Here is a 60,948-nt window from a genome sequence, read left to right on the forward strand (position 1 = left end):
AGAAGTTCTGATATTAGTTTGTTAGGTCTGGATCCAGAAAATTGACGATAGGATTTTTGGCAATCCTAAAAGACAAATAACAAAGAAAAATAAATAAAACAGGAATACATAAAATTTATATGATTCGGTCAAATAGACCTACGTTCACGAGTGGAGCAAGAGCAAAATTTTACTATGAATAACAGAATACAAAAATGTTTTAGACAAGCATTTTTAAATCCAAAACACCTAATACTTGAAACACAAAAGAACCCAAAAATATTTTATTAAACAAAAAGATTTAAATGATTCAAAGGCCCAAAATAACCCACTAAAACTCTCTTAATTTGATTCATCTGATTCCCTCAAACATATCAAACGTGTAAAACCTTATCATATTTGACCCGTAAAACATAATAAACATGCGTATACGAAACTATAAACGATGTCCCAAAAGAATTATCCCCACACAACGAGAGCAAAATTTCACCCATTATAAAACTACTTTCGACGGGGATTTTTGGTCAGAATGTATCATAGAAATTTATAATTTACAATACCAGGTCAATTTTATCTTAAAAGTTAGGAGGACTATTGTCATGCAATTGACGTTGACTAACTGCCTGCCTTCCAGTCACAAACTGACAACGATACTAAATCACAAACTTGACAACAGATACTTGTTTTTTTTTATTAGAGAACGTGAGGAACGTGAGGAGCTAACCACGTCGAAATCAAAATAACACAATACTAAATCAATTTCATTGGGCGAAGCAACCTCTTAACTACTGTTCTTTCTGGGAATCAAGATTTTAAAAGTCAAGATATCCTCGAATTCTTGGATAAGATCAACAGTATTGGTCATCACCCTTCCGTGTATGCTTTTCTCATCTATGTTTCTAGTAACCTCATTTTCGTTCCTCTGTTATGACAAACTGTTCTGGAAATAATAATCATTTGACCACATGATTAAAAATCACTAATGCATTGCCATATAAAGTAATCTGTCACCATCTTACCTTCATTTGATAATTACATTTTATTTCCTAACCATTCTAATTTGTAATTCAATTTAACTAATGAGTATTCAATGGACACTCGTTAAAAGAAATTCGTATTAGTTTTTTTAAAAAAATATAGTTTATTTGTAAAAGTATAGCAATTCGAGATGTGCAATATAAGTGTGTATGCGTATTTATATAGCAATTTAGGTGTGGTCATTAGCAAAATTTTTCCTAATTAAGCCTTTACTTAGTAACTGGCATTTCTAGCCAAATATAGATTGCGTGCCATTAAAAAATTCTTCAAAGGGCGGTGTGTCTTTTCACACTGACCTTATCAAAGACGCGTCCCATGCTGGTCGGCCGTGACTTTGGTGATTAGGTCCGACAAGTAATGAATTTACTTATGGGGTACGTCACCACATTTTTAGGCCTATAAATACGAGGACTCTGGTTCGTTATTTTGATATGCTAAACTCAGCAAACAGGTTTTCGACAGTCACAACCAGTTACAAGTATCCATTTTCGTTCATATTAATTAGCTAGCTAGTTCTCCAAGGGAAAAAATGGCTGAAGCCAAATCTGCTACTGTCACTGATCAGGTGAATAGTGATTCTATTGCCTAGCCAGAGCTAGATTTCCTTCTTTTTCAAGTTTGTGTGTGGTTTTGAGAATCAACTCATAAACAACTTGTATTTGGAAAAGTATGAGGAGTTGCAAGTTAAAGTAATTTCAACGATCTTGAATTGTCTTATTAACTGATCGGATTTAGTCTTCTTCTGATTGTTTGTTTATTTGAAGGGATTCTAATTGATTTTGGGAACTCAATTGTTTTGCGATTTTCTTACTGGTTAAAATGTTTGGGATTTACAGATCGACATCAACTCAATACAACCAGTGGCGCCGGCTGACCCTCACGTGGTCGGGATCGGACAATTTGTAGTGGAAAAATTTCACCACGGCAAGCTGCATTTCATCGCCGTGATTGGCGGATTCACTTGGAATTGTGAAGGAGGCAAGTACTACGCACTTATCATTCAAAATCAGGATTATGAGGGCGCCACATTTATCCATAAAGCACTCGTTGTTGAGGCCAAAGGTGAAACGAAACTCCTCTGGCACAGGAATTAATCAAGCACTACTATTGATCAGCTGAGGATAAAGGACTTTCTTTGGGTACTTAAATTATCTAGTGTCTATGGTGTGGGTTTTCAGTTTATGCATGGATGATGTACTGCTGCCATGCAGACATCTTTCCACTGTTGTACTAGTATGTTAAATAAGGTGCACTTATACCAACAAAATGCACCATTCCGTCTATTTTTTTAATTTGTATCCTTGTAATAACATGCAAAAGATGCACTTTTACGAACAAAAATGTACCATTAAATGAATAAAAACAATCGTCTGTTTTTGAGTTTTATCTGTATATTTTGTTTCTATGTTACTTCCAAGCAAGTTCCGATCCCTGAATTTGTATGTCAACTACGTACTATGGTCTTGTTAGATATTTGGGTTGTCCTCCTAAATCTGCTTTTAATATGATAGAATCTATTTGTGGTAGATTTTTTGTGGGGTTCCTCGGAGGAGCAAAGGAACACGCCAGTTTCTAACTCGGAATGGTCCAAGCTAGTTCATTGATCCAGCTCCCAGAGTAGAGCTGTCTGGTCCTGCCATCACCAAACTAAGAACATGTTTCCTTGAAACGCCCATAGAGAATGCTTTCTAGGATCAACCAAAAATGATAATAATAACAGTAAATGTACCTCCATTTAGCCATAAAACACGAGGCTTGTTACAAGGATTTTCGGACTCCGCAAAATAGTAGAAGAGAGCTTTACCAGTCTTCGGATCAACAGTAACATACCCTGAATATTGATCAAACTTTAACCCTTTTGGTTGCCCCGGCAACGCTACTACTTTGTCAGCCGCCTTCCAAACCCTCTTGAGGACCAATATAAACTGGCGTGTTCTCATTTACGTAATTGTCTACTTGATGGGTGTCGAAACCACCAAAAATAAAATTCGTACTCCAAAAAGATATACTTTTGAGTACAATGGTGAGTGGAGTCAAAAAATAATAATGTAAAATTAAATAAAAATAATTCAATAAAAGATAAATCTCTGGTTAAAAATCTAATCACCACTTTAGTTCAATTAACTAATCATTGATGCATGGATAAAATCATTTATTTATAAATAAATTAGTTATGGTTGTCAACAAATTTTAAGAACCTGCCTACCTCTCCTTGCTACCCTCGATAACCACAGCAAATTTTGTGATTATTACTCTTGCCAATTAAACAACCCTAGACAAACTTTTAGGATTTAACATATTGACAAAATTAATTATTACAAAAGCTACCCATTTGATAACATTAATTATTACAAAAGTTGCCGGTTCTAACCAATAAACACATAAGTTCCGTTTATTTAGATTCGATTATATATTTTCGTGACCTATATTTGAAAATTTTTACTACAATCAAATTATATCAAATTATATCACTTGCCATAAATACTAAAACCATCAAATAATTATAGATTTGATGATTTAGATGCAATATAGTGTTTCAATAATTAAATAATGGCCAATTATTTAATCATATAAAATAATCATATTAGGAACTTGAGAAGTTCGGTAAAATTTTCATTCCCTCAAAGGTTCAAGCCAAATAAATTTGATAGGGATTTTGAGAAGTTTGCTAAAATTTTTAAGCAATTGCGTATTAATATCCTTTTTGCGGATGTTATTTTCAGATTCCTTCGTATGAAAAATTTCTCAAGGAGATCATGATTCGAAAGAGAAAATTGGAGGATTGTGAAGCAATAGCATTAACGGAGAAGTGCAGTGCCATCATACAAAATAAGCTACCACCAAAATTGAAGGATCCAGGGAATTTCTTTATATCATGCATGTGAGGACCAGAAAAAATTTTATTTTTTTAAAGTTTTCTCCTATTTTTGAAAAAAAATTAATTTATATTTCCTTTTATTTTACTTTACTTGCTTATTTGCTAGTCTTAATTTGATAGTGATTTTAAAGGTTAAGTTAAGATTATTCTTTTGTTCCCTTTTTATAATCTTGATGCATGTTAAGTTTCATAAAGTATTATGGTAGTTTAACCGACTAGTGAGATGTACGCATTATATTTGATGGACGAGAATGGATGTGATGCTAGAGGAATTATGTGATTAGAAGTGTTAAAAATGTATTGGAAGAACACAAGATATATTGGTTATTAGAGAAATACAAGAGAGACAAAAGGATAGACATGAAACCAAGCCTCGACAAGTGTCGTGCATCCATGAAGTCTTGACCAAGACATGGACCAAGAGAAGTCTTATGTTTATCTTCCAAAATTGACTCAAAAACCTTCACTTTCTTCTTCACTGTGGCCGAACTTAAGGGAGAGAGAGAAGAGAGAAAACTTTCAAAAATCCTCTTGATTTCCTTGCTTAATTTGTGAAAAAATCCATGATCAACCCTAATTTACTCCATAAAACCTTGAGTTAATCTTGGAATGAAACTTTTGGTGGAATCATTTGAGGAAAAAAGTTCTTATCTAGCAATTTATCTTGGGATTTTGAGGTATTATACTAAGAACCTCTCTTTTTCCTTCTTATTTTGCCATTTAAGCAACATATAACTTGATTAGGATGGATTTCATAGAAGAATTCATGGTTTTGCTTAGTAGGTTGCAATTTTCAGCTTTGGAATATATTGTTCAGCCTTGATATGAATGGTTTAGCTTTGATATGATGTTCGATATGAAATTTTAGATTTGATATGAGGTTATCTAGCTTTAATATTCGAATTTCCTGCTTTAGTGTTAATTTCCAACTTTGATTTTGTATTTTCCAGCCTTGAGTTGAGAGTTTCCAGCTTTGATGTGGACTTATGAGTTTGGATATGAAGATATCTAACTTGAACATGCACTTCTAGCTTTGTTATATGATTTTTCTAGCTTTAGTGGTCAATTTCGAGCTTTGAGAAGAAAAATTTCAGCTTTGGTGTAAGTGATTTGGAGCTTGATATATATGTTCAAAGTTGATAGTTTTGTGGCCTAAAGTATGCACTATTTGTCCCCTATAATATGTGGCCTTGATTGAGGTTCATTTACCATGAAACTAGGATTTGAATGGATGGTTAACTTGAAGAAATTTGGGAACATATTGCTGGATTTTCTTCTTGTTGGTCATTTTGGGGACCTAAATTTGGGGACATAAATTTAGGGCATTTTTGTTTTCCTCTTGCATATGATTTTACTCAAAACACTTGTTACAATCTATTTCTTTGCATATGCGTTAGTTTTGAGCCAAGATAAGTGGTTTAAATGAAAGGAAATGAGTTTTATTAAATCATTTTCTAGTTGGACAATTTCCAACTTGGCACCTTGAAAGTCTTGACATAATTTTCTCAAACTTTTGACTATAATCGATGCTTGTATGCTCCAAATGACTCTTGAAACATGGATTTAGTATGCACACGAGGTTTTCCCCTTAATTTGAGCAAGAAAATGTTATATTTTTTATTAGTTATATGGGGATAAAACTTGTGAACTAGTGTATTTTCTAAATGAAGTTTTGAACCCTCAATTTCTTCATTGTATTTTGACTTTGTTTACTAGTCTTTTAATATAGTGTATGACTACAGGACTCGAGATATTTCAAGAGGACAAACCGGGGTTGAAGTGAAAGAGTACGATTGATTGGTGAGTGTTCTTCGCATGTTGTGTTTTAAATGACTATGTGGAATGTTTGTTTGAATGTCAAATACTTTCTAATGATTGTTAAATGGATTTTCAATAGGTGAGTGTGTACTTTATCACACTTGACCCAAAGTGAAAGTGGATTTTCAATGATTGAATGTTATTTGTGCATGAATGTAAGCCTTTGACTGAATTGGGCCCTTGCCCTTCATTGCCAGTCGACTCGAGTCAGAAGCAGACTCGGTCGGGTGGCTGGTGACCCTAGGACAGTATTTGGTATACTCAAGTATGATCACGAAGTTGGATGGAGTACTAGCCACTGAATGTAATGCAATGATTGAAATGAATGACTGAATGAAATGAACACTGAAGGAGTTTTCACTTTCAAATATTTTTAAATATTGGAGGGATAAGGGAAATGGATGACGAATGAATGACTGAATGAATGGCTCAAGTGAGTAGTATCCTTTCAATGATTGTTTCTTGAATGACTGTTTATTATCGTGCAAAGTGTATAATTGTCAATTGTAGCATTTCTGTGCTTTATCTACCTAACTGCTTGTTTGGGAATTTCACTGGGCTTTTTGCTCATTCAATTAGTTTGTTTTCCTTATAGGAGTGGTGGCCAGAGCAAGTAAGCGTGAACTAGTGTATATAATCTTCATGTACTAGTGTGTATAATTTTCATGTACTGGTGTGTAGATGAAATGTATTTGGGATATTTAGTAATGTAATCCTATATTTCACTTTTAGATTGTAAATTAAGTGAGAATTATTAGTTGAATTGGGAACTTTTATGTTAATCTAGAGACGTGAAAAACTATTTCAAGAATGTTAATGAGTGAGTCCTAACGAGAGTGGGATAGGTGGTCCGTCCAACTCTTGGATTCATCCTAGAGAGAGGTGGAGTCGTCACAATGCACTATTGATAACATTGATTTTTTAAAAGTATTATGTAACCTTGGTGCTAGTGTATCAGTAATTCCTTTAAGAGTGGTTAGACAATTAGATTTAGATGAGTTTAAAAGTACTAATATTACTTTGCAGTTAACTGATAGGTCTATTAAATATCTATTGAAAGTGTTGGAGAATGTATTAATTAAAGTATAAAATGTTATCGTCTTTATGAATTTTGAGGTATTAGATATGAAAAAAAAATGTCTATATCAATTATTCTTGTCAGACCATTTTTAGCAGTTGCAGGTACTATTAATGATGTTAAAAATGACAAATTTAAGTTTCAAATATGTAAAGAAGAGGTAAAATTTAATTTGAATGAAATAAAAAAAATACCATTTTTTTACTGATCATACTTGTTTTATTGGCACAATTGATAAGTTAGTCAAAGAGTTAAGTCGAGTGAACTGTGACTTCGACCCTTTTGAGATTTGTTTGATGAGTTTAAAATTGCAAGAGAGAGACTGTGAAGAAATTAAAGAATTGGCTAAATATTTAGATTTTCAAATAGCTTATAAACGGGATAATGTTTATGAAAATCTTGATCAAAGAAAAGAGCCCCCCACTATCCTCGGAGATTGAAGTTCCAAAATTAGAACTCAAGTCGCACCCAAATCATTTATGGTATGAGTTTTTTTGGAGAAAATAGCACTCTACCGATAATTATTAGTGCTCACTTAGATGAAGAACAATGTGCAAAATTGTTAAGGATTCTAAGAAAACACAAGAAGTCAGTTGGACAGACAATTTCGGATATCAAAGATACAAGTCATTATATATGCATGCACCGCATATTATTAGAAAAAAATCACACACTGGTGGTGGAAATGCAAAGAAGGCTCAATCCAAATATGAAAGAGATGTAAGAAATAAAATTCTCAAACAACTTGATTCAGGTATAATCTTTTTTTTCTCTAATAGTATTTGGATAAGTCCAAATCATATTGTCCCTCAAAAGAATGGAAAAACTGTAGTCATGGGTAAAAATGATAAAATGATTCCATCTCAATTCATGAATTGGTGGAGAGTGTGTATAGATTATAGAAAATTAAATGTAGTTACTAGAAAAAAATCACTTTTTCTTACCCTTTTTTGACCAATTATTTGAGCGAATAGCCAGTTATGAATTTTACCGTTTTTCTAATGATTTTTCAGATTATAACCAAATATCTATAATTTCGGAGGATCAAGAGAATACCACATTTACTTACCCTTATGGTACCTTTGCCTTTAGAAAGATGCCATTTGATCTGTGTAAAATCCCTGCTACGTTTCAACGTTACACGGTGGCCATAGTTTCTAATTACATTAAGAAAATTATGGAGATATTTATGGATGATTTTTTGGTATTTGGTTCATCTTTTGGTCATTATATTCATACTTTAGATTTGATTTTACAGAGATGTGAGGAGACAAATCTTGTGCTAAATTAGGAGAAATGCTATTTTATGGTTCTATAAAAAATTGTCAGAATCAGATAAAGATAATAATGACGAAACTATAACCAAACCCGTGATAGTAGATCCCTACAAAACATATAAACTACCAAATCTGTAAACTTTTATTACAATAAGAGCGCCTTTAGAAACCTTCATAACGTCATTTTTAGTTGTGTATGTGCACCCAAGAACCTCCAGAGTGTCCAAAGAAATGAGATTCTTTTCAAATCAAGAACATGTCTAATATTAGTGAGCGTTCTCAAAATACCATTATGTATCTTAATTCAAACTGTACCCTTACCAACAACATCACAAACGACATTATTGCCCATGAAAACAATTCCACCATCACAAGATTCATAAGTGAAAAATAAATCCCCATTGGGACATATGTGATAAGAGCACCCCGAATCTAAAATTCATTCATTTTTAAACCTTGTCCTATCATCAGTCACAAAATATTTATTTTATTCTCATCAACTGCAGCACAAGTTTCGACAGTTTAGGTACTTTTTTCACTAGGTTTCCCCTTTTACTTTAATCTTTTCAATTTAAAGTAATTTGCATTAATGTGTCTCATTTTGTGATAATAATTGCATTCTAAATTTTTGTGTCTGGGCTTAGATCTAAATTTAGATCTACTACTGTCAAATGTTTTTTATTGGTTCTGCCCCTAACAACCAGACTTTCCCCCTGATTCCCAAATTTCTTGAGTAATATCCCTGTTTGTCTGCTCCTTAGATTTTAATGCAAATTTAATTTCACGATACGAAATTGTTTCTTTTCCATAAATCATAGTATTGTAAAAATATTTAAAAGTGGGAAAGGAAATACAAAAGTAGCAGGGCCTGATTTTCAACATCAATTTCAAATCTATATTCTCAAAATTCATAATAATTGAATCAAATTTATCAAGATGTGAGAGTATAGATGTACTTTCAGTCATGCGAAACATATACAAACTTTGTTTTAAATAAAACCGATTTTTAACTGTTTTCTTCATGTACAAAGCCTTAAACTTGTCCCACGTGTCCTTTACCAAAATTTCAGTGGTTATCTCCCGCAAAACCTCATCAAAGAGATTTAAGATAATACTGGATCTTGCCTTCTTATCTATTTTAGCAAAATTTGTTTCTGTCACACTCTTTGACTTTTTATGAATTTCTTGTATTTCTAAATCAACTCCGTCTTGAACCAAAATGCTCTCTATATTGAGCTGCCGTATCCCAAAATTGGCATTCCTGTCAAATTTTTTGACAATAATCTTTGTTATTATCATTGTTGCCCCAAAATTTAAACCTTCCGAAGAAGTTCTGATATTAGTTTGTTAGGTCTGGATCCAGAAAATTGACGATAGGATTTGTGAGAACCGGAAAAAAAAGAAAAAAAATATTTTTTTTATTTTAGGCATTATTTTATTCCTGTGCACATTTATATTTTCTTCATTATATTAACTTTATATCAGTAAATATAGTTTTGAAATTATTTTTCTAGTATAAATTAGTTCATGAGAAATTAGGAGTGTATGTTGGACGTGGGACTCGCTAGTGCGTTAAGTGAGAGAAATTCGGCCGATTAGGTTAAGTTTTGCATAAAGCGATGTAAATATTAGGTGTTAGGAGATAATTAGAGGTTACCTAAATGGATTAACCATGGGGAGACTAGAAAATAACTTTAAACAACAACAAAGTGCCAAGTGTCACTTACTTAGTCAAAGTTAGACTTGCCTAACTTTCTTAACTTTACTAAAAGACCAAATTTGACCCAAATCATCTTCATTTTATCTCCTTCTTGGCCGAACCTCATCTTGAGAGAAAGAAAAGAAAGCTTCAACTATCTCTTCCATTTCTTGCACAAATCTTGAAATCTAACCGATTAAACCTTGAATTAGTCCACAAAAGTGACTTGCTAAGGGAGTTTGAAGATCTTGGTGGAGTTGTTTTGGAAGCAAAACCCCTAAGCTACTACCTTTCTTAAGGAGTTAAGGTATTTTGCTTGGAACTCACTCTTTGTCCCTAATAATGGTCAATTGGTGACTTATGGTAGCTAACTAAGTGATTTTATGGAAGATTTCATGGATTAAAATGGAGTTAGCCAAATTTCTGATTTTTTGAGAATTTTTTTGTTTTCATATGATGGTTATGGTTAGCCTTGGATTGATAGCTCTAAATTGTGTAAAATGGAGCTTTTGTGCGTTAATTGTGGTTATTTGCGGAGAATTTCCGCTTGTGCGGAAAATTTCAGATTTAGGGTTACTAATTAGGGCTTTCTTATGGTTGGTTGTTGAGCTTCTAATTGGCTATGATTGAGGGGTATTGTGACCCTAATGAAGTGTGTTGAATGGCTTATGAATTGTTTGTGTGCTTGTGGTTGCTTTGGATGAATTTCAAGGGTTGTTTGTAGGATGGAAAATCTGAAATTTTAGGGGAAATGCTGTCCAAATAATGAGGATGTTGGATTCTTGTGAGTTTAGGTTGAGGTTGGATAGAAATGAAAGATTTTGGGGTTTGTTTCTACTTTTAGCTCTAAATGTTATGTATTTTCCATTTCAAGCTATATTTGGTTTTGCCTTAATAGTTCATTTAAGAGGTATTTGATTCGTGTCCGAGTCTCAATTGTGCTTTCTTGATTGTTATAGGGCGTGCCGGTGAACCGAGGCTTACGTTGGGCGAAAACTTGTGAAATTGCTTGTTTCAATTGGTGAGTATACCTTGTATGGTTTAATGCTTAAATGATTGTTTATACTTGATTCTGTGAACTTGGTTGACTTGAATGAGACGAGAGTGTACTTCACCGCTCTTGTTCTCTTACTTGTGTGACTACTACTGTATTACTGTAAAACTGTACTTGTGCATGCTTTAATGTCGATTGGAGGGTTGTGTCCAACGACTCTATTGTGATATCTGAGCTCTTACCTCATTGGTCGTTATTCGGGTCGAGCCGGCAAGGGCTTGGTCGGTTCGATAACAAACCATGAGTGACTGTTAGTCGAGTGGAGTGTTATCTCCTCGACCCTGTGTATACTCGAGTATTACCTTTCTGTTGCTGTGAGGTATTCGGGCCCGGTAAGGGAAATGTTCGGTGGAAGGAATGTGGTGTAAGGTGGGATCTATGGTCGTGTTCTTTACTCCAAACGTTGACGGAGTGTCGACGAGTTTGAGATCAAGTACGACAAGTGGAAAGTGGCTCTTGAGAGCCGACCGTATCCTTTTAACTTGGTTACGTGATGAAATTTCTTATGTGTTCCTTGCCTAATCATGTTTATCCTGGTGTGTCTTGTCGGTACCTCACGAGCGTAAGCTCACTCCATTACCTTTGTTTTCCTTACAGGGTCAACTTTTGGAAACCATGATTTTGGAATACTGAATTGAGCTAGTATAAATACTTTTTGTATAGCTCCTCGGGAGTTGAAAAACTCTAAATGTACCCTGATCCAAATATTTCCCTTTTGCTTTGTAAATTGCAAACGTATGTGTATAACACTGTTTAATCATGTTCATGTATTATATTTGGTTTGGAATGTTCATTCTCTAGAATGATACCACGTTATCTGTATTCGATTGGGTACCGACTGGATGGTGACGTGGCAGTCACTATTCACTTTCAGTGACTATTTTCGTTTTCAGTTTTGTGATTGTTGAATCGTTTAGGAGCGCTAACATCTATATTCCGAATGTTTTGGTTTGTGTATGACCGTCTTAGTAGTCCTGGCGAGAGTTGGGCAGGCAGTTCGCTAACCACTTTGGTACGCCTTAGGGGAAGGTGGGGCTGTCACAGTTGGTATCAGAGTTTAGGTTAGAAATAATCTGGGCGAACCTGAAACCTGATTCTTAGAACTTTTGGGGATTGTGTTAGGGTCTATTTAAGTATGATTACTTTGTCTAAGTTGTAAATTGTGAATATCCTTATAGGTCATGGACGAAGCTAGTGGGAGCTAAGGTAGGCCGCCTCGGAGACGTTTTCGCGTCGTTGATTACGAGGATAGGCCCGGAGGACCGATTCGGCGCTGGAGCACGGCCAGTCGGACTAGGCGCTGTGGTCGTTGCCAGCATTATTCCTATGCTGACCATGTGGTCGTGGCCGCGTTAGATGAGAGGAGGAGCCTCAGGCGTGCCGCCGCCAGAGATCACACTGAGCTGCAGCGTGTGAGGAGCATTATGAGGATGCAGGCGGATCACATTCGGGAGCTCCAAGGGGATGTAGTCAAAGAGCAGGAGCGGACGAATGCTCTTAGAGAGCAGTTACAGGTAGCCAACGGCCGTCTCACTAGGACCGGTTCGGTGGTATTATTAACGAGTGTAAGGCGCTAATCTAGGGAGTGATTGGCGCTAATATGCCAGGGGGAGTTCCAGGCGACGGAGCTCCAGGCGAGGGAGGTGCTCCTAGTTCTAGTTCTGGGGAGGAGTCGGTTGGCTCAGTCGAGAACTAGGTTAGAGCTCCTTCGAGCTATATTTTGATCCCATGTGGGAAATGGCTAGGGAAAGCTCCTAGTTAGCTATTTTTGTGTTTTGACCTAGCTTTGTATATCTTACTTTTGGATGCCCGCTACTTTCATGGGATTACTCTTGTATATATTTGACTGACTGCTACTCTATGACTTGTTTGACACATCTGTGTGTAATATGTGTAAATGTTTTGTTTGGTGTTTATTTCTTGTTATTTGTTTACGTTCTATATCGTTTTAATATTATACCTGTGCTTCGACCCTAGATTGGATTATATCAATGGAAGGTACTTGTAGTGGTCGGGGCCGAGGACGTGGTATTAGGCAATCTGCGACTGAGGGGGGTAGTTGGGAAACTGTGCCTGAACCCAATCTTGAGCCTAGAATTGATCCTAATGCCCAGGTAGCCGCTGCTATTCAGCTCATGACTGACTTGTTGTCCCACATAGTGGAACACCAGGGCCAACCCCCTATTCATCAACCCAGAAGCTCGGGCAACCATATAGAGGGTGAGGACAAAGCCCTTGAAAGATTTCAAAAGTTCCCCCCACCAAAGTTCCTGGGAGGGCCTGATCCAGACGTGGCCGAACGGTGGTTGGAGAAGATGATAGATATCTTTGCAGTCTTACATTATTCGGAGGAGAGGCAGGTTACTTTTGCTGTCTTTCAGTTGGAAGGGGCCGCCCGGTCTTTGTGGAACGTGATTCGAACAAAGTGGGAAAGAGAGCAAACACCAAAGACCTTAGTAAACTTCATGAGAGAGTTTAACGCTAAGTATTTTTCGCCCCTAGTTCAGGAAAAGAAGGAGGATGAATTCATTAGGTTGCGCCAGGGAGCTTAATCGATGGCTGAGTATGAGAACCAGTTTACTAGACTATCCAAGTTCGCCCCTGAACTTATTGTAACTGAGCAAAGAAGGGTGCGGCGATTTATTCAGGGGCTAAATGTGGAAATTCAAAAGGATCTGGTGGTAGCTCAGATTAATACTTTTAGTGAGGCAGTTGAGAAGGCATTGCGAGTTGAAAATGCAAGACTTCAAGTGAGAAACTTCCAAGTGAGAAAACGGGGATTTTCTGGAAGTAGTTCAGGGCAAAGTGAGAGAAGTGACCCTCCCAAGTTTGGAAAGGGAGCCGGAGGAGCAAGACTTTCGGGGATGTCGAGGGGAACCCCATCAAGGGGTGGTCCAGTAGGGCGAGGCCAGCAGAGGAGTGCCTCACAGGGGAGCTCAGCTTCTGTTTCTCGGGTCCTTGTGAATTCTGTGGGAAACCAAACCATACTGAGGATAACTGTTGGAAGAAGGAAGGGAAATGCTTGGGCTGTGAGAGTGCGGAGCACCAAATTGCAAGTTGTCCAGTTCTATCTCGAGAGGCAAGAGTAACTCCGTAATCGTCGAAGACCAACTCGGGGCAATCTAAGGTGGAAGGGACAAGACCAAAGGTGGCCGCTCGGGTGTATTCCCTTGAGCAACGTCAAGTCCCTGATTCATCTAAGATCGTGGAAGGTACGATCCCTGTCTTTCATCGTCTAGTTAGGATTTTAATAGACCCCGGTGCCACCCATTCCTTTGTTAACCCTGATTTTATGTGCGAAATTGATATAAGACCTGTTAGCTTGCTTTATGACCTGGAAGTTAGTACCCCTACGGGGACCTAACGTTTGATCACTAGTAAGATGTATGTTGATTGTGAAATTTGGGTAGGAGAGAGAAAGCTTTTGGAAAATCTTATAAACTTAACTATTAAGGGGTACGATGTTATTTTGGGTATGGACTGGTTAGCTAGGTATGATGCACAACTTGACTGTAAGTAGAATTACGTATACCGGGGGAGACGACTTTAAGGCTAGATGTAAGGGGTAGCCTAGCCTCATCTGCATTGATTTCGGGTATTCGGACTAGGAAACTCAGAGGGGCGCAAGGGTTCTTAGCTTTTCTTATAAATCCTCCCACTGATAAGTTGAAGGTAGAAGATGTGCCGGTAGTGATTGAATATCTGGATGTATTCCCTGATGAATTAGTAATCTTACCACCGGAGAGAGAGATAGATTTCAAGATAGACTTGTTACCGGGGACGTCACCTATCTCTAAAACCCCATATCGGATGGCACCTGCTGAGTTTAAGGAGTTGAAATTGCAGTTGCAAGACCTTTTGGAACGAGGGTTTATTCGTGAGAGTGGATCTCCTTGGGGAGCCCCTATGCTATTTGTGAAAAAGAAAGACGGGACCTTGAGGTTGTGTATAGATTATTGGGGATTAAACAATATGATCATTAAGAATAAATACCCACTGTCCCATATCGATGAATTGTTTGACCAGTTGCAAAGAGCAGTGGTCTTTTCGAAATTAGATCTCCGACAGGGTTTTTATCAGTTGTTAATTCGGAAAGAGGACGTACCAAAAACTGCCTTCAATTCTAGATATGAGCATTGTGAATTTTCCGTTATGCCCTTTGGATTGACCAATGCCCCTGCCGTCTTTATGGATTTGATGCATCGAGTTTTCAAACCCTACCTGGACCGATTTATCGTTGTGTTTATCGATGATATTCTGGTCTACTCAAAAACCCAAGAGGAGCATGAGCAACATTTGAAGCTAGTCTTGCAAACCCTAAGAGATCATCAGCTATACGCTAAATTTAGTAAATGTGAATTCTGGCTGGAGAAAATTTCTTTCTTGGGGCATGTGATTTCGAAAAGGGTATTACGGTAGATCCGGCGAAAGTAGTGGCCGTAACTGAATGGAAGAGACCTGAAACTCCTATTGAAGTGCGTAGCTTTTTAGGATTGGTTGGGTACTATAGGCATTTTATTCAGAACTTTTCCAAGATTGCCGGTCCTTTGACCAATTTAACCAAAAAAAATGGCCGTTTTCTGTGGGACACTAGGTGTGAAGGTAGCTTTCAAGAATTGAAGAAAAAACTAACCGTGGCCCCTATTCTCACTTTGCCTAATGGAAAGAATAGTTTCACTGTTTATACTGATGCGTTAAAGGAAGGATTGGGGTGCGTGTTGATGCAGAATAAGAATGTAATATCGTTTGCCTCTAGGAAATTGAAACCTCACGAGCAAAACTACCCTACTCATAACTTGAAATTAGCGGCCGTAGTCTTTGCCCTGAAAAAGTGGAGACACTACTTGTACGGGGTAATTTTTTAGGTTTATTCTGACCATAAAAGCCTTAAGTATCTGTTTTCTCAAAAAGAATTGAACATATGGCAGCGACGATGGATGAAAATTTTGGAGGACTATGACTGTAAGATTAACTACCATCTGGGAAAAGCGAATGTAGTAGCTGATGCCTTAAGTCGGAAGGCTCAAATAGCTGGGCTAATGGTCAAAGAATGGAAGATGTTGGGAGTGGTTAGTGAGTGGAACCCTAATTTGGAACGTCAAAAGGTGACCTTTGGGAATATCCGGGTAACATCTACTATTCTTGGTCGAATTAAAGAAGCCCAAGAGAAGGATCCGATGGTACAAAAGTGGAAGGAAAAGGTAGAGAAGGGAGAATTACCTGATTTCGATTTGAGTCCTGAAGGGATTTTAAAATATAGGAACCGAGTAGTAGTGGCCAAGGATGAAACATTGAAAAGGGAGATTTTGGAGGAAGCCTATCGATCGAAATATACAATTCACCCGAGTAGTAACAAGATGTACCAAGATCTGCGAAGGTTGTATTGGTGGGATAAAATAAAGAGGGAGATTGCTCAATATGTACAATCCTGTTTAGTCTGCCAGCAAGTTAAGGCTGAACGCCAAAAATTCTCTGGATTGTTACAACCTCTTGAGATACTTGAATGGAAGTGGAAAAATATCACAATGGACTTTGTTTCTGGATTGCCAAGGACACAAAAGGGATATGATGCTGTTTGGGTGATCGTTGATCGGTTAACCAAATCAGCCCATTTCTTGCCTGTGAATATGAAGTATTCCCTAGAGAAGTTGGCTCGACTGTATATGAATGAAATTGTGAGATTACACGAAATTCCAGTGAGTATAGTTTCCAACCGAGATCCTCGTTTCGTGTCAAGATTTTGGCAAAAGTTTCAAGAGACCTTAAGAACTAAACTCAGCCTTAGTACTACTTATCACCCCCAGATGGATGAACAGTCTGAACGAACCATTCAAACCCTTGAGAATATGCTAAGGACTTGCATCTTAGACTTTGGGGGTAGTTGGGGCCAACACATGACCTTGGTGGAGTTTGCCTACAATAATAGTTACCACTTGTCGATCCAAATGGCATCATACGAAGCGCTTTACGGAAGGAAGTGTCGTTCACCCATATATTGGGATGAAGTAGGGGAAAAGAAGGTCTTGGACCCAACAGCCATTCCGTGGATGGAGGATACTCAAGAAAAGGTTAAATTGATACGTCAGAGACTCCAAACAGCTCAAAGTCGCCAAAAGAACTACGCGGATAACCGAAGGAAAGATTTGGAGTTTGAAATTGGAGATCGTGTTTTCCTTAAGATCACACCCTTACGAAGTGTCACCGCGGGTAGAGGAAAGAAACTTCAACCACGATTCGTAGGACCCTTCAAGATTCTCCAAAGGGTTGGAAAAGTAGCGTATCGACTCGAGTTGCCGCCAAGTTTATCCCGAATTCATGACGTCTTCCATGTCTCAATGCTTAAAAAGTACTATCCTGATCCAACCCACATTGTACAACCAAAGGAGATTGAGATAGATGAAGCACTCACCTACGAAGAGAGACATGTGCGATTACTCGATCGAAGGATTAAGGAACTGAGAAATAAACAAATCCCATTAGTGAAGGTTTTGTGGAGGAATCATGGAATAGAAGAGGCCACTTGGGAGGTGGAGGAGGAGATGCAAAAGAGATACCCTGAGCTGTTTAGTAACCCAGGTGAGAAATTTCGAGGACGAAATTCTTTAAGGGGGAGAGAGTGTGAGAACCGGAAAAAAAGAAAAAAAAGGAAGAAAAGACAAAAATGAAAAAAAGAAATTTTTTTTTTTATTTTAGGCATTATTTTATTTCTGTGCACATTTATATTTTCTTCATTATATTAACTTTATATTAGTAAATATAGTCTTAAAATCATTTTTCTATTATAAATTAGTTCATGAGAAATTAGGAGTGTATGTTGGACGTGGGACCCGCTAGTGCATTAAGTGAGAGAAATTCGGCCGATTAGGTTAAGTTTTGCATAAAGGGATGTAAATATTAGGTGTTAGGAGATAATTAGAGATTACCTAGATGGATTAACCATGGGGAGACAAGAAAATAACTTTAAGCAACAACAAAGTGCCAAGTATCACTTACTTAGTCAAAGTTAGACTTGTCTAACTTTCTTAACTTTACTAAAAGACCAAATTTGACCCAAATCATCTTCATTTTATCTCCTTCTTGGCCGAACCTCATCTTGAGAGAAAAGAAAAGAAAGCTTCAACTATCTCTTCCATTTCTTGCACAAATCTTGAAATCCAACAGATTAAACCTTGAATTAGTCCACAAAAGTGACTTGCTAAGGGAGTTTAAAGATCTTGGTGGAGTTGTTTTGGAAGAAAAACCCCTAAACTACTACTTTTCTTGAAGAGTTAAGGTATTTTGCTTGGAACTCACTCTTTGTCCCTAATAATGGTCAATTGGTGACTTATGGTAGCTAACTAGGTGATTTTATGGAAGATTTCATGGATTAAAGTGGAGTTAGCTAAATTTCTGATTTTTTGGAAATTTTTCTGGTTTCATATGATGGTTATGGTTAACCTTGGATTGATAGCTCTAAATTGTGTAAAATAGAGCTTTTGTGCGTTAATTGTGGTTATTTGCGGAAAATTTCCGCTTGTGCGGAAAATTTCAGATTTGGGGTTACTAATTAGGGCTTTCTTATGGTTGGTTGTTGAGCTTCTAATTGGCTATGATTGAGGGGTATTGTGACCCTAATGAAGTGTGTTGAATGGCTTATGAATTGTTTGTGTGCTTGTGGTTGCTTTGGATGAATTTCAAGGGTTGTTTGTAGGATGAAAAATCTGAAATTTTAGGGGAAATGCTGTCCAAATATTGAGGATATTGGATTCTTGTGAGTTTAGGTTGAGGTTGGATAGAAATGAAAGATTTTGGGGTTTGTTTCTACTTTTAACTCTAAATGTTATGTATTTTCCATTTCAAGCTATATTTGGTTTTGCCTTAATAGTTCATTTAAGGGGTATTCGATTCGTGTTCGAGTCTCAATTGTGCTTTCTTGATTGTTATAGGGCGTGCCGGTGAACCGAGGCTTACGTTGGGCGAAAACTTGTGAAATTGCTTGTTTCAATTGGTGAGTATACCTTGTATGGTTTAATGCTTAAATGATTGTTTATACTTGATTCTGTGAACTTGGTTGACTTGAATGAGACGAGAGTGTACTTCACCGCTCTTGTTCTCTTACTTGTGTGACTACTATTGTATTACTGTAAAACTGTACTTGTGCATGCTTTAATGTCGATTGGAGGGTTGTGTCCAACGACTCTATTGTGATATCTGAGCTCTTACCTCATTGGTCGTTATTCGGGTCAAGCCGGCAAGGGTTTGGTCGGTTCGATAACGAACCATGAGTGACTGTTAGTCGAGTGGAGTGTTATCTCCTCGACCTTGTGTATACTCGAGTATTACCTTTTTGTTGCTGTGAGGTGTTCGGGCCCGGTAAGGGAAATGTTCGGTGGAAGGAATGTGGTGTAAAGTGGGATCTAACTTCATGTTCTTTACTCCAAACGTTGACGGAGTGTCGACGGGTTTGAGATCAAGTACGGCAAGTGGAAAGTGGCTATTGAGAGCCGACCGTATCCTTTTAACTTGGTTACGTGATGAAATTTCTTATGTGTTCCTTGCCTAATCATGTTTATCCTGGTGTGTCTTGTCGGTACCTCACGAGCGTAAGCTCACTCCATTACCTTTGTTTTCCTTACAGGGTCAACTTTTGGAAACCATGATTTTGGAAGACTGAATTGAGCTAGTATAAATACTTTTTGTATCGCTCTTCAGGAGTTGGAAAACTCTAAATGTACCCTGATCCAAATATTTCCCTTTTGCTTTGTAAATTGCAAACGTATGTTTATAACACAGTTTAATCATGTTCATGTATTATATTTGGTTTGGAATGTTCATTCTTTAGAATGATACCACGTTATCTGTATTCGATTGGGTACCGACTGGATGGTGACGTGGCAGTCACTATTCACTTTCAGTGACGATTTCCGTTTTCAGTTTTGTGATTGTTGAATCGTTTAGGAGCGCTAACATCTATATTCCGAACGTTTTGGTTTGTGTATGACCGTCTTAGTAGTTCTGGCGAGAGTTGGGCAGGCAATTCGCTAACCCCTTTAGTGCGCCTTAGAGGAAGGCGGGGCTGTCACAGGATTTTTGGCAATCCTAAAAGATAAATAACAAAGAAAAATAAATAAAACAGGAATACATAAAATTTATATGATTCGGTCAAATAGACCTACGTTCACGGGTGGAGTAAGAGCAAAATTTTACTATGAATAACAGAATACAAAAATGTTTTAGACAAGCATTTTTAAATCCAAAGCACCTAATACTTGAAACACAAAAGAACCCAAAAATATTTTATTAAACAAAAAGATTTAATGATTCAAGGCCCAAAATAACCCACTAAAACTCTCTTAATTTGATGCATCTGATTCCATCACAGGTTTATTATATTTATAGGCAGCTAAAGGAAAGACTCCCTTATACAAAAGACAGGTGGAACAAAGTCACTTTAACACTTTTTTTTTTTTATCAAAAATGCAGAATTGGCAACAACAATAATTACAGTCACGCTTTGAACTTTCTTGCCTGCCCTTACTGTACATTTTTCTACAATGCATGTTTGACGGTTGACATTTTTTTTTCCAGCAAAATAGCATTTTATCGATCTGAGCAAAACCGTACAGAATGTACTTATTCCCTCAAACATATCAAACGTGTAAAACCTTATCACTGCGTCATGTGAAACATATTTGACCCGTAAAACATAATAAACGATGCCCCAAAAGAATCATCCCCACATAACGAGAGCAAAATTTCACCAGGTCAGAATGTATTATAGAAATTTATCTTAAAAAATTTACAATACCAGGTCAATTTTATCTTAAAAATTATGAGGACTATTGCCATCCAATTGACGTTGACTAACTGCCTGCAGTCACAAACTTACAACAGATACTAAATCACTAACTTGATCACAATAGTCCAGTCACAAACTTGACAACAGATACTTGTTTTTTTTATTAGAGAACGTGAGGAACGTGAGGAGCTAACCATGTCGAAATCAAAATAACACAATACTAAATCAATTTCATTGGGTGAAGCAACCTCTTAACTACTGTTCTTTCTGGGAATCAAGATTTTAAAAGTCAAGATATCCTCGAATTCTTGGATAAGATCAACAGTATTGGTAATCACCCTTCCGTGTATGCTTTCTCATCTATGTTTCTAGTAACCTCATTTTCGTTCCTCTGTGATGACAAGCTGTTCTGGAAATAATAATCATTTGACCACATGATTAAAAATCACTAATGCATTGCCATATAAAGTAATCTCTCACCATCTTACCTTCATTTGATAATTACATTTTATTTCCTAACCATTCTAATTTGTAATTCAATTTGACTAATGAGTATTCAATGGACACTCGTTAAAAGAAATTCGTATTAGTTTTTTGAAAAAAATATAGTTTATTTGTAAAAGTATAGCAATTCGAGATGTGTAATATAAGTGTGTATGCGTATTTATATAGCAATTTAGGTGTGGTCATTAGCAAAATTTTTCCTAATTAAGCCTTTACTTAGTAACTGGCATTTCTAGCCAAATATAGATTGCGTGCCATTAAAAAATTCTTCAAAGGGCGGTGTGTCTTTTCACACTGACCTTACCAAAGACGCGTCCCATGAATACGAGGAGTCAAATGAATTTACTTATGGGGTACGTCACCACATTTTTAGGCCTATAAATATTAAATACGAGGAGCCTGGTTCGTTATTTTGATGTGCCAAACTCAGCTACCAAGTTTTCGACAGTCACAACCAGTTACAAATATCCATTTTCGTTCATATTAATTAGCTAGCTAGTTCTCCAAGGGAAAAAATGGCTGAAGCCAAATCTGCTACTGTCACTGATCAGGTGAATAGTGATTCGATTGCCTAGCCATACCTAGATTTCCTTCTTTTTCAAGTTTGTGTGTGGTTTTGAGAATCAACTCATAAACAACTTGTATTTGGAAAAGTATGAGGAGTTGCAAATTAAAGTAATTTCAACGATCTTGAATTATCTTAAGCAATATTTTACATTTCTAGTTGTCTCCATACATATGGGTAGGCGGTCTCTTGAATTGTTTGATTAAGCTTCTTCTGAGTGATGTATTTACTTACTGACTGATCGGATTTAGTCTTCTAATTGTATGTTTATTTGAAAGCATTCTAATTGATTTTGGGAACTCAATTGTTTTGCGATTTTCTTACTGGTTAAAATGTTTGGGATTTACAGATCGACATCAATTCAATACAACCAGTGGCGCCGGCTGACCCTCACGTGGTCGAGATCGGACAATTTGTAGTGGAAAAATTTCACCACGGCAAGCTGCTTTTCATCGCCGTGCTTGGCGGATTCACGTGGAAATGTGAGGGAGGCAAGTACTACGCACTTATCATCCAAAATCAGGATTATGAGGGCGCCACATTTATCCATAAAGCACTCGTTGTTGAGGCCAAAGGTGAAACGAAACTCCTCTGGCACAGGAATTAATCAAGCATTACGATTGATCAGCTGAGCATTACTAGTGTCTATGGTGTGGTTTTCAGTTTATGCATGGATGATGTACCGCTGTATTGTACTAGCATCTTTCCACTATTGTACTAGTATGTTAAATAAGGTGCACTTATACCAACAAAATGTACCATTCCGTCTATTTTTTAATTTGTATCCTTGTAATTACATGTAAAAGATGCACTTTTACGAACAAAAGTGTACCATTAGATGAATAAAAACAATCGTCTGTTTTTGAGTTTTATCTGTATATTTTGTTTCTATGTTACTTCCAAGCAAGTTCCGATCCCTGAATTTGTATGTCAACTACGTCCTATGGTCTTGTTAGATATTTGGGTTGTCCTCCTAAATCTGCTTTTAATATGATAGAATCTATTTGTGGTAGATTTTTTGTGGGGTTCCTCGGACGAGCAAAGGAACACGCCAGTTTCTAACTCGGAATGGTCCAAGCTAGTTCATTGATCCAGCTCCCAGAGTAGAGCTGTCTGGTCCTGCCATCACCAAACTAAGAACATGTTTCCTTGAAACGCCCATAGAGAATGCTTTCTAGGATCAACCAAAAATGATAATAATAACAGTAAATGTACCTCCATTTAGCCATAAAACACGAGGCTTGTTAGAAGGATTTTCGGACTCCGCAAAATAGTAGAAGAGAGCTTTACCAGTCTTTGGATCAACAGTAACATACCCTGAATATTGATAAAACTTTAACCCTTTTGGTTGCCCCGGCAATGCCACTACTTTGTCGGCCGCCTGCCAAACCCTCTTGAGGACCAATATAAACTGGCGTGTTCTCATGTCCTGAATCCTCATCATTTACGTAATTGTCTAGTTGATGGGTGTCGAAACCACCGAAAACAAAATTCCTACTCCAAAAAGATATACTTTTGAGTACAATGGTGAGTGGAGTCAAAAAATAATAATGTAAAATTAAATAAAAATAATTCAATAAAAGATAAATCTCTAGTCAAAAATCTAATCACCACTTTAGTTTAATTAACTAATCGTTGATGCATGGATAAAATCATTTATTTATAAATTAGTTATGGCTGTCAACAAATTTTGAGAACCTACCTACCTCTCCTTGCTACCCTCGATAACCACAGCAAATTTTGTGATTATTACTCTTGCCAATTAAACAACCCTAGTCTAACTTTTAGGATTTAACATATTGACAACATTAATTATTACAAAAGCTACCCATATTGATAACATTAATTATTACAAAAGTTGCCAGTTCTAACCAATAAACACATTGGTTCTGTTTATTTAGATTCGATTATATATTTTCGTGACCTATATTAGAAAATTTTTACTACAATCAAAGTATATCACTTGCCATAAATACTAAAACCATCAAATAATTATAGATTTGATGATTAGATGCAATAGATATTTCGATAATTAAATAATGGCCAACTATTTAATCATATAAAATAATCATATTAGGAACTTGAGAAGTTCGGTAAAATTTTCATTCCCTCAAAGGTTCAAGCCAAATAAATTTGATAAGGATTTTGAGAAGTTTGCTAAAATTTTTAAACAAATGCATATTAATATCCTTTTTGCCGATGCTATTTTCAGATTCCTTCTTATGAAAAATTTCTCAAGGAAATCATGATCCGAAATAGAAAATTGGAGGATTATGAAGCAATAGCATTAACGGAGAAGTGCAGTGTCATCATACAAAATAAGCTACCACCAAAATTGAAGGATCCAGGGAATTTCTTTATACCATGCATGTGAGGACCAGAAAAAAATTTTATTTTTTTTAAATTTTTCTCCTATTTTTGAAAAAAATTAATTTATATTTCCTTTTATTTTACTTTACTTGCTTATTTACTAGTCTTAATTTGATTGTGATTTTAAAGGTTAAATTAAGATTTTTCTTTTTTCCCTTTTATAATCTTGATGTATGCTAAGTTTCGTAGAGTATTATGGTAGTTTAACTGACCAGTGAGATGTGCGCATTATATTTGGTGGACGAGAATGGATGTGATACTAGAGGAATTATGTGATTAGAAGTGTTAAGAGTGTATTAGAAGAATACAAGATAGATTGGTTATAAGAGAAATACAAGAGAGACAAAGGGATAGACATGAAACCAAAGCTCGACAAGTGTCGTGCATTCATGAAGTCTTGACCAAGACTTAGACCAAGAGAAGTCTTGTGTTTATCTTTCAAAATTGACTCAAAAACCTTCACTTTCTTCTTCGTTGTGGCCGAACTTAAGGGAGAGAGAGAAGAGAGAAAACTTTCAAAAAATCCTCTTGATTTCATTGCTTAATTTGTGAAAAAATCGAAGATCAACCCTAATCTGCTCCATAAAACCTTGAGTTAATCTTGGAATGAAACTTTTGGTGGAATCATTTGAGGAAGAAAGTTCTTATCTTACAATTTATCTTGGGATTTTGAGGTATTATACTAAGAACCTCTCTTTTTCTTTCTTATTTTGCCATTTAAGCAACATATAACTTGATTAGGATGGATTTCATAGAAGAATTCATGGTTTTGCTTAGTAGGTTGCAATTTTCAGCTTTAAAGTATATTGTTCAGCCTTGATATGAATGGTTTAGTTTTGATATGAGGTTGGATATAAAATTTTAGCTTTGTTATGAGGTTATCTAGCTTCTATATTCGAATTTCCAGCTTTGATTTATATTTTCCAGCCTTGACTTGAGAGTTTCCAGCTTTGATGTGGACTTATGAGTTTGGATATGAAGATATCTAACTTGAACATGCACTTCTAGCTTTGTTATATGATTTTTCTAGCTTTAGTGGTCAATTTCCTGCTTTGAGATGAAAAATTTCAGCTTTGGTGTAAGTGATTTGGAGCTTGATATATATGTTCAAAGTTGATAGTTTTGTGGCCTAAAGTATGCACTATTTGTCCCCTATAATATGTGGCCTTGATTGAGATTCATTTACCATGAAACTAGGATTTGAATTGGATGGTTAACTTAAAGAAATTTGGGGACATATTGCTGGATTTTCTCCTTGTTGGTCAAGTGAGGGTTGAGGCATAAATTTAGGGCATTTTTGTTTTCCTCTTGCATATGATTTTACTCAAAACACTTGTTACAATCTATTTCTTTGCATGTGCATTAGTTTCGAGCCAAGACAAGAGGTTTAAATGAAAGGAAATGAGTTTTATCAAATAATTTTCTAGTTGGACAATTTCCAACTTTGCACCTTGAAAGTCTTGACATAATTTCCTCAAACTTTTGACTATAATCGATGCTTGTGTGCTCCAAATGACTCTTGAAACATGGATTTAGTATGCACACGAGGTTTTCCCCTTAATTTGAACAAGAAAATGTTATATTTTTTACTAGTTATATGGGGATAAAACTTGTGAACTAGTGTATTTTCTAAATGAAGTTTTGAACCCTCAATTTCTTCATTGTATTTTGACTTTGTTTGCTAGTCTTTTAATATAGTGTATGACTACAGGACTCAAGAAATTTCAAGAGGACAAACTGCTGTTGAAGTGAAAGATTACAATTGATTGGTTAGTGTTCTTCGCATGTTGTGCTTTAAATAACTATGTGGAATGTTTGTTTGAATGTCAAATACTTTTTAATGATTGTTAAATAGATTTTCAATGGGTGAGTGTGTACTTTATTACACTTAACCCAAAGTGAAAGTGCATTTTCAATGATTGAATGTTATTTGTGCATGAATGTAAGCCTTTAACTGAATTGGACCCTTACCCTTCGTTGCCAGTCGACTCGAGTCAGAAGCAGACTCGATCGGGTGGCTGGTGACCCTATGACAGTATTTGGTATACTCAAGTATGACCACGAAATTGGATGGAGTACTAGCCAGTGAATGCAATGCAATGATTGAAATGAATAACTGAATAAAATGAACACTGAAGGAGTTTTCACTTTCAAATATTTTTAAATGTTGGAGGGATAAGCGAAATGGATGATGAATGAATGACCGAATGAATGGCTTCAATTGAGTAGTATCATTTCAATGATTGAATGATTGCTTCGTGAATGACTTGCTTATTGTTGTGCAAAGTGTATAATTGTCAATTGTAACATTTCTGTGCTTTATCTACCTAACTGCTTGTTTGGGAACCTCACTGGATTTTTTGCTCATTCTATTAGTTTGTTTTCTTTACAGGAGTGGAGGCCGAAACAAGTAAGCGTGAACTAGTGTAGATAATCTTCATGTGCTTGTACATGAAAATTATAATCTTCATGTACAATCTTCATGTACTAGTGTGTAGATGGAATGTATTTGGGATATTTAGTAATGTAATCCTATATTGCACTTTTAAATTGTAAATTAAGTTAGAATTATTAGTTGAATTGGGAACTTTTATGTTAATCTAGAGACGTGAAAGATTATTTCAAGAATGTTAGCGAGTGAGTCCTGACGAGAGTTGGGCAGGCGGTCCGCCCAACCCTTGGATTTGTCCTAGAGAGAGGTGGAGTCGTGATAGGTGTTGAATCTGTGCAATAATAATAAATAAAACCTAACTACCACTTGAAACAGTCAATAATCAATTCTAGTACTGGAGCAGGGACCCTAGGTGTGCAATGAGTTACTTGATTCACCTTGTTCCCGAAGAGTTTGCTTAATCCGATATTCCAAAATTAATTATTTAACTGAATTCACTAACTAGTAGACAGTGGCAAGCAGGGTCGTCTTCTCAGGGACTGGAGAGAAATTTGTTTCTTTTCGAGTCAAGACAAATGGGGGTTTTCAGGATTAAATGCTAACTAAATGAATTAAATGCAGAAAATAATTAATTAAAAGAAATAATTGGGAGAACTCTAGCCAAGGGTACACTTCAGAAATGGTTCATGCACTGATCATTGATTCACATATAATTCCAACATTTATTAATAGATTAGTCATAGTTGTCATGCACGCGATAAACAACCAACCTTTCCTTAATTTCTCGATAGTTAAGGCACAACCGTTAACTATTTCTTTAACCCGGAAACAACCCTAGGTACCACCGTAGGATTTAATTTCTAGATTGCATTAATAATTAGAAAGGCTCAATCCTAACTAACAAACACACTACGAGAGTTTGTTTAAATTAGATTGTATGTTTCCCTGACATAAACCCAATTATGCCAGTTGCAACTGAGATGGGGATAACCGAACAATTACGGATTCAATTACGTCTAATTAGAAAAATAGCCTATGTGAATAATTAATTATTGCGCACTAATCAATCGTACACAAGAGCTATAACAATTAAAAGAAGGAAACATATAAATACCAATAAATGGAGAAAACAGTTAAAATAATTTAGATCTCACAGGAATTGTCGAACCAAATCGTCAGATGCCCCCTTGACTAGAAAACAATATTAGTTACTCTCTATTGAGAGTAACTCACGCAATTCCATTGAAGGAAATTGCGTTACTGTTTTACAATAGAAAAAAAAAAACTACTCAGAGGAGAAGAGAGCCAAGCGGCTGCCGTCCTTTTCTTTTCTTATTCCCTCGCCGGGTAGTAATCACGCGGGATCCGGCTTTTTCTCCCTCAAATCCGTGCAAAGGAAATCAAAGACAAGAAAAATTGCTGCTTCCTCTTTTGTCTCCAGCCTCTTGAAAGAGAGCTAATCTCTCCCGAATCATAATCCCTATTTTTTCTCCTAATTGGTTGGTATCTTGATACCAATCAACTTTCTAAAAAGATTCCTATCACAATTTAATTTCCTAAAAACTCTCCAAATCATTTGAGGATGATCTCGCTAAATCGGGAAGGTCCTGATAGCTATCAAATTATGAAATTGATTCAGATTTGGAGATTGCCCAATATCAATCCCGACTTTTCAGTTTTGAGCAGTGAACTTAGGCGCGCACCCGTGCAACCATCAGATGTTTTTCACTAGAAAATCTCCATTTAATCACATTTCATTCCCGCTCCTGAAATAAGCACAAAATACCAAATATAAGTAGAATCCGACAATTAAAATAATATTTGGCTAAAATCAAGGGGAGAATAATTATAAATTTAGCAACAAATTATGACCTATCAATTTCCTCCACACCTAAACCATACTTGTCCTCAAGCATGAGAACACAAATCAAGTAATCAAATTCAAACAATGGTATTACTCAAATCTTCCATTGCCAAGATATAATTAAGACATATGTCAAGTATTAGTGGCAATTTTCAAGAAATATCTCTCCAGTTAGCTTTCAAGATTAAGGACTCTTTCAATTTATGACTAACTAATTTAAGATTATAAAATATTCAACCAACATCCATAAGCAAATGGTTCGACTATTAAGCAAAATCTCAACATTAAAATTCATGGATCAGCGGGCTAACAATTCATTCAAACACTTCCACATTTTTCACTATTAGCACTTTTTTTTCTAAAATATCCCCACACTTGATTGATTTTTTTTTTCTTTAGGGGGAATGTTTAGTCTTTAGCTATTTAAGCGCTTTGACGCGAACTCCGACATTGGTCAAATAAAGGAGTCCGGTTACTCAACTTTTATCGCTAAAGGACCACATACTCATAATTATCGTCGCTTTTTGACCCGAAAGTCGACACTTGTGGTGAAGACCTCTGGTTACTAGGCAACGACACTAGCGAAGTATAGCTGAATACTATTCATAAATAAACACCAAATTAAAATTAAAAATCACACAAACCCGCTTCGTTTCTGAAACACGGAGAACTAAAATAATAGCTGAACCAATTTGCACAAAAAATGCTAGACAATATTTACAATACTTAGAGAAATTAACCAAAAAGTGTAAAAGTCACAAAATCTCAAATATTCATCAAAGAGATACCCTTAAATTTAACCATGTCATACTTAACACTTTAGAATGTAAAATCTCAGCAATAGAAAAATTTGAAACATCTAACCATCATTTATCAGAAACAATCACAAATATGCACAAGATAGATAAAATTTGGATAAAATTTGACAAAGTCAAACAAAAAAAAATTCCAATAAAAATGTCTATACTTGCACTTTTACAATAAAATACCAATATACTACTCCCCCCACATCTAAATCTTACATTGTCCCCAATGTAAGAGATAAAGAATAGAATAAGAAACAAAAGGGACAACGAAACTTCCCTGATCACGCAATGGAGGGTCTCAAGCAGTTATGGCATAGGTGGGAATGGTCGGTTCTTCCTTTTATCCTTTGTTTGAGCAAAGATGAGAACAGGCAGTAAGGGACTGAAGAGAGGGAGAACGCTAGCGGTGAACGATGGCTAGCAGCGGGGGCTGAACGAAGACGGCGGCTGGAGCGAACTGGGAAGGTGCTCGGTGCGGTGGCGACGGAGCAGCGGCGGACAGTAAAGCGGGCGAAGGCAGCAGCGGGAAAGGGGACAAAAAGGGAAAGAAAGAAAAAGAAAAAAAAAGAGAAGAAAGAAGTAGAACCATGGGTTTTTTTTTTTTTTTTTTTTAATAAAGGAACCCCTGTGTCAAGCGTGGGCACACCTAACTGCCTTCGAGTCTTCTGACCAACCATCCGAAATTAAGATCCTTAAGCGTGACCACTTGGCGGGGGCATGCCTAATTACTAGAGAGTCTTCTGACCAATTTTTAAAAATTGAGTTCCTTAGACGTGGGCACTTGGCGTGGGCACGCCTAACTACTATAGAGTTTTCTGACCGCAGACGAAAATTGTCTTCCTTAAGCCTGACCATCTGGCGTGGGCACGTCTAACTATTGGAGAGTCTTCTGACCACAGAAAAATACTTGCATTCCTCAGGCGTGCCTACTAGACACGGGCACGCCCAACTACCAGCTTCCTGCCACAAAAACAACAAATCACTAAATGCAACTAACACTTAACAAAAACTCCAAAAATATAAGGAAACTAAAATAAAGGCCTTGGGTTGCCTCCCAAGTAGCGCCTTTCTTTAATGTCTTTGGTTAGATATTGCCATGTTTATTCATGGGGGATAAAACCGTGCAACTCGTTTCAGTGCTTCATCTTCTATGCAGTGCTGATATCTCTCGTAAATAAAATAATCCTTAAACCCACGAGATATGGTCTTCCATGGATTAGTAGATGACGCCAAACAAATAAGTAGTGACCTTAATTCTTCACTCACTCCTCCATCACGAGCACTTACTGGTTCGAGATATTTTGCCATTGCAACTCTTAACTTATTCCTGTCATGAAACTCAAAATCTTTTGGTATAATAAAATCAATTTCACTAACAAGAATTAAAGAATAAGAGTTAGGAAAATATTTATTAAGAAATGGAGGAGATGTTACCGCCTTTGGAGATTGTTCACTGGATTCATTCACTTGAACCATTTGACGTTAGGGTCTCATTTCTTGCACTTTAACTTTCTTTTCAACTGCGTATTTAGATCTTTCTTCTTGAGACTCTTGCAGTACCATGTCATTCGTCAGGATAATTGCACTCTCATCTTTCTCATGGTTGATAATAGTCTGTGAGGGCAATTCGTCACACATTCGAGAAGTCAATTGCGTTATCCTAGATGTCAATTGATTCACTTGATCTGTCAGGTTACGCATGCTCGCTTGTGTCTCCTGATAAAAATTCATTATCTCTTGATGAAAATTCATTGTCTCCTGTTGAAGTTGATGTGTGTTAGAAACTATTGATTTTATCATTTTTTCAAGAGACATACCTGACATGGATAATGGCTGTTGAGACTCTTGCTGTTGAAAATCCATTGGCCTGGTTGCATAACTAAAATTGGAATCATCCCACCATCCTTGATCATACCCGTTTGAATAAGGGTCATACTACGTTTGATATTGAGGTGAAAATTTTTCAAAAGTATCGATTGGAGCACTTAGACCATCTTAAAATACAGGGCACATGTCGGTTGAGTGATCTAAGGCAAAATAAGTTCCACAATTTGCAACAGCCCATTGATCATTAGACAAAAACACGAGTCTCATAACCCCTTCTAGAAATAAAATTCAGTCTATCACCAAAATACGTAATGTTAGCAGCCATAAACTATATATAAAAAAAAATAAGAGAACAATAAAAACAAGATGAACTATAAACAAAATAAATTAATCAGGCACTAGTCCCCGACAACGGCGGCAAAAATTAATAGGTGCTGAACCTGTGGAATAATAATAAATAAAACCTAACTACCACTTGAAACAGTCAATAATCAATTCTAGTACTAGAGCAGGGACCCTAGGTGTGCAACGGGTTACTTGATTCACCCTGTTCCCGAAGAGTTTGCTTAATCCGATATATTAGAATTAATTATTTAACTGAATTCACTAACTAGTAGACAATGGCAAGCAGGATCGTCTCCTCAAGGACGGGAGAGAAATTTGTTTCTTTTCGAGTCAAGACAAATGGGGGTTTTCAGAATTAAATGCTAACTAAATGAATTAAATGCAGAAAATAATTAATTAAAAGAAATAATTGGGAGAACTCTAGCCAAGAATACACTTCAGAAATGGTTCATGCACTAATCATCGATTCACATATAATTCTAACATTTATTAATAGATTAGTTATAGTTGTCATGCACGCGATAAACAACCAACATTTTTTTAATTTCTCGATAGTTACGGTACGACCGTTAACTATTTCTCTAACCCGGTAACAATTCTAGATACGATCGTAAGATTTAATTTCTAGATTGCATTAATAATTAGAAAGCTCCAATCTTAACTAACAAACACGCTACGAGGGTTTGTTTAAATTAGATTGTATGTTTCCCTGACATAAACCCAATTATGCCAGTTGCTACTGAGATGGGGATAATCGAACAATTACGGATTTAATTACCCCTAATTAGCAAAATAGCCTATGTGAATAATTAATTATTGCGCACTAATCAATCATACACAAGAACTATTACAATTAAAAGCAGGAAACATATAAATACCAATAAATGGAGAAAACAGTTAAAATAATTTAGATCTCACAGTAATTGTCGAACCAAATCGTCAGATGCCCAATTGACAGGTGCCGAACCTGTGCAATAATAATAAATAAAACCTAACTACCACTTGAAACAGTCAATAATCAATTCTAGTACTGAAGCAGGGACCCTAGGTATGCAATGGGTTACTTGATTCACCCTGTTCCCGAAGAGTTTACTTAATCTGATATACCAGAATTAATTATTTAACTGAATTCACTAACTAGTAGACAGTGGCAAGCAGGGTCGTCTCCTCAGGGACTGGGGAGAAATTTGTTTCTTTTCGAGTCAAGACAAATGGGGGTTTTCAGGATTAAATGCTAACTAAATGAATTAAATGCAGAAAATAATTAATTAAAAGAAATAATTGGGAGAACTCTAGCCAAGGGTACACTTCAGAAATGGTTCATGCACTGATCATCGATTCACATATAATTTCAACATTTATTAATAGATTAGTTATAGTTATCATGCATGGGATAAACAACCAACATTTTCTTAATTTCTCGATAGTTAAGGTACAACCGTTAACTATTTCTCTAACCCGAAAACAACCCTAGGTACAACCGTAGGATTTAATTTCTAAATTGCATTAATAATTAGAAAGACCCAATCCTAACTAACAAACATGCTACGAAAGTTTGTTTAAATTAGATTGTATGTTTCCCTGACATAAACCCAATTATGCCAGTTGCTACTGAGATGGGGATAATCGAACAATTACAGATTCAATTACCCCTAATTAGCAAAATAGCCTATGTGAATAATTAATTATTATGCACTAATCAATCATACACAAGAGTTATAACAGTTAAAAGCAGGAAACATATAAATACCAATAAATGGTGAAAACAGTTAAAATAATTTAGATCTCACAATAATTATCGAACCAAATCGTTAGATGCCCCCTTGACTAGAAAATAAGATTAGTTACTCTCCATTGAGAGTAACTTACACAATTCCATTGAAGGAAATTGCGTTAATGTTTTACAATAGAAAAAAAACTACTCAGAGGAGAAGAGAGCCAAGTGGCTGCCGTGCTTTTCTTTTCTTATTCCCTCGCCGAGTAGTAATCACGCGGGATCCGGCTTTTTCTTCCTCAAATCCGTGCAAAGGAAATCAAAGACAAGAAAAATTGCTGCTTCCTCTTTTGTCTCCAGCCTCTTGAAAGAGAGCTAATCTCTCCCGAATCATAATCCCTATTTTTTCTCCTAATTGGTTGGTATCTTGATACCAATCAACTTCCTAAAAAGATTCCTATCACAATTTAATTTCCTAAAAACTCTCCAAATCATTTGAGGATGATCTCGCTATATCGGGAAGGTCCTGATAGCTATCAAATTATGAAATTGATTCAGATTTGGAGATTGCCCAATATCAATCCCGACTTTTCGGTTTTGAGCAGTGAACTTAGGCGCGCGCTCGTGCAACCATCAGATGTTTTTCACTAGAAAATCTCCATTTAATCACTTTTCATTCCCGCTCCTGAAATAAGCACAAAATACCAAATATAAGTAGAATCCGACAATTAAAATAATATTTGGCTAAAATCAAGGGAAGAATAATTATAAATTTAGCAACAAATTATAACCTATCAAGTCGTCACAATGCATTATTGATAACATTGAATTTTTTAAAGTATTATGTAACCTTGGTGCTAGTTTATCAGTAATTCCTTTAAGAGTGATTAGACAATTAGATTTACATGAGTTTAAAAGTACTAATATTGCTTTGCAGTTAACAGATAGGTCTATTAGATAATTATTGGAAGTGTTGGAGAATGTATTAATTAAAGTGTAAAAAGTTATCATCTTTATGAATTTTGAGGTATTAGATATGAAAAAAAATGTCTATATCAATTATTCTTGGCAGACCATTTTTAGCAGTTGCAGGTACTATTAATGATGTTAAAAATGACAAACTTAAGTTTCAAGTATGTAAAGAAGAGATAGAATTTAATTTGAATGAAATAAAAAAAATACCCTTTTTTTACTGATCATGCTTGTTCTATTGGCACAATTGATAAGTTAGTCAAAGAGTTGAGTCGAGTGAACTGTGACTTCGACCCTTTTGAGATTTGTTTGATGAGTTAAAAAATGCTAGAGGGAGACTGTGAAGAAATTAAAGAATTGGCTAAATATTTAGATTTTCAAATAGCTTATAAACGGGATAATGTTTATGAAAATCTTGATCAAAGAAAAGGGCCCCCACTATCCTCGGAGATTGAAGTCCCAAATCATTTATGGTTTTTGGAGAAAATAGCACTCTACCGGTAATTATTAGTGCTCACTTAGATGAAGAACAATGTGCGAAATTGTTAAGGATTCTAAGAAAACACAAGAAGTCCGTTGGACAAACAATTTCGGATATCAAAGATACAAGTCATTCTATATGCATGCACCGCATATTATTAGAAAAAAATCGCAAACTGATGGTGAAAATGCAAAGAAAACTCAATCCAAATATGAAAGAGATGTAAGAAATAAAATTCTCAAATGGCTCGATTCATGTATAATCCTTTTTTTCTCTAATAGTATTTGGATTAGTTCAATGCATATTGTCCCTAAAAAAGATGAAAAAACTGTAGTCATGGGTAAAAATGATAAAATGATTCCATCTCAATTCATGAATTGGTGGAGAGTGTGTATAGATTATAGAAAATTAAATGTGGTTACTAGAAAAATCACTTTTCCTTATCTTTTCTTGACCAATTATTTGAGCGAATAGCCGGTTATGAATTTTACTGTTTTTCTAATGATTTTTCAGATTATAACCAAATAACTATAATTCCGGAGGATCAAGAGTATACCACATTTACTTACCCTTATGGTACCTTTGCCTTTAGAAAGATGCCATTTGATCTATGCAAAATCCCTGCTACGTTCCAACATTACATGGTGACCATAGTTTCTAATTACATTAAGAAAATTATGGTGATATTTATGGATGATTTTTTGGTATTTGGTTCATCTTTTGGTCATTATATTCATAATTTAGATTTGATTTTACAGAAATATGATGAGACAAATCTTGTGCCAAATTAGGAGAAATGCCATTTTATAGTTCGAGAAAAAATTGTCAGAATCAGATAAAGATAATAATGACGAAACTGCAACCAAACCCGTGATAGTAGATCCCTACAAAACATATAAACTACCAAATTTGCAAACTTTCATGACAATAAGAGCACCTTTAGAAACCTTCATAACGTCATTTTTAACTGTGTATATGCACCCAAGAACCTTTAGAGTGTCCAAAGAAATGAGATTCTTTTTTCAAATCAAGAACATGTCTAATATTAGTGAGCGTTCTCAAAATACCATAATGTATTTTAATTCAAACTGTACCCTTACCAACAACATCACAAACAACATTATTGCCCATGAAAACAATTCCAGCATTACAAGATTCATAAGTGAAAAATAAATCCCTATTGGAACATATGTGATAAGAGCACCCCGAATCTAAAATTCATTCATTTTTAGACCTTGTCCTATCATCAATCACAAAATATTTCTTTCATTCTCATCAACTGCAGCACATGTTTCGACAATTTAGGTACTTTTTTTCATTAGGTTTCCCCTTTTACTCTAATCCTTTCAATTTAAAGTAATTTGCATTAATGTGTCTCATTTTGTGACAGTAATTGCATTAAAAATTTTTGCGTTTGGGTTTAGATCTAAATTTAGATCTACTACTGTCAAATGTTTTTTTATTGGTTCTGCTCGTAACAACCAGACTTTCCATCTGATTTCCAAATTTCTTTAGTAATATCCCTGTCTATCTGCTCCTTAGATTTTAATGTAAATTTAATTTCATGATACGAAATTGTTTCTTTTTCATAAATCATAGTATTGTAAAAATATTTAAAAGTGGGAAAGGAAATACAAAAGTAGCAGGGCTTGATTTTCAACATCAATTTTCAAATCTATATTCTCCAAATCCATAATAATGGAATCAAATTTATCAAGATGTGAGAGTATAGATGTACTTTCAGTCATGCGAAATATATACAAATTTTATTTTAAATAAAGCCTATTCTCAATTGTTTTCTTCATGTACAAGGCCTTAAACTTGTCCCACGCGGCCTTTACCGAAATTTCAGTAGTTATATCCCGCAAAATCTCATCAAAGAGATTTAAGATAATATTGGATCTTATCTTCTTATCTATTTTAGCAAAATTTATATCTGTCACACTCTTTGACTTTTTATCAATTTTTTGTATTTCTAAATCAACTCCGTCTTGAATCAAAATGCTCTCTATCTTGAGCTGCCATTTCCCAAAATTGACATTCCTGTCAAATTTTTTGACAATAGTCTTTGTTATTATCATTGTTGCTACAAAATTTAAACCCTCTGGAGAATTTCTGATATTAGTTTGTTAGGTTTGGATCCAAAAAATTAACGAAAAGGATTTTTGACAATCCTAAAAGACAAATAACAAAGAAAAATAAATAAAACAGGAATACAGAAAATTTATATGATTCGGTCAAATAGACCTACGTTCACGGGTGGAGCAAGAGCAAAATTTTACTATGAATAACAGAATACAAAAATGTTTTAGACAAGCATTTTTAAATCCAAAACACCTAATACTTGAAACACAAAAGAACCCAAAAATATTTTATTAAACAAAAAGATTTAAATGATTCAAAGGCCCAAAATAACCCACTAAAACTCTGTTAATTTGATTCATCTAATTCCATCACAGGTTCATTATATTTATAGGCAGCTAAAGGAAAGACTCCCTTATACCAAAGACAGGTGGAACAAAGTCACTTTAACATTTTTTTTTTTATCAAAAATGCAGAATTGGCAACAACAATAATTACAGTCACGCTTTGTACTTTCTTGCCTGCCCTTACTGTACATTTTTCTACAATGCATGTTTGGCGGTTGACATTTTTTTTCCAGCAAAATAGCATTTTATCGATCTGAGCAAAACCGTACAGAATGTACTTATTCCCTCAAACATATCAAACGTGTAAAACCTTATCATATTTGACCCGTAAAACATAATAAACATGCGTATACGAAACTATAAACGATGTCCCAAAAGAATTATCCCCACATAACGAGAGACAAATTTCACCCATTATAAAACTACTTTCGACGGGGATTTTTGGTCAGAATGTATCATAGAAATTTATAATTTACAATACCAGGTCAATTTTATCTTAAAAGTTAGGAGGACTATTGTCATCCAATTGACGTTGACTAACTGCCTGCCTTCCAGTCACAAACTGACAACGATACTAAATCACAAACTTGACAACAGATACTTGTTTTTTTTTATTAGAGAACGTGAGGAACGTGAGGAGCTAACCACGTCGAAATCAAAATAACACAATACTAAATCAATTTCATTGGGCGAAGCAACCTCTTAACTACTGTTCTTTCTGGGAATCAAGATTTTAAAAGTCAAGATATCCTCGAATTCTTGGATAAGATCAACAGTATTGGTCATCACCCTTCCGTGTATGCTTTTCTCATCTATGTTTCTAGTAACCTCATTTTCGTTCCTCTGCGATGACAAACTGTTCTGGAAATAATAATCATTTGACCACATGATTAAAAATCACTAATGCATTGCCATATAAAGTAATCTCTCACCATCTTACCTTCATTTGATAATTACATTTTATTTCCTAACCATTCTAATTTGTAATTCAATTTGACTAATGAGTATTCAATGGACACTCGTTAAAAGAAATTTGTATTAATTTTTTGAAAAAAATATACTCCCTCCGTCCCAAAATAAGGGACGTTTTTGGGGATTCTAACTTATTATGCACAGTTCAATCAATTTGAATGTGAGACATTGTTTTCCAATCGTGCCCCTTTGACCGATATCAAATCTTAATTGCTGTCTATGGTGATGTGAAAAGAATCTGTGGGTCCATGTAAAATGTAAGCTCTTTTTCATGCTGTTGCCAAGCACGCGCCTATTTATGGCCATCAAAATTTTTGGTGCTGTCCACGCACCTTTTTTTTGGATGTCTATGTATTGCTTTTGTAGTTCCATCATACTTGTTTTTTATTTTATCAATGTCTCTTTTGAGGCTACAAATGGAATGTTAGAGAAAAAAATTGTAGTGTGACTCAAATTTTGGGACATGAAAAAAGGTGAACTATGACAATAACAATGGGACGGAGGGAGTAGTTTATTTGTAAAAGTATAGCAATTCGAGATGTGCAATATAAGTGTGTATGCGTATTTATGTAGCAATTTAGGTGTGGTCATTAGCAAAATTTTTCCTAATTAAGCCTTTACTTAGTAACTGGCATTTCTCGCCAAATATAGATTGCGTGCCATTAAAAAATTCTTCAAAGGGCGGTGTGTCTTTTCACACTGACCTTATCAAAGACGCGTCCCATGCTGGTCGGCCGTGACTTTGGTGATTAGGTCCGACAAGTAATGAATTTACTTATGGGGTACGTCACCCCATTTTTAGGCCTATAAATACGAGGAGCCTGTTTCGTTATTTTGATGTGCCAAACTCAGCTACAAAGTTTTCGACAGTCACAACCAGTTACAAATATCCATTTTCGTTCATATTAATTAGCTAGCTAGTTCTCCAAGGGAAAAAATGGCTGAAGCCAAATCTGCAACTGTTACTGATCAGGTGAATAGTGATTCGATTGCCTAGCCATACCTAGATTTCCTTCTTTTTCAAGTTTGTGTGTGGTTTTGAGAATCAACTCATAAACAACTTGTATTTGGAAAAGTATGAGGAGTTGCAAGTTAAAGTAATTTCAACGATCTTGAATTGTCTTATTAACTGATCGGATTTAGTCTTCTTCTGATTGTTTGTTTATTTGAAGGGATTCTAATTGATTTTGGGAACTCAATTGTTTTGCGATTTTCTTACTGGTTAAAATGTTTGGGATTTACAGATCGACATCAACTCAATACAACCAGTGGCGCCGGCTGACCCTCACGTGGTCGGGATCGGACAATTTGTAGTGGAAAAATTTCACCACGGCAAGCTGCATTTCATCGCCGTGATTGGCGGATTCACTTGGAATTGTGAAGGAGGCAAGTACTACGCACTTATCATTCAAAATCAGGATTATGAGGGCGCCACATTTATCCATAAAGCACTCGTTGTTGAGGCCAAAGGTGAAACGAAACTCCTCTGGCACAGGAATTAATCAAGCACTACTATTGATCAGCTTATGCATGGATGATGTACCGCTGTATTGTACTAGCATCTTTCCACTGTTGTACTAGTATGTTAAATAAGGTGCACTTATACCAACAAAATGCACCATTCCGTCTATTTTTTAATTTGTATCCTTGTAATAACATGTAAAAGATGCACTTTTACGAACAAAAATGTAGCATTAAATGAATAAAAACAATAGTCTGTTTTTGAGTTTTATCTGTATATTTTGTTTCTATGTTACTTCCAAGCATGTTCCGATCCCTGAATTTGTATGTCAACTACGTACTATGTTCATGACTAGTTATAAAGTCTCACTGGTTAAGTAATAAAGCATATAAAAGATTAGGACAATGCTTTAGTAACGATAGTTATCGTAACGAAACAGTTTTTTTTTACCTAATATAACAGGTTGTTGCACTTTTAGCGACCATTTGATTATTTGTTGAACCTATCCACCTAAATAGGATAACACCTAAAAATATGGAAGTAAGTTTTCCATATAAAATAGTAAGTTAACCTTAATAGATTAGTAATTTTTATACCTCAAAAGGTAAATTGGAATAAATATTAAACTTACTTTTTAAATAAATAAATTACTCCTTTATATCCCAAACTTACTTTTTAGAGAGTAAGTTTAGTTCAATTAACAGTAAGTTTTTATACATAAATAGTAATTCTTACTAATAACATGGTAAATTTGATTAATGATCAAAATTTACTGATTTTTGGAATACATGTACAATTTTACATTAAAAACTTATCTCAAACTAGTATTAGGAAGTTTATTTGAAATAATGATAAGATGTTTTATTAATGATTAAAACTTAGTATCTTAGTTAGTAAGTACTCGTAATATACCCGTATAATAAATGATTATAGGTATAATTTAAAATTTTTTTGTATTTATATATTTTAAAATACTATGAAAAGTAGTTTCATTTTTCAGATAACCTTGTAAAATATGTAATAAAATTTTGTCATATTATAAGTTTTTAATCATTTTCAATTTTTGAAAAGTTTGAAAGTTTGGATAACAATAACAACAAATCTTCCTAATTATATATAGAATATCACTTGTTTATATATCTCAATTTTTATAATTTAACACCTATGAATATAATAAGATGATAAAGTTTTAATAAATTTACATTTGGGACACAAGAATTAATAAGAGTTAAAGTCCAAACAAAATGAGAGAGAGTATAACAATAAAAATGACAAAATTAGTATAACGGTTAATATAAGAAAATCAGTATGATCTGGACTTTTTTCCTTGGGAGATTATTCATAAAAATAAGATCCAAAAATTAAATGAAAATCACTTGCACATATAATCTATTGTATAATTTAAATTAAATTCAGTTCAAGTATAAAACGGTCCTAAAATAATTAGCGCACTATGATACAATGTTATTTTAACAACAAAAATTTTTTTTACTCAAAGTCTCAAATATCCATGACATACATATGAGGGATATTTTACCATATTTGTATCTAACTGTAAGCACAAATTTTGTTGCCCAAAATAAAAGACACGAAAACCTACACAAATGTCAAATTTATTAAATCAAATAATAAGTGAGTTACAATCTCTAAAAATTATTTTTTATTTTGATAATTACAATCTCTAAAAATTCTTGAATCAAAGAAATTAATCCCCTAATTCTTCTCTTCGAAAGCACTCCTAATTAAAGCATAATAAAATCAAGTTTTTTTTTTAACTTTTTAATGTAGTAGTTATATTTACTAAAAAATTAGTAAACCATTCCTACAATGCATTGATTCTCCTAAAAGTACTAATATTTTGTAAATAAATTGACATAATTTTGTAAAAGATTTTATGCATTTTCATTAATATAATCAAGAGAATTTTGCACCTTTAAAATATAAATAGAAAGAAAGGAAAATGGTATGAGTATAAAGGTGACCAAATGCAATATATATCACATCATGTGTTTAGATATGATTTGTTAAATAATCAGTAATTTAGTCCTGGTCAATATATGATGCATATTGATTTCTTATAAATTAAAATATAATTTAACAATTATGCATTAACAGAATTCGTAGTTTGAATGCAATCAATTGAGCACCTATTTCCTTTTTTTAAGAAGCTATTATTTATTTTATTACTTAGGTTATATATTTACATGTAAAATAACAACAATAGCGTGCCAATCCTCGGACCAACAGAATTTCAATTATTGTTAACTAAACTAATTTTACATTGATAAAAATTAGTCTAGAAAATGAAATGTTAATGGCAACAATTGGTAACAAATAGCAATCTTTTAATTTTGGGAAAATAAAAAATAAGTTCCCAAAAGTATTTCACTTTTATTTTAAAAAAAATCTCAACTTGTTAATTAAATTCAAAATGATTTTATTATAAGAAATATTCTTCCTCAAATTAACATCAATGATTAGACATGAGATACAAATATGGAAAAAAAGAGATAAAAATATGGTAAAATATCTCTCATACATATGTAATGGATATTGGAGACTTTTGGCAAAAAACATTTTTGTTGTTAAAATAATATGTATTGTAGTGTGCTAATTATTTTAGGATCATTTTGTACATGAACTAAATTTAATTTAAATTATACAATAGATTATATATGCATGTGATTTTTGTTCAGTGGTTGGATCTTATGTTCGTGAACAATCTTCAGAGAAAAAAATTCCAGATTGTACTAATTTTGTTATACTAATTCTGTTATTTTTATTGTTGTATTAATTGTTACACTATTTCACTCATTTTGTTAGGTCTATATTAATACAAGTTTAATTCTTATTATTTTTTGTGTCCCGGACAATAAATATATTAAAACTTTATCATCTTATTATATTAATAGGTTTTAAATTATAGAAATTACTTAGATAAGTAATGTTCCATATATAACTAGGAAGATGTGTTGTTATTATTATCCAAACTTTTAAAATTTTCAAAAATTATTCAAAATTATAATACAACAAAATTTTATTATTTTATAAGGTTATGCGAAAGGTCAAAATATTTTTCACAATATTTTAAAATATATAAATACAACAAAATTTTAAATTATACATATACTTATGTATTATACAAGTATATTACGAGTACTTACTAAATAAGGTGTTATGTTTTAATCATTAATAAAACATTTTATTGTTATTTCAAATAAACTTCCTAGTATTGGTTTGGCATAAGTTTTTTTAAGCAAAATAGTACATTTGTGCCATAAATTAGTAAGTTTTGGTCATTAATCAAATTTACTATGTTATAAGTAAGAATTACTATTTATGTATGAAAATTTACTATTACTTGAACTAAACTTACTCTCTCAAAAGTATGTTTGGGATATAAAATAGTAATTTATTTTTTTAAAAAGTAAGTTTCATATTTATTCCAATTTACATTTTGAGACACAAAAGTTACTAATTATTACGGTTAACTTACTATTTTAGATAAGAAACTTACTTCCTTATTTTTAGGCATTATCCTATTTAGGTGGATAGGTCAAACAGGTAATCAAATGGTCGCTAAAAATATAGTAACCTGTTATATCAGGTAAAAACTGTTTAGTTATCATAACTATAGTTACTACAGCATTTTCCTAAAAGATTAATTGATTTATTGAGAATAAGAAATGCGGAAAAGTTTTAAGTTTTTTCAAGTGGCACTCGTTCTTCTTTCAAGCATATTTTGGATGTTCTTCATAAGTACGAAAACTGTTCAGGCCAGCAAGTTAACATAAGCAATAGTTGTTTCTTGACCCATCAACGGTTTAATGTGGCACGGCGACGAATAAACACAAGTGTTACGGGGTTTTCTTGTCAAGTTTTTGGGTTGTCCGCCATATGCAGGCCGTAGGAAAATTTCCTATTTTCGACATCATGTCAGGCCATTGCGGCTCAGATTCTCTCTTGGAAGAGTAAATTCCTTTCTCATGGTGGCAAGCTGCTCTGGATTTTTTCTGGGGTTCGTCAGAGGAGCAAAGGAACATGCCGGTTTCTATCTCGGAATGGTCCTAGCTAGTTCATTGATCCAGGTCCCAGAGTAGAGCTCTCTGGTCCTGCCATCACCAAACTAAGAACATGTTTCCTTGAAACGCCCATAGAGAATGCTTTCTAGGATCAACCAAAAATGATAATAATAACAGTAAACGTACCTCCATTTGGCCATAAAACACGAGGCTTGTTAGAAAGATTTTCGGACTCCGCAAAATAGTAGAAGAGAGCTTTACCGGTCTTCGGATCAACAGTAACATACCCTGAATATTGATCAAACTTTAACCCTTTTGGTAGCCCCGGCAACGCTACTACATTGTCAGCCGCCTTCCAAACCCTCTTGAGGACCAATATAAACTGGCGTGTTCTCATGCCCTGAATCCTCATCATTTACGTAATTGTCTACTTGATGGGTGTCGAAACCACCAAAAATAAAATTCCTACTCCAAAAAGATATACTTTTGAGTACAATGGTGAGTGGAGTCAAAAAATAATAATGTAAAATTAAATAAAAATAATTCAATAAAAGATAAATCTCTAGTCAAAGGTCTGATGTAAGGAATAAAATCACTTATTTATAAATAAACTGGTTATGATTGTTATAAATTCTGACAACCTACCAACTAACTCTCTTTGCTGCCCTCAATAACCACAACAACCTCTGTGATTATTTCTTTTGCCAATTTAAAAACTCTAAACAAGCTCTTAACATTTAATCCATTGACAACATTAACTATTAGAAAAGCTATCGGTTCTAATTAACAAACACATAAGTTTGGTTTATTTATACTAGATTGTCTATTTTTGTGACATATATTCAAAAATTTCTACTACAATCAAATTATATCACTTGCCACAAATACTAAAATCATCAAACAATTACTGATTTAACGATTTAGATGGCAGTAGAGTATTTCGACAATTAAATAGTGGCCAATTATTTGATCATATAAAATAATCATATTAGGAACGAATAGAGAATATATAAATGCTTATAAATAAGTAAAACAACAAAAATAAATCAGATATCACAATATTCGATGAAACAAATTTCAATTATTCTTCAACTAGAAAAAAAAAATTCAGCCACTTCTTATGTTACATTTGCAGCCAAAGAAAACTATAGGTTTTATTGGGGAAAAAATACGGAAAAAAAAAAGGAAAAGCAAAGAGAGAAACGGCAGGAAAGCAAAAGAGAGGAGGTCCCTTGCTTCTGGTTCCTTCCGTCCAAAAACAAAACTATCGTTCTCAAAATTCATAACTACTAATCTAAATAGCACCTACCGTTCTCAAAAGTCATAACTACTAATCTCAATAGCACCTACGTTTCCTGGCACTGAAGGAAAATGATTCCTCCTGCTAAAGATGTGGCCGCATGTCCCAAACTAAGGGGTTCACTTTCTTTTTTTATTTGAAGCATGGGGTTCACTTTCAATCCCTCCAAATTTGGACTTTGCAGCAGAATAAAATGTGGCCGCATCTTGTAAAGTCTAGCCTTTGAAAATTCAGCTTTTAATGCATTTTTTACTCCCTTTTCGTCATAAATTTCTAACAACAACACCAAAAATGATATATGAATAGAATCTAACGATTAACACCATATCATGACAAAATAAAAGGAAAAATATTCATAAATTAAGCTCAAGATTAACCATCTAACACCAATCCTGTTGACCTATGTGCTTGGAGAAATTTTTTGAGAGTCTCTTGACCTTTTCCCTGGTAACATTGTACAAAAATATAAGCAGGCTTACGAGGGCTAGAGATAAGATGAGTGTGCCATTCATCCTTGACACATATAGGTCTATAACCTGTGAACTTGGTTGTTTCACCAAAACAACTGATCACCTCTATTTATATTGAGATTTCGAAACAAATTGTTTGCCTTTTTCATATTTATAATTCACCCTTCTGCCATTTAATAAATGGCTTTCGCTTTCAAATTAATCAAAATGAATTTATCTACACGCCTTGCATTTTGAACTCGATTTGGCATTTTGAGACCCAAGCCCATTTCATTCCTACCCATTTTTATTTCATCATGCTCAAGGGCTTTGAAGGCTTTATGCCAGTTTATTTGTAGCCCATCCTCTTTCTAGGGTAGACAGACATCTCACTTTTTCTGAGTAGTGATGCTTGAATTCCCTAGGCCATACAAAAGAGGAAATAAGACTTCCCACTTTCTTTAGAATATCTTTGGGTAGTATAAAGGTTCTAGTCCAATAAAAGATCAATTTCTGGATTCGACAAGCAGCAATCTTCCTCTGTAGATCAATTTCTAGTTGGCCCAACCTTGAATCTTGTACTGCAACTTATCAAAGGATGGGCTGACAGTCCTTGAAGCAATGAGAAGCAGCCCAAGGTACTTTATAGGCAAGTTGCACAGAGGCATGCCCACAACGTTACAAAGATCAGTGCCAACTTCCTCAGTAACAAAAGCCGCAAAAGACCTGGCATTTGATTAGATTTGGCTGGAGTCCTGACATCTGCTGAAACTCATCCAATGTTTGTCTTACGACCACAAACGATTTGTTAGTTGTAGCAGAAACAAGAAATAGGTCATAAGCAAAGGCAGCATGGACAAATTCAGTTCCCTGCACTTTGGGTGAAATTCAAACCCCATACATTTAATATTATCAATAAATAACATTGAGAAAAACTCCACAGCTATAAGAAAAAGATCAAGGGGAGACTGGATCCCCTTACCGAATGTCCCTCTCACTTCTAAAATATCCCACCAATGCTCCATTGAGGTTGATGGTGAAATGTGCAATAGATACACAATTTCTAACCCCAAGAGATAAATTTTTCTGGAAAGTGCATAGTATCCATTGCAAGAAATAAGAAATCCCAATTGATTGTGTCATACGCCTTTATCAGGTCTATTTTCAACACTGCACGAGCTAATCCAACTTTCTTGCAGTACCCTCTCACCAATTCATACATTACTAGTGTATTATCTGCTATACTTCTTCCTATTATAAAGCACTCTGATATTCACCAATGATTCGACGAATTAAACTTTCAACCTATTAGTTAGCAATGCTAAATCGCATTTACATAGCAAACAACAGCAGGCTATAGGCTTGAAATCCCTCATTTGTGTTGTATTCTGCAACTTTGGGACCAGTGTAATTATAGTACTATTTAAAGGATAATGCATATACTTCTTGTCAAAACAAGATTGAACATCTCGAATTACTTCATCACCAATTACATGCTAATTCTTCTTTAAAAAAATTGTGCACTAAAGCCATCTGGGCTTGGAGCTTTACCGTCCTTCATAGTAAACATAGCATGTTTAATCTCTTCAGCTGACACACTAGCCTGGAGAAAGTCGAATTGATCACTAGTGATGGTTTTGGCATTTATCTGTTGCAGCTTGCCCTTCAAATCAGGGTACTAAGAGTTAGATTTACTGAACAGAGTCTGATAAAATTCCACTGCAATTTCTTTAAGCTCATAGTCCTCAACAATATCACCTTCATCATTCGAGAGAGAATCTTATTCCTGGCAAACATGACCCTTCATCTTTCTGTAGAAAAAAAGCAGTATTTTTGATAGGGTATGAATTGCATTATCTTTATATGTACAAATTGCTAGTTAACGGTGATAGTTGAGCTACAACTTGAATAGAAATTGTTTAATTTTGATCTTATGTTATTTTAATAGGTAGAGAGCTCAATTGGAAAGAAAATGGACCAATCTTGGCAAGACAATCAAGAAAAGCAGCAATAAAAGAAGAAGAAGAATGAACAAACAAGGGTTGCTGGATTACTAAGGATCCATAGGCAAATCCACAGCGATCTGTGCATGTATTCTCAATAACCGGCTCCAGATGTCAAAATGGTCTTCACATTGAACTTCTTCTGGTTGTTATGGTTTTGAGCTTCACCCAATGACCGGCCCACTGAAATTAATAAAAGACTTTAATTTATTAAAAGAATTTCTATATTTCTTTATTTTTCTCAATATCACGAACAAGATCTAATAATAACATTAATTATTAATGGAACAAACGAGGGGTTAGGTCTGAGGGTCAATTGGGCATGAGAGAGGGGTTGGTTGTTCTTTGAAAAGATATTTATCATCTGATTGATGAGTAATAATAAGACAATTTGCGGTTAATATACTTACTAAGTAGGAATCTACTAATCTAGGAATAAAAATTTGAGTTATCAAGGTGAGTTTATGGGCCAATAAATAAAAGATTTTTATCTTTGAAACCAATTGCATTGGGGTGGGACAGTGCAAGAGATATCATACAAAAGAGATTGAATCCTCCAAAAATGCTATGAAGTGCTCCGAAATGGTTGAAGTAGTTGAATAGGAGGATCGCTATGACTATAGCCCTTGGTAAATTTACCATAAACGAAAATGATTTATTTGATATTATGGATGATTGGTTACGTAGAGACCGTTTCATTCTTCATCCGGAATTGGTGCCTTCACGATTTTTTTCAACTCCAAGAAGTCTAACCCTATCCTATTTGGGCTAAAATTTTAAGAAACTATAAATAGAAGTTATTTAGATTATTTTTAGTGGAAGAAACACATTAGACTAGCATCAGTTCATCACATAAAACTCTTTCTTGGGAGATCAAGAATGGGTTCAAGGCACGGGATCAAAGAGAAATCGAGACGGAGATTGGAGCAAGGAAAATTGAGAAGTTTTCTTTACTTTTATCTTCATACTTGTATTTAGTCTTTGAGTTCTTGATTTTTATAATGAATATGATGAACTAATTTGTCTCTAGGGTTGGATTTTATTAAAAAGTATTGATTATTTATTTTAGTTAAATTCTTTACGTTTGCCTTAATTTATCTATTTTGACTTAATTATATGTTATGCTTATCACCATAGACATGCTCTTAGATTTTGTGTTGAACTAAAAAGGGACATACAACCATGCATAAGATGAATAGATATATTTAGCCTAATTATGAGAATAGATTAGATTTTGTATAACATAATTGAAATCACCTAAGATCTTAAAGGGTTTAATTAAATAATTATGATCTTGAGAGAGATGTAAGATATAATTGGGCACAATTTAGATGTATTAATAGATAATATAAAACACCTTTGCATGATACATTCTTGGCATGTTAATAAATTAGTTGGATAATTAATTCAAATTCTGGATCAAAATCTAAAACTCTAGTCTCTTGCCAATTATTTTCTCGCATCTATTTTATTTGACTTGATCATTTATTTTACCTCTTAATTAGAAATTAAATCCTTTAAATTTAAATTTCATTGTCTTCTCCTAATAATTATAGTAGAGAAAACACTCCTAACCTAGGAAAAGTCAATTCAAAAGGAGAATGCATGACTGAAGCGAAGAAATAGCTAGATCTGAGATGATTTTATTATACAATCGATCCTATGCAGTAGCAGAAATAGCGGATCAATTTTTATCACCAAATTGTTGCCACTACACTCTGGGCTTATCCTTATAGAACTCCTCTTCAGCGAGAATCAATCTTGTGTATTCCTAGATAACAACTTTCTCTGCAGCAATTAACTCCGGATCAAAAGGTTGCTATTGCATATGCTGCTGCACTATTATCAGTTGCTTTTTTTTTTTTTTGCTTTGAACTCCACCAGAGATGTGGTTATAGTCTCTTTTATTCAGCTCTTGAAGCTTACCCATAAGCTGTTTTAGTTCAAAACAGATAAGCTGTATGGGATTTATTAACACTCCAGGATCAGCTTGCCAAGAATCCAACAGGACATCAAAAAACTCATGCTACATCCAAAAGCTAATGAATTTAAAAAGCTTTGGCCCAAAGTTAACTTGATCTGGCTATGTATTCAGATTGGTAATGATGCGACCAAAAATTGTTAGTCTTAATGTTTGGAAAGTGCTACTCTTTCTCATATCTATAGGATTGCAAAGGAATAAAGTTATCTCGGTCAAAACTTGTGTAGGGTATTTAGAAATTTAGAAATGTAAAATTTGATTACGTATTGAGTTTAATTTTGTATGCATGCCCCATGCACATCAAGCTCTATTCCATAGTTTGAAATATGTCAATCCCAGACCTCCTTCATACTTTGGTTTACAAACTTCTGCCCAAATAACTTTTGCGTGTGTCCTCACTCCTCAGCTCCACTCCAGACCATAGAAAGGCATTCAAAATACTCTCCACCTTTGCAACAGACAACTTGGGGAGGACAAATAAACAAAAAGGCTATTAAGTATAAATTCAAGTAAAATGAGCCTTCCTCCATAAGAGAGTTTCCAAGCTGCCCAACTTTTAATTATAGCCCCTATTTTATCAAGAATAGGCTAGCAGTCAATAGCACTTAGCCTAGTAGATATTAAAGGAACACTTAGGTATCAAACTAGCCAGTGTCCCAAGCGAATCCCCACAGCTTCATTCAACTTCACACATTGCTAGTTAGATATACCGGCTGCAAAAATCTCTGATTTAACCAGGTTTGGTTGAAGACTCGACATCTCAGAGAATTCTTTCAAAGTGGCCTGAATCACATATCAATTTTGAGTCTATTTGTAAGATTAATTGGTATAAATTGTCCATTTTATGTCACTAATTTGCACCTTAAGTGATTAATGGATTAGTTGTGATTTTATCATTTCACTTGCAAAATTTCTTTGGTTTTGTAGGAAAAATGATTAAGCTTAATTGGACGTGCAATGAGCTGGGATGAGAAGCTTAAGGAGTCACAACAATGGCTAAAAGAATGGTGCAAGGAAAGCATGAAGCTTGGAAGAAAAAAAGAAGGAAACAAAGAAGAAAAAAAAACTAGAGAGAAACCACGCCGTCTACGGTTTCTCCCACAGTTTGTGGCCAATGAATCATTTCGTAGCAAATCATTTGTTCTGCACAATCCCTGGGAGAATCTCTCGAGGGATTTGATCTAGGAATTCATGGTAGCTGCAACTCACCAACTTGCATGGTTTTTCTTTCTTTTTTTTTCGTGGACAAGACTCAAAAAGACATTTTGTACCAACTTTTGGAGGATCTAAGAGTTTCTTTTGTTGACTCTTAACAAGGAAGAAACACGTTATTGGAGAGGGAGATTAGTTCTTGACAAGAGAGAGAGCTTTTTCTTCTCTTTTTTTTTAGTTTTAGCTTAGTGTTAGTTTTAGATCTAATTTTCATTTTTCTCTTCAAAAACTTGAAGAGCTCTTGATGAACAATGTATTTTTTATTGCAATGAAAATGATGAAACTTGAAGATCTTGTTTCTTCACTTGAATAAGCATTTCTTTCTCTTTACTCTCTTTGTTGTGCCATTAATGCTTAGTTACATTGAAGACATGAGTTTTATTATTAAATCTACTATGTCTAGCTAAATCTTCTTGTTTTAGGGGTAGATGAAGCTATTTGTGCCTTGATTATGATTGAATAAAGTTGATTATTGCTATATCTTGTACTTGCTAGTTCACTTATTTTTGCTTTAACACTTGTAAATGCTTGATCACCATTTACAAACCATGATAGTTGTTGTTAATCTATGAGAATAATTAACAATGATGAAATAGAATAGGTGAACCTAATGAGTAGACACACGAAAATAATGGTACACTTAGGTGGATATTTTTGGCATTTCTAGATCTAGATTAAGTCTTCACTTTAGATTTCACCATGAGAGTAGGGAAAGTATAATGTTGGCTAAGTTCAGTTCATTGGCGAGAACGAGTTCTGAAGACTTGAGTGAAATACATCCTTAGCAAGACAAAAGCATGAGTGATAATTGGCTATTTCATCCATAGTTAGGTACATTTAGTGGAATCTATACCCTAGGACATTTGTCTTTAGTTGAGTTTCTTCAAGTTGTTAATTTGCCTTGCATTATTTTAGCTTTTTGATGGTTTCACTTAGTTAAAATTCTTGAGTAGTTTAGATAATAAAGTGAGCAAAAAACCTTAGTAGTTGAGAGTGATTCTCGTGGGATTCGACCTTATTTCCTTTGTACTACAATACACGATCCATACACTTACCGTTAACAAGGGAATTAGGTTTAAAATTAGAGTGCAAGTATAAATCTCGTCAAGGATTTATGAGATGGAATAGCCATAATGAACAAATCATCAGCAAAGGAAATATGGTATGATTTCATCTCTGAACATCTGGGGTGGTATTCAAACCCCATCTCTTCAATGTTTGCATCCATGATCTGAGAAAACGCTTCCATTACTACCAAGACAAAGGTGAGTAGATATAAAATGTCCTTGCCTAAACCCTCTACAACTTGCAAATTAGCCATTTAGGTTGAGAGAGAATCTAGTAGTCATAGCACAGTTTTTTGCGCAATTAATAAGGTAGAGGAGAAGTTCATAAGTTTGAGAACTGTGAAAAAGAAACAGCCATCTAACTGTATCACATGCTTTCGTGATGTCAACTTTCAGAACACATCTTGCTTTTCTCCCTTTCTTATGATAATTTCTCACCAACTCTGTTATTCTTGATTTTGATGATCACAAAGCATTTTGAAATGTTTATCTAATTCTCTTCAAATATAAGCGTTTTGCTTTTTAGAGAATCAGGTACAAAGGTGTCAAGGAAAGAAAATCAATCAAAAGAAGAAGCAAAAACAGGGCACTCATGTCGGACGTCCGAAAGGATGAAGAACATCAAGAAGGAAACTCTGTCGGACGCTCGTGAGGAAGCATCGGACGTCCGGGAGGATCGGACGCACGCCTCGGATGCACATCGATCGTGTCGGACGTCCGAAAAATTTCGCAAAGTCTTGATGACTCTCTGACGACGTTCGGATGCAGAAGCTGACGGACGATAAAAATCCCATTGGACGTCCGAATGACAACTTGGCTGATTTTCGGACGATGGGATCGGACGATGACTAAGCTGTCGGACGTCCGACAGCCCCAACGGCTAGCTGACTCTTCATCTGTCTTCTATCCGTTGGAAGCATTAATGAAGCCCATTTTTGTTCCCCTTTAAATACAAACGATTCTGAACCAGAGAGAGACTTTTGCACACTTTGTTTACAAGATCTCAAGAGATATTTTAGCTAGAAAATAGTCTCCTAAGCAAGGTTTGTTCTCCAAGTAGTGTGAAGTTCTTGTAGCACTTCTCTTGTGTTTGAAATTTTCAATAGTGTAGCTTTGTTGAGGGTTTTTTGAGTGATAGTAAAACTTCCTAACTTGACTAAGTGAGGCTTGGGGCAAGGAGGAAGTGATCCCTTCATTGTACATTGAGTTGATTATTTTTCATCAAAGAGAAGGTGCTCATCTTTGTGATTGGTCTTCAAGTTTGAGGAAAGCTTGGTAGACAATCGGTTTGATACTCTATCTTATTCCTTTTAGTTTAATAAAATTCTCATTGCCTATATACATTCTTATTTCTGATCAACATTGCTCTCTTCTTTAAATTTATTTGGCTGATCACTACTTGAAAAGAAGGTAAATTTTTTATTAAAGAAAAAGTGCATAAATTTAATAAAGTATTTTTAATCAACCTAATTCACCCCCCTCTTAGGTTGTCTTTGGGCCTTACAATTGGTATCAGACCTTGGTCTCTTAGAGATTAATCTCAAGCGGCTTGGAGTAAAGATGACAACCAATCATACCATGTTTGTTGAGGGGCAATCTGTCACTAGGCCTCCCATATTTACTGGTTCCAATTATGTTAGTTGGAAAGAAAGAATGATTATCTTTTTGCAATCCATTGATATTGAGCTATGGCTTATTGTGAATGAAGGATCGCATGATGCTAACGTTCTTGATGTAGATACAGGTTTGTTTCGGCCAAAAATAAGAGTTGAGTTTAATGCTCAAGATAGAACCAATCTCACATTGAATGCCAAAGCCATGAATGTTCTTTATAGTGTCTTAGACTTAAATGAATCAATTAGAGTAAAAGGATGTAAATCTGTCAAAGAAATGTGGGATAAGCTAAGAGAAATTCATGAAGGTAGTGACAACGTGAGAGAACAAAAAAAGTCTATCTTGGTCACAAAGTATGAATCATTTAAAATAGAACCCCTTGAGGATATTGACAAAATGTATTGCAGGTTCAATGACTTGATCAAAGATCTCGAGGTGTTGGGCAAAGAGTACACCTTGGGAGAGAAAAACAGGAAAATTCTCAATGCGTTGGGCAAAGAATGGGAAAGTAAAATGACTGCAATAGAGAAGGCTAAGGATTTGAATTCTGTGCCTATTGAATCTTTCATTAACTCACTAACCTCCTATGAGTTGAAATTGAAAACTAAAGTGCAGGAGGAAGAGGATGCGAGAGCAAAGAGAAACATAGCTCTAAAGGTAGCTCAAGGTGAAGATGATCCAGCTCAGTTGGATGATGAAGACTCGGATGGTGATGACAACGATCTTGTTCTCATCACAAAAAATTTCAAGAGAATCTTGAATAAAAGGAAGTTTAGAAGGGGAGGACCTAGCAATCAATTCCAGAATCAGTCTTCAAACGCAAGGAACAAAGGAAAACAAGAATTCAACAACAAACAATTAGACAAATGCTACGAATGTGGACAGTCTGGACACTACGCAAACGAATGCTCCCTGAAGAAAAAGAAAGATGGAAAAGCTGATCGAAAGCCAAGGTTCAACAACTTTCAGATTACATGGAATGAATGTAACTCCGAAGGCGAAATTGAAGAAGAAGAAGAATCATTTCAAATGGCCTTCATGGCTATTGGAGCTAATGAGGTAACTTCCATACACTCTCAATCTGATAGTGATGATGAAGATGATGATGATCTTGAATCCTTTGTTGAAAAATTGCATAATGCCTTGAAGGAATCTTATGATAAAAACAAGCAGCTAAAACAGAAAATTATCTTTCTCATTCAAAATAATGCAAGTCTTTTTCAACAAAATAAACAACTAAAGGCTGACAATGAGTGCCTTGTAAGAGCCGGATTTGATGTTCAAAATGAACTTGATAGAAAGACAAGTGTTTGTGAAATGCTAAAGAAAAGACATGGTGATTTGAATAAAAGGATGGACAATTTGGATGAGACTTTAAAAGCTAGAAAACAAGATTATCTCAAAAAGAACATGTCAACCACCTTTCTTTCTGCTCATGAAAGAACATTAGCACACAACAAAAATGCACATGATTTTACAACATATAGAAGGAGTGGATTGAGATTTATCAAATCATTACATGTTAAAGACTCTTCCATTATGTGTAGTTTTTGTTGTCAAAGAGGGCATTTGAAAGGAGATTGTTATGTGAAAAGAAATCTGAACAAAGGAATGAGATGCATGTGGTTAGTTAGACATAATTCTAACTATTGTGGACCCAAAAGTTAAAAGGTACCAAACACTCTCTCTTTTCAGGGAAAAGGCTCAAACAAGTCCAAATGGTTCATTGACAGTGACTGTTCAAGGCATATGATCGGTGATTCTTCTTTGTTCATAAAGCTAAAATCAAAATCAAGTGGAAAGGTGACATTTGGTGATGATGTGAAAGCTAAGACAATTGGAATAGGTGATGTTGGTAAGGATTGTGAAACTTTTGTTCATAATGTGCTCTTAGTTGATAACTTAGATTATAACTTGCTTAGTGTTAGTCAATTATGTGATAAAGACTTGAATGTGTTGTTCAAAAAGCATGAATGCATTGTGCTTGACTCTAAATATAATGTTGTGTTCAAAGGTAAGAGGTTTAATGATATTTATATTGTTGTTCTTGATAAACTTGATTCATCTAGTTTCCAATGTTTTAAAGCCTTAAATGAAGATCCTTGGTTGTGGCATAGGAGACTTTGTCATTTTAACATGGAATTACTAAAGAAAATCTCGAAAAAAGAGCTGGTTAGGGGCTTGCCAAAAATCAGTTTTGAAAAGGACAAAATTTGTGATGCAAGTCAATTTGGGAAGCAAACAAAGATTTCCTTTAAACCAAAGAAGTGTGTATCAACTTCTAAACCTTTGGAACTCTTGCATCTTGATTTATTTGGTCCTACTCAAATTACTAGTTTGGGTGGTAAGAGATATTATTTTGTGATTGTTGATGATTATTCTAGATATACTTGGGTGATATTCCTTGCTCATAAAGATGATGCTTTCAAGAATTTTACTTCATTGTTTGCTAAAGTGCAAAATCTGCTTGGTTTAAAAATTGTTAGGATTAGAAGTGATAATGGGACGGAATTCAAGTTTTGTGATTTTCTAAAATTTTGTGATCATAATGGCATAACACATGAGTTTTCTATTGCAAGGACTCCACAGCAAAATGGTGTTGTAGAAAGGAAAAATAGGACATTCCAAGAGGCTGCTAGAACTATGTTGAGTGAATGTAGTTTGCCAAAATATCTTTGGGCTGAAGCGGTAAACACCGCATGTTATGTGATGAATAGAATCCTCTTGAGACCTATTTTGAATAAAACATCTTATGAACTGATTTTTGATAAGAAACCTACGGTTGGATATTTCAAAATTTTTGGTTGTAAATGTTTTATTTTGAATTTAAAGGAACATCTTGGTAAGTTTGACAAAAAATCTGATGAAGGAATATTTTTGGGGTATTGTGAAAACAAAAAAGGATATAGAATCTTTAATAGAAGAACTCTTGTGATAGAAGAAGCTATACACATAACATTTGATGAAACTAATGATGATAATTTCAAAAGTTCGAGTGAGGATGATGATGTAGGTGTTCGTGAAGGAATGAAAAAGCTAACAATTGGAGATGAAGGAAACTCTAAACCGGAAGCAAAGGAAATGGAGGATGAAGCTCATGAAGATCAAGAAAAAGAAGATGAAGACAAGAATGATGATTCATTCAAAGACCTTCCCAAAGTTTGGAAATTTAGCCAAAATCATCCAAGAGAGCTTATAATTGGTGATCCATCCGAAAAGGTAAAGACTCGTTTCTCATCTAAGAAATTGATAGACAATTTTGCTTTAGTCTCTCTTTTTGAACCTAAAAATATCAATGATACCTTAAAGGATGAAAACTGGATTTTGGCAATGCAAGAGGAACTTAATCAATTTAAGAGAAATAAGGTTTGAACACTTGTTGATAGACCTCAAAATCAACCTATCATTGGCACGAAGTGGATATTTAGAAATAAGTTGGATGATAGAGGTGTAGTTGTAAGAAATTGACGGGATTTTTGTATCAATGCAAGTTTAATTCCGATTTTACACCCGTTGGACTGCAAGTATACAGGTCGCAATTGTAGTACAAGATGTGTATCGGGTCGATCCCACGAGGAGCAATTTAAACAATTACTAAGCCCTTGTTCTCTCTATTATTTAGACTTACAATTAATTTGAGCAGAGAAAATCTAATGCTGTAATCTACAAATCTGATATACAAATCTAGTTTAACAAATGCTGAATGCAAATAGAAAAATTTCACTTAATGAAGATTCTAGGGATGTAGATTCCACTTATGGCATAAACTACACAAATGAATGGATTTACTTCTTGCTATTATTCTTGCTTAACCAGAGATTTATTTCCAAGATTACCAAGTCTCATTTTCATGATGAAATGGCTTAGAGCAATATAGATTTCCCTATTTTCATGGTGAAATACTACTACTACTCCGTTTTATTTCATGAAATGCTCAATAATCCACCTAAGTGTATCTCTATTTTCATGAACATACAACTCAAGCTCTACTCATGTGTTTCAATTGTTATTACCAATTCTCATTGAATAATAACACTATAAACATGCTATTGGTGATCAATCAATAACAAGTAATAACAGCTACACAAGTAGACAAGTTAATACAAGATATAACAAGTGTAAATCACATTCAATTAGTATTATTTAGCCATAAGTTTCATCTACTCCCTAGATGAAGGAGTTTAGCTACTCATGAATGATTTAACAATCAAACTCACAAGTTTATTAATGCAAAACATCATAAAGTACAAGTATAAGAAAGATAAAAGAAAGCTTAGCCAATTGAAGGTGAAGCTCTCCAATTCCTGCTATGTTCTTGCACAATATGATTACAAGTGAAACTCTCCAAAAAATGCTTCTCCAAGTACTCCTATCTAGAAAGAAAAAATGTTCCCAAATGAAAAACTAGCTACGTATGGTAATGCTAGGCTTCTCCCTATATCTCTGCATAAAAAACACTCAAAGGCTTATTTTTCCAAGTCAAATTCCAACTTTTGATTCCCCAAATCTAACTTTGTTATAATTGTCAAGCACCAATGTTTTTGACTTGAAAATAAGCCACCTTTCTTGCCCTTTTGACTTCTGAAGCATGTGCACCGAATTTCCTTGCATCTTATAGCTGGAAAGTAGTATGAACACAAGAGAAAATGGCTGAGCAATTTGCAGAATTTCGGCTACAAAACGCACTTACACAAAACGCGGCTACAACTCGCGTTTTTCTCACTCGCGTTTTTACTTTGACCTTATTTCAACTGCGATTTTATCCATGATGCAAGCCGAATTGGTTTTTGTACAAAACACAAAAGTTGTAACCCTTTGAGGTAGCTTTCCAATGCTCTAAAAATCATCCAAATCGGAGTTTTTTAGCCTGAGATATGATCGCAATACTATCACCTGGTCAAACCCCTGTTTCAGATTCCGACCACAGGGTGCAGCTTCTGTATTCCAGATTTTTGTCCATGAAGATGGCAGAACTGGATTTCAATGTCTTCATACAAATTGTAGATCTATTTCTTAGCTTTAAAATGGTATAAAGATCACCTCAATCCGATAAGTGTAGCTCCAGATATGATCAAAATATTGAAGAGTGTCAAAACTGTCTTGAAGTGCAATTCTTCACTTGAACGTTTTTCACTTCATTTTTCTTTTCACCACTTAAATTCATCACCAAATCTCTATTTTTCACCTCATTTGCCATCCTTTGGTGATTGAGTCATCATTCCTGCATAAAAATGAAGGTTTTACCATTAAAATCACTAAAAATGCAATATTATCCACTTTTACCAAAAGTATATAATTTTACCAAAAACCTCTTTATTTTAATTATAAAACTAAATAATCAACTCAAAATCAACTAATAAAATGCACTTAAAAATACGTAAAATAAACTCTTATCAAATACCCCCACACTTGAATCATTGCTTGTCCTCAAGCAATATAAAATTCCAACCATCAATGATCCAAAAATTGAAAATAAACATATATAGTATTTCAACTCCATTTCCTTGAATCAAGGTAAATAACCCTTATGTGATCTATCCATTAAGTTCAAGTACTCATAATATCAAGCAAAGAAGAGCCAAGTATACCATAATTTTACCAATTCAACTCACTTCTTATTTTTATCCAATTTCGCAAGCAAGCAACTCCTATAGTCAATAAAGATGCTAACTAATCTCATGATCAACTTCTTATTTTTCTTAAAGAGGGATTTAATTTACTTTTGTTTTTTTTTATTATATATTTTAAGGGTTAAATATTACTTAAGTTGTGAAAAATGCCTTTTGACACGAAGATCAACATTTTTAGATGCAGATCCCCGGTTACTCAACATTTCACATACTCAAGTTGCTTTGCATACTCTTAATTCAAGTACCTTTTTACGCGACTGTCGACATTTGTAGATGTCAACCCCCGGTTATTCGGTACGAGAATCATTGGAGTAGAATAACCCTTATTTTTTTTATTTTTTTTTTATTATTATTTTTTTCAATATATATATATATCTAATAAAATTCCCTCTAAGAGTAATCATGAGAAGAGTATGACACTTATTAACCATATTAATTTCTTATCTTATAAAATTAGATAAAAAGAAGAATTTTCATCAAATATACAAAATGTAGGCATAATTTTCTCCACTTTACTAGATATACTTTCCTATAGATGTAAAAATTATAATCACATAAAAATCATTTCCAAATTTCATGAGAAAAGAAGTTTCAAAATCGCATATATTTATTTCAAAAGGATAAGTGACAAAATTTTATTTATTTATTATAGTTAATAACATATATATGTATAAGGTTTTGGAAAAATTTTGACAGAGTCTCCCCTTAAAAGTGGACTAAAACTCCCTGCCAGCAACCACAAGAAACTCCATTTAAGCACAAGAATTATATCAAACACAACTAAAACCACAAGTATCATACATATTTCTCCCCCCACACTTAAATTACACATTGTCCTCAATGTGTAAGGAAGAAATGAAACAAAAGAAGAAAAGAAAAGAAAGAAGTACTCCCCAAGTCAATGGCTGAGATCCTTATCAGCCACTAATCACGAACCACTGTCAAAATACAAGCACCTACCACATAGAAAACAGAAAAATAAAATGAAGTTAAACATTTTAAGTTCCACAAGTTAAGATAATTAGGCAAGCAAGTTCATCAACTAAAGATAGCTTCTGCAGTGTGCCAAGTCAGTCATCCCCCTCGGCATCATCGTCATCCTCTGCATCACGATTGGGTGGTGGATGAATGCCCAAATGATCTTCAATTCGGCTTAGACGATTCCTAACGTCAGCGAACTGGAATGCAAAGTCCTCCATATGGTCAAAAAGTCGCTGCCAATTAGTTTGTGGTGGAGGAGGAGGTGGTGCTGCAGTAGAAGGTCCAGCTTCATCCCGACCATGTCTAGCCTTTTGTTTCCGCTCCTGAACAGGGCGTGGAATGTCTCCCGTGCCAATACCAAGGCGGCGAAGAGTAGTGATAGTCATCTCAGCACGTGGTGGAACATATTCCCGCCGCATGCCTTCCAAGGGAACCTCAAAACGGGGGAAGATTAAAGTCAGTAGACGAGGAAATGAAAGTTTGAAGGAAGTTGTCTTACGCCTCGCCGTAGACCTAATGTGGCTGATGATGATGTTAGGCAATGAAATCCGAGCATATGGAGATGTCCGGTTATGGAACATGTAATCCAAGAAATAGATATCGCTCTTGCGGACCTCCGTGTGCCCCGTCTTCTTTGGGATGACATTGTGAGCCATCATGTAAATGATAAGACGATGACGAGGTTCGAATACATTCGCCAATATAGTCTCCTTTCTGGTAGAGCGAAAAGGTTGGTACTCGAGACCAAACCTAGCCATGGCCAATGAGGGATCCCACCTCCTATTCGGGGGAACAAACTCCTTCTTCAAGTCTACTGGACGTCCGTCATCCATACACCCCAAAATAGCAGCCAAATCTTGCCGTGACAAGGTGATTCGTCTTCCACGCACCCAGGACTCAACTATTTCTCCACTATGGCGCGCCTTACTTTCAATGTTGGCGTAAAACTCACGCACCAAGTCTGGGTAGTAATGGTTTGGAAGGGTGAGAATCGGAGCCCATCCTAGCTGAGCAAAAGCTTCTGAGATGTTGTACATCATCTCAACTGGTGGACTGACGTGCATCTCAAACAAAAATTCCAAATTAGCACGCGCCTCATGCCACTCCTGATTCCTGCGAGTGTTGAACCTAGCACTGTCAAATACCGATTTTCCCGCTCCACGGGAGGTGCCCTCACCAGGTCGATGGTTAACTGGTGGAGGAGAAGGTGAATTCTCCTCTTCAGTCACCTCCATCTCTTCATTAACCTCCCTCTCCTCACTACTAGAGGATGAAAGTACCGCTCTTCTTCCCCTTGGCATAGTACCTAAAAAATATTTCAATTATCCACATGTACTACAACTCATTATGTAGCAACAAAAATTCAGCATTAATCCAAATAACCTCA

The 60,948-nt window shown here is 34.9% G+C and overlaps 1 long non-coding RNA gene across 1 annotated transcript; it reads left to right on the plus strand.

Annotated features, from left to right (window-relative positions):
• The first annotated feature begins 21,507 nt into the window (after positions 1-21,507).
• Positions 21,508-39,254, plus strand: LOC113737128 (uncharacterized). Its single transcript, XR_011842473.1, has 2 exons — positions 21,508-21,654; positions 39,085-39,254. It is a non-coding gene; the product is annotated as an uncharacterized lncRNA (long non-coding RNA).
• The last annotated feature ends 21,694 nt before the right edge of the window (positions 39,255-60,948 follow it).

This window comes from Coffea arabica, chromosome 3e (genome assembly GCF_036785885.1).
Source record: "Coffea arabica cultivar ET-39 chromosome 3e, Coffea Arabica ET-39 HiFi, whole genome shotgun sequence".
Lineage (NCBI taxonomy): Eukaryota > Viridiplantae > Streptophyta > Magnoliopsida > Gentianales > Rubiaceae > Coffea > Coffea arabica.